Raw genomic sequence first — 64,052 nt, forward strand, 5'->3', positions numbered from 1 at the left:
CACAGAAAATAAATGCAACTATTTTTAACTGATTATTCTTTTGTCATTTCTTTTGTCAGTTCCAGCTTCTCAAATGTGAGAATTCATGCTTTCCTTGTCTTAAATTCAGTAAACTGAATAATTTAGAAGTTTGGACAAGCAATTTGAAGATGTCATTTTAGGCTCTGGGTAATTTTGATGGACATTTCTCACTATTTTCTGTTGTTTTACAAACCAAACAAGTAATCACTTAAGAAAATAATCAGCAGCTTAATCAATAATGGAAATACTCATTAGTTGCAGCCCTATATAAAGTAGTTAAACATTAGCTCCACCTCAACCAGCTACAACAGTAAAATGCTGCTTACACATTAATGTAATAGTAAGTAGTAATGGATAAGTAGTTATGGATCTCCATGCTAGTTTTTTTGTTTTTTAACCAAGAATCATGCCCCCTTGTAAAGCACTTTGAGTGAAGTTAATGCTTCTCAGAACTTTATAATTTTGCCTTCACTTGTATGGAGTACTCCTATTTAATGGAAATGTCTGTACAAGCTGTTCTGTGGGCTTTAATGGACCCTTGTGTGGTTTCAGATAGTGGAGAGCTTCACATGGGACTTTCCACACTCAGGAAATATTCCCTAATGACCAATTGCTATCTAAAAAACACCCTGGGGTAACATAACTGCAGTATTTATGCACAAGTTAGATAACAACAGAGTTACAACAACATATACTGCAGAAGGTAGGGTGTCTGTCCCACTTCTGGACAAGAGGACAAAAATAAGGCAGACAAGGAATCAGAACAGTGAGTAAGCAGAGAGTTGCAGGTGCTGGAGCCCAGTCAAGAAGGAGAGGACACACGACAGCTGGCCTGTCATACAATGACTTATTCTTCAGCCAAAACACACCCACACATAGATCTCTTCACCAGTGGGTACTGTACATCAACTGTCCCTCTGGTCAGCAAGTGAACTAAATGAAACAATTAACTCCCAACTCTTCATTGCTTTACAAAACAACTTATTTTATTCCATGACAAGTAGAAAAAACAACTATATTAGCTGTACCGCGTTTGAGCACATTTAGGTCTTAATATCAATAATTCTGTCATTCAGTCTGTCATTTTGACCTAGTATCAATGGTATATGTACTATTTTCATGAGGTCTGTATTCTAGAGGAAGTTTGTTTCTCTCGATGCACAATGATGACGATAAATACAACAGGCTATATTAATCTTCTATAGCTTTTGTATAGTTAATATAGCTCTCAAACCAGCTCAGTGCTGGCTCTATTTATGACAGGAGCCATGCTCTATATACGCATTAGTTGTTTTTACTAGTCCTGTACAGCTTCTGTGGGCACCAGATACAATATTGAGACTTCTCCCCACCTGCTGGCAGAAAGATTAAGCGCAAGTAAAGAGCAGATCAAAGAACTGTGATGTTCCCTCTACACTAAGCAGGGGCCAAGAGTTAAATGCTTACTGTCACTAATTACTTTGCAGAACACACTCACTGAAAGTAAATAGTATATACATGCTCCAGTGATACAATCTTCAAACAATGCAGAACCATCAAAATAAAATCTATAATATACAAATTAAAGTTCAACGTCATTACATGGCAGTGTAACGCTTAAATCAAACCCCGCAACTCCAAATAAGTATTATGCAGTCAGCTACACTGAGGGTACATTTGGTAACATAGCCTGTTCCTTTAATGACTTTCTGTACATCTTTCGAGAAAAAAAAAAATTACTGTAAATTACACATTACAACTCTAACATATGCAGCCTTTTTCTGCTTCATTAGAGGTGGTCATCTTAACAATTAAAACAGATTCATAAATAAATTAAATACAAAATATACATATACATGTTCAGGAAGGGGTGTAAAGTAGGCCTACCCTTTTCTGTATGCTAACATTTAAACATTAACCAACAATTATATTACATTACTTACTGCAGGCATAACTGTCAGAGGCTTGGCATTTGTGAATATTGAATACATATTAACATCAAATTACTACCCAGAGAGAAAATTACAGTAAATACTTCAGCTGTGCATTCTCAAGCAGGTTAAATTCAATTCTACATTTTAAAATACTATGTTGAGAGAAACAAGACTGAAGCCACATTTGTATTTTACATTCACTTAATGCTGAGAGAACACTTTTTTAAAGAAAAGCTTAGGAGGATACTTTCATGGAGCTGGAGTTGTTGGCAACATAATCATGGTTTTAAGACTATTTACTGTTCTTCCTTCAATCTTGTCTTCATTACTCAAATCTCAGAGTCACATTACCTAAGAGGATACGAAAGGGGTTTAAAAAAAATAAATAAATAAATAAGCCTAGAAGATGCTTAAAGAAATATTCTTGTAGCTACATACCTGCACTGATTCTTCCATTTTTGGTCGAGGTGACTGAAGTGAATCTATGGAGAAAGAAAATCAAACAAAACTAACAGAACTAAGGTAGGTAATACTAGTTTTTAAATGGCACCATTCAACAAATGTAATGCAAAAACCAATGATAAAATTCACATAGCCTGAAAAACAAGCCTTCATGAAGTCAAAAAATAGCTCACACAAACTGTGTACTCTTATGTGGTCTTCTAATAAATAAATAAATACTTTTGCCTGTATGCTGTATGTCCCTTATTTAAATGTGGCATCAAAACAAACATTTGGTATGACAAACTCTTGTGTTTCATCTAACAATACTTCAAAGGCAGTGTGATGCAAAATAAACCATGCAACCAAGAGCAAGCTTCACCAAGTGCTATAGTTTGTGTATATCTGTGTAGGTTTTAATGGTAAGCTGCACGTTTTGTGCGTGTGTCTACGAGCAGAGAGTGTGTACCAGAGTGCATGCAGCTGTATGGTCGACTGTGTTTGAAAACGTGTGTTGTATTTTTTGTTGTTTAGGTCCCCAGAGCCTGACAGATGTGGGTGTGTACTTTTTAGAGGATGAATATCTTAATAACTTTTTGAATGATCTTCCCACATCCTGGACAAGGAGCCTGGAACTTGTGTAGCCTCCTTGCACATGGGAAACAGGTTAGCAGGTGAGCCGTACGTCCATGTATTATATTTCCATTGCGTGGTCGCACTCGACAGAGCTTGCACGGCTCCAACAGTGCCTCAGGCCTAACTTCTTCAACCTCCATGCCCAGATTTTCCTGACTCTCCTCTCCTGAGAGCTGCTCATCCTTGTGGAAGCTGGAGAGCCAAGGCCCCTTACCTTTCCCTGTAACCATAGTGGGCAGTGGTCGGTCAGCTGTGGAGTGGGAGGGCAGGATGACAGGGTCAGACACTGTCCTGCTGCAGTCTGGGACATCAATGCCTGTGTCGCTGTCATCTTCCTCATCATGGGTGGCGAGAGAGCTGCATGCTGGGATGTCAGGAACAGAAAGGGAATGGGCGAGTCGGGGGACATCTTTGTACCAGTTCTTACGTAGAGCCCAGCAGCGAACACAGTACCTCTGGAGAGGTGTGTTATACTTCCTGCACTCTGTGCACTGCCACGCATCCTGAGGGATAAGGTAGATACAAAGTCACACATCTGCATTTTTTAGGTTTTAATCTACAACTACAACAACCTAAAACTACAACATGCAGTGACGGCGGGAAAAAATTATTCAAACCTGTGTGGAGATCTCTGTATCAGTGTCATCGCTCAGACACTGCGAGTCTTCATCTGGCTCCTCCTGCATCTGAATAAATATATAAGACATTAGATCAAACATTTCATTACATTATAACAAAGACAAAGTCCTAAACAAACTCCTACCTCTCTATCTGCTTTTTCCTCCTTCCCTCCTCCATCATCATCCTCAGGTAGAGCCTCCCCTTCTCCTCCACTCCCTTCCTCCAGTGCAGCTTCTTTCATCTCCACGCTCACCTGTTCACTCCCGCCCTCGGTCAGAAACCAGAGGTCGTCGGTGGTGTCTGACACAATGGCCGTGTCCTCCTCCTGTGCAGGAGACAGCTGACACATCAGTCAGACCACCACTGTTACACTCCAATTTATGCCATTTGCCAACAAGTGATTATGTCTCTTTTAGGTGTTCTTAAGCTTGAACCATCTGTTTCTGATGTTGTTAGATTAACTTTCTCACAATACATGAGGTGTCTTACTTGGTTTGTGTGGATGTCAGTCGAGCCATTGCTCCTCCGGCTGTAGTTACTACGGAGATTACCCAGAAACCACCAGGGCAGGCCAGAGAGGTCCCACTCGTCCAGAGTAACATCCAGTTTGGGCCGTTTGCAAGCTGACCGTGGCAGGCCTTCAAGGGAGTCTGGGGAGGTTTTGAACAGTTAAATTGAGCATCTTGAGCAGGGCCTGTCCTGAGCATATTCCTGAGCCTGTTTGCTTACCATCGTCTGGCTCCCGAGGTCGTCTCTGGGAGGGGGTCTGCAGGAGAGGCCCATCACTGCAAGCCTCCAGGCCTGCTTTAACCACACCTCCACACATCTACACAGGGAGGAAGGACAAAAATTAGAACACAGAGCCATAACTGGGTACTTGGAGGACTCGCAGCTCCTTTTCAAGATGGCCTCTGGGTACGGGGTGGTGGACCAGGGAACAAGGGGCTGGGCAATTAGGGTATGGGCCAGTGGGGAGGGAGGTCAAAACAAATTTAGGGAGATTATAGGGGCACTGAAACAGTGTGGAGGGTAAAAATACAGACACAGAAAGAGAAAAGGAAGGTAGGAAAGCCAGTGAACTAATTAACAGTGATGAAACTAGTGAGTCAAAGCTTTAAAAAAAAAAAAAAATCTAACAGTTTTAATATATAGTATGTGCAAACTAAATCAAAGGATTTAAGTAATGACTTATTCTAAGATATGATCCATAGATATATACTGTACAAGATAAATGGTTTTGTACAGTATAAATCTATGGAAAAGTGTTCATAATTATAACAGAAGATGTTTTCACACAAGCTTTCATCAGAAGCAGAAAGAAATTAAAGAGAAAGAGGGCATCTAATGTCTACCATTGCTTAGTATTAATCAAAGCTGATGGATGAAATATGTACTTTTGTATAAAAAAAAAAAAAAAGCATGATCAGATCTTAAATTTGATAGCATCCTGGAGTGGATTTAACACATGCAGCAATTAGAAATACAGTAACTCCTTTGATCCATAAAGCGAGTGACGACAGAAAAAAAAATCTGACTGTAGCTCAACATTGCTGAGACACACAAGCGGGCACTCGGTAGGTGCTTCAAGGTGGATTTTGGAGGGAATCGGAAAGTAGGGCGTAGGAACACAGGGATGGGTAAAGAGGTTTAGGGATATTTTTAGGCCTGTGGCTGGATCAGGAGCTGCGATCATCCATTTCGGAGCAGAGAAGAGAACTCTGACACAGACAGAGAGTGACTCTGCCCCCCCATCCACTGGGTGGTGCTGGTGGATCACAAAAGAGCGCTTAAAATACCACCAGACCAAACCAAGGATGGGGTTGTACAGAGACGGTGCCACTCTGTACAAATGCACACCAACGAAGACAGCAGCCCTTACCTCCCCTCCTCAATACACACAAGCAGACAGCAGCTCACTATATAGTCTTTGTGATTTGGTGCTACACCAAGGCCTACTAGTCTTAATCCAGCACTGTGATCAGTACATGTTACGTGTTATGACAAAAAAGATTATCTTTCAGCAGCTTTGCACTTAGCTTGCCAGTCCTGTCCCTTTGTATTCACAAATGTTGTGTGTAGTGAGGTGAGAAAGGTTGGGGGTCTCTGTTTCTCCTGAGCACCATGCTTCGGCTTTACCTGACCACGATCCTCCACTCCGCCCTCTACACATTCACGGCCCACAGAAAGATTCTCTGCAGCGTCTGCATTTCAGATGAGACACAGTAACAGACAAAGGACATCCCCACCCTTTAATTATAGCATAATACACTCTCTGACTAAGGCCTTCTTCGGTGGCTTTGTAGAACAAGCTGGAAAATGGTGTTCGTCTGTGTCCCCGCATCACCAAGAGATGCACACAACCTATCACAAGCACGCACAATGTATGCAACAAGCAAGCTGATTTTAGAATATACAGAGGGAATATGACAGTAAGATAATCACCATATTCCCAGGGATCTTCACCTCAAAACATACCATGTTAAAGATGCAAATGAAATATTGAATTCAACAAACACAAAAGAGAAGAGGAAAAAGACACAACTGAATTCCAAGTCATCACAAATTTACTAACTATACAACATATATTCATATATTGCTTGTCCTTTGATGATGCCCCCTGACAGAAACATTATTTCACATAAAAAGAATGTATAAAGAATAAAATGAATGTGTCACTTACCAGAACAACCAAGCACAACTAAGTATTTCTTGAGCATTTCATACACTGGGCTGTAAAATGAGAAAAGAAGACTTTAGCATGGACTTACTTATTTTAGACGTATAAGTTTAGATGTATAGTCCAGCACTGAGTGTTGGCCGTTTTTGGTGTGTGTGAATACCTCGGGTTTTTGACAGAGAAGCTCTCCACCTCCAGCAGCTCTCCCAAAGGGTCATCCTGGCAGTGGACTATGTGCTGCCTCTGTTTGTCATACAGTTGCTTTCCCATGATGTACTGACCCAAGTAGTGCATCACCTACACAAAACACTGGACATCAGATATCACAAGGCACCTACAGGGTACATTTATACATGCAGGAACCCAGTATAAAAGGACTACTGAACCCTGAAATGACCACTTCTGAGGTAGCAACTTGTTATGAGCCATTATAACAGACAGCATACATACTTGACATTTCACCTGACAGCTCACCTCTTTGAGTGTGAATACTTCTTCCTGGGCTCCAGCAACACGCAGAATCTGCAGGAGAGGGGCTTTTGGTTGTACCTGGGGGTACAGTACCAATGCTTAGCATCACATAAGACTTGTATATGTAATGTTGTATTATTGTACAGGCAAAGTAGCTGTCGTAGTTTTTGTTTAATTTTACCTGATTTCCCTCTCCAGGTAGTGTCCTGCATGATGAGCTTGATGCCGAAGGCTGGGCTGATAGGGAGCTCATAGTAAACGAACAAAGTCTGAAATCAAAAATTATAACATGTAAGATAAACCAGCCTTCAAATTCCCGATCGATATCATCACATAACGCTGGTGTCTTGACTTAGACGTTACACGCAATACCAACGCCCACGAGGCCAAAGCAACTTAACACTGTCAGCTTGTTAGCTTGAATTATTTGATAATCTTACATTTAACTGCAACGCCTACGAGGCCAGAACAACTGAGCAATGTCAAATGTCGTTGGCCTACTTTGTTTAAAGCTAAACAGCCTGCGCTAAAAAAGCTACCAGACAGCTGCCTGGATGGAGTCGTTACACCACTCCACCATTACTTTTCCTTTTGCGACAGCACTTTGCCATTGTCTTCAAATAACAAGGCCAAAATTCCTGGCAAGCCGAGCTAGCGTAACGTTGGATAAACGGATACAGCGTTGGTACAAACAAATCACAATTGCAGCGATTACTAGCTACTGCCATGTGAACTGGAACATCTGGGTAACGTTGGCAGGTGACAGATCATATGCTATCGTTACTAGCAAGCGTGTTAGCTAACGTAACGTAGCTAACTTAGCTGTCTAGCTATTTCCTGAACAATACGTTCGTTGAAAATGATCTCACCGTGATGACTTGACATTAGTTGCTACATTGTTGCTCACGCACTATTGCCTTAACAACAAGCTGACATCTTATAATTATACATATAGCTAAAAAAAAAATGGGTTTTCAACACTAACGTAGCTCACCCTAACTAACAGCTAGACAGTTAGCTGAACTACAGATTCAAAACGATGACTATGACTACACAACTTCCGGATGCACAGCTACATAGGCCAAGACTGTAGCGCCCCCTACTGTGTGATAAATAACATGGGCTTCCAGTGATACACCACTCTCTCTCCATATTGAGCATTAATGCAAGTTATCAAATAGTTCCTCGAGCATTTAAAGAGGTGGGAAGTACCTGGTAACAGTAACAGGTAAGTAACTATAGCTTAGTAGTTACAGTTATAGTATTTCCACTTCATGAAATGTTGTAACTTTGACTCCAATAGAGATATCGTGGGCTACTTTTTACTCACATTTAAGATGTAACTCTGGTTAATGTTATTTATTTTTGCTAAATCAAGTTTTGTTACGTTCATCAGTTATGATTTTAGAATTTAAACATGACAGTTAATAACGAGTGCTTAATTGATTAGTCATAAGCCATTAATAAGAAGAAAAAAATGGTTGCCAGGTTGTGAAAAATATTTGGTAATAATGCAGTTATAAATGTTGGTAATCCATTTCTAAATGCTTAATAAAATCAACAATGTTAATACATAGATTTTGGTGGTCATATAAGTCAATAAGTCAAAGTGTTTTCACAACCGTCCAGCCAAAACGTCTCGGACATGGCTTAGAACTTATCTATAAAGCATTAGTAAATGATTTACTAACTATTAATTAAGCAAGTAGTTACAACATATAAACCCTTTATAAAGGGTGCCTTATTGTAAGTGGTACCAACATTTTGTTTTCCTTAAATATTTGCTAATATTATTAAGTAAACACTGAGTTAGTAATATAAATCAGTATCTTCAGTAACTAATGTAAATATTATTAATCTGCCTGTTTTTAATTCATAGTGAAGGGTTCATCACTGCTTATTTATTACCTAGATATGGTTTCATCGTCTTGTTGTGACTGCAGGAAGTAGGGCATTGTGTCCTTGCACATTATCGCCCCCCCTTCAAGGTTACACCAGCTGTAGATTGAACAGCAAGGCCAATTAAAATACTTCTCACCTATTAATGCAATAATAATAAAACACATTTTAGTAGGCTGTATTTTGCTGTGTACATACTTTAAAATCTTTTTTTAGCAGGACTTTGAATCAAGTATTATTCCATTTGTAGAAATTGTGCATTAAAAAAAACCCAAACACAACTGAACTGATGTAAAACAGAAAGTGTTATTTTGTTCAATAAATGCAAACATTGTTATAAAACATCTGTGCTACAGAATAGTTTAATTCAGAGATACTCATCTCTGATATCCTAGCAAACAGTCAAGATAACAAGATGGAATGAAGATCACAACCCATGGCCCTAATACAAAATTAGACAAATGCAACTTTTTCACAGATCTGTAGATACAGTGCAAAAATAAATCATTGAATCCAGTAAATAGCTGGGTTTGTTCTTACTGACAGTTGTGTAAATAAAGAAGCATCAAGCATATGAATTTGCTTTCATATCTGACAAAGTCCACCCAACAGTCCTTGAGAATATGCCTCTACATTAGGCCAGCTTATTACAATAGCTTATTCGCTGGGATATTATTGACTCTGCTGGAGAAAACAAGCATTGGCCAGAAGCCCTGCACGTGTCAAAAGTTACAGTTCTTGTATCTATTGCAGATAATAGAAATGGTAGCCAGCCAGGATCTCATCTAAACAATTTTCTACTGGGAAAAAGATGTAAGTCAATTAATTTAATAAAGTTTACGCTCTTTACAGCCACCAGACAAAATGAATCTGATAAATTAGTTCTGTTATTGTGGATATTTCGCAACATCTGTGAGATTATTAAATTGGGATGCACCAATATATCAGAAGTATATATATCAATACTGGCTAAGAGTAGCTTTACAAAAGCAGGATCGGTATAATTCTGGAAATGTTTGTAATTCTTTAGCTGACTGTGGACCAGCTATTTTGTGACTTTTCTGTCATATTAGTAACAGAAACAAGACAGCATGGTTTCTAAAAAAAAAAAAAAAAAAAACTTGATTATCTTGATGATTATGCCTGCACATGCACTGAGATCATTAGACAAGTGCATATTGTAAATGGCAAATATGATGATGAATTTATCAGCAACATATTGGTGCATCCTGTTAAGCAAAAATATCAGAAAGTTCAAGTAAAGGGTTTGGAGTCGCATTACCTACATACTCTGGGCTGAGGTTAGGTTTCACCTCTACAACCTCACCACTAAAATTAGACAACTAAACAATAAAAGTGCTTTGGCAATAATTCAAGTCTTTTATGTTCACCACACATACAGGGGAGTAGAAGATATTGGTTGTATGAAGCTGCACTGTACAAAAAATTAGTTAACATCTTATATCTTGACAACAATGGCAGGCCCTTTTAACGTTAATTCCAAAAGTTTCACTAGGCACTAAAAATTAGAGACCAGCAGTTATTTCTTGGTGATTTCTTTTATTGTTATTCTTGTTAGTCAACATCATTTATCTGGTAGCTATTAATAGTTACAAATTTGTCTCAAATAAGCACTAGTAGTCAGTCACTAATTTGTTTTTTACTAATAACTTTTTTATTTTCAATAACAACTATCTAAAAGTATTATTTTTGTTATTTTAGTTACTCTCTTCTAGTCACATCTTAATCTAACTCGTCTATCAATTTAAACTATTTACTAATAGTTAAAATGGTAAAAACAAAAATGTTTCTGACTGATAATATTGGGCTATTAAAATATTTGTAATTATTATATATATATATATTATTATCATATATTACCTAACAAAGAACAGTTTCTATTAAATAGATATTGCTGTTATATATAAAAGCCACTACAGTGTACTGAAAGGTTCATCACCTGATGGGATTCTATTAAAATTCTGTACCTGTAAAAACCAGACTGTGTATGGTAAAAACAGAAACACCACTAGTCATAAATAGTGGCCAGTAACATTAAAGGAGGCATTACTGCTCTCAGTAGTTGCTATTAAAATGAAAAGTGCTAATTTCGGTGACTGGTGAAGCTGACAAAATGAATGTTAAAATGGCCGCCATTCACAACAGGACTGTATCTTGCAAGTTTTAAATTTACAGAGTACAAAAACTACTTAATTGACAGCAGACATAATCTCTGACCTAAAATGCTATTTTTTTTTTCTGTGTTCTGTTGTTTGGCTGTTCCCTAACTCTTTATAACATTTTCTATAAGCCTGTATATGCAAGTCGTAGCCTCTGTGCGGTGCTTCTGCAGTGCATCATGATATGAGAGACCATCTTTTCTCAGGTCAGCAGGAAAGGAAACATACAGGGCACATATTCAGCCTCAATGGTCTTTACAGAACTCTTTGTGACAGATACAACAAAAGCTCTCCGTGGACCCCCAGAGGCTTTCTTCTGTTCTGCACTGGGTTTGTCCCCCTCCCCAAAACCACCGGTTCACGTTTTTTGTGGGAGCCTCAACTGGTACAAGGAAGCAATGTGAGTTGTTGCTGAGTCCTCCAGCCACCAGGGGATAGGGAGAAGTGAGAAGAAGATGTTAATCAGCATGTGGGAGCAACAGGAGTGCCCAGGCATCGTGAAAGACTGCGTTAAATTTAGTCTTGAAGAGCCTTTGAGTGGGGAGAAACGTCCACCTTATTCTAAGAGGTCCTGAGGGGAGACAAAAACAACGCAACGCAAATGTGTTAATAGATAATCACTAAATAATCAATAATCACTAAATATAGGGACACAGTATCAGATACCTGATCTGAGTCTTCGTTGTACTGTGCTTTTCCTGTCTCCATGTAGTGAGTGTCAACATCATCGACTCCTTCTATTTTATCAGCCTCAACATGTTCCCTCATAACAGAGTATCGCTGCACAAGGAACCTGATGAGGACGTAAGTGCATATTAGAAACAAAGAGCGTTGAAATGCAGAATATACAGTGTTTATTTGTGTTTGTGTGTGGAAAGATGAAACGTAGTTAACTGACCGTCCTCCACAGACATATTTCTTAACCAGCCAAACGCCTGCAACAGCACTCGTCAGAAGGATCACTATGACAACCATCACTATGACAGCAGTGTTTGGTGAACTGTTTTCAGTCTGTTAGAGTTGCAGAAACAGAAAGGGATGAAAGTGTGAAGAAATGACATGCCGAAAACAACCTTAGATAATGTTCTACTGCGGAGCTAGCCCACTCAGTCTCTTTCTCAGAATGAAACTGACCAGAGAATTGGGATAAAGGGCGTTGCTGGTGCACTTCCGCCTCAGGTCTGTCTCCTTCCTGTCTGGCTGGAAACCTCCCTCACACTGGTCTCCTGGAATCTTCCGGTAACTTAAATGTTGAAGAAAGAACACAGGGCAGGACAAGACAGCGGGTAAACAAAAGACAAGATTCATAACACTAATGGAGAGAGATGTAGAGGCACAACTGCTGCAGAAATGGAAACATTAGCCAGTTTTATGAATTCGGCTATAACACTCAAGTTATCAGATGTGCTTTGACTGTTGATCTTTATCTTCTGCACTATTAGTGACTAACCTCAGACAGCCTTTAATTATGTTGTGTTATGCGCCTTGTATTTCTTTAGTTATTCTTGAACTGCATCCTCACAGAACAATGGCTTTGTGAAGGAGTCCTTGTAACTCACATCATCATAATTATGTATACAATTTTTATATTTTGTATACGTTTGACTTTCTTGTCTCCTAAACTACAGCCGAGGAGACAGAGAGAAGGAGAGAAAAGATCCAAGATAAAACCAGGCATCCTCACCCGCTGGTCTGTAGCTGTTCAGTGGTCCCATTTAAACAGAACTCCAGAGGACGGCCCTTCATCTCCTCCTGCTCCACACACTCTGAGCTGTTCTCTGGCCGGTGATATCCAAAGTCACTGTGAGACAAAGCAGAAGCTCACATGACATTCTTACACATTTTCTGAGTCAAACTGTAAATCTGTTCTCATGTTAAAAAAAAAAAAGCCTTTAGTTTAAACCTCAGCTAAAGAAATAGTATTGCTCTGTGGGTTTGGACAACTCTACAGCGATAAAATTTTGATAAAATTCCTTTGAAACCCATTAGATAAACTAAAAAAATATGTTCAACTGAATCTGCTTTTCTTAGTCACTGAAAAGCTAAAAGTCTTTGCAACACATATGAAATTAAGTAATCTCATGGTTACACTAAATGCAGGATGAAAATAGACTTGATCTATTTTGGTATTTCACAAAAACATACCAGTGATAATCATCCACTGTACATGGACAGGGAGACAGCTTCTTAGTGACAGCGTAGTCCCTCCCGTTCCAGCAAACGGAATCTTTCCTCAGGCGTAAGAAGGTCTCCTTATAGCCCAGCACACAGCCATCATGAGATCCACTGGGGTCTGCAGAGTGAGCCAGCCACTGCACATAGTCCCCTTCAGTACCTGCACAAACATGTATACACACGTACTAAGTACTTCCTGTTACACCAACCAGTCACCATCACCCATATTCTCTCGCATACTCACAGTCTCTGGTGAGGAGCTTCCTGAAGTCTATGGTGATCACCACCCATTTACTGAAGTCGTTCCTGTAGCCCCACAGGCTGACGTTCATGGAGCGAGAGCCGGGCTCACTGTCCATACCACTGAAGTGAAGCGGGTCACTGGTGAAGTTATACGTATGCCAGCACTGCCCCTCATCTGTTGAAAATCTGAGGGTGTGGGGGGCAAAAATGATGTTATACTGACAAATGATAAAAAATAAAAATAAATTACAAATCAATACTACAATAAACAAATCCTCTAGTATACTCGGTTATATTCACTTGATCTGGTGGACAGGTGAGTTGGTGTACTCCACAGCCACAAGCAGCCCTCCAGAGTCCAGTATAGCATAATGATGGGGGCCCCTGAGAGCCAACAGCCACGAGTAGCCCCCGTCATCAGACACATACACGTCAGGGGAGAGAGCTGACTCTGCGTCTCCAACGCTGCCTGGAGAAATAGAGGGCAATGAGACATTTAACCACGCAGTGAAATGATTCTGGGTAAAGAGATCTTTGTGGGTTGTTTTTTTTTACCATGGGCCAGAATGAGGCCCACTGCAGTGGGCTGTGAGAGAGGCAGCATGGGGACGTTCATCTTCATGGTGGTGCTGTAGGAGCCGTGGATGTGAAGTCTGCACTGTAAAGACACAATTAGGATCATGTTGGCACTAAGTCACATGCTCACTGCAGACACTCAAACTGTCCAATGATGATTTTAAAATTCCATAGAAAAAAACAAAAAAACAAAACAGATTTAATTAAATCACTAAAACAGCCTCGTCGCATACATAAACATAACATAAACATAACAATAAAAATGTGCATATTTAAGTATACTGTATATAAATCTATGTGTTTATGTGTGTCTCACTCGGTTAGGCCTGTTAGTAGAGGTTTCAGTGTCACAGTGGCTGTTCTGTGGTCTGCGCAGCGTCTGCCATTTTGCTCCTTGGTCAAAGGTGATCACTGTCTCCACTGCACCATCTGCAAAGAGAACACAATAAAAAGTTAATGACATTCACTTCAGTTATCAGGATCCCAGTAGATATTTTGCATGTTTAGCCCATAGACTGCAGACAATAAAATACAAACTTTACACTTCTTCTAACAATTTTCCTAAACATTTCATAAGTTTCAAGACTGATGTCCTGCTTTCTAGGAAACAACTGGTTCGAATCACGTCACTATGGTAAGAAAATCAACCAAATAATTCAATCTAAAATTTGCTTGAGATAGGTTATCAATCACAGTGAACATTTAGTCTGCTTTATTTTTGTTAAAGTTCGAGGGATTAGCAGGGGCCGTTTAAGAAAGCTTTTCTTAATAATGCATGCAAAGATATTCTGGATGTAGACTGCCAAAGAAAAAAATTGCATTCACAAGCTACGCTGTCAAAAAGATAGCCATAATGGAAAGTACAGTGTGAATTTAGTAGTTCATTGAATTGAAAAGTCTGCAGTTTGCAGCAGCTGACTCATGCTTGGATGCTGTTGTTTGCCCACATGTACTGTCCATTAATGCACCAAGAAGGAAAAGTTTTCCAGCCAACTCCCTCCTTGTTACTATGCAACAACAATGTAACTTTGGCAAAAACATACATGTGATGAGATGTTCATGTGTAAGTAAAGAGTCAAGTCCCTGAAAGTTATTTTTCATTTGAATACATTTTTCACTGACTGAAAATCAAGAAATGTAGAAATCAATCCATAAATGTGTGGTGTTTTTCTGAAAATGAGTAGGCAGCACTGCAAAGCATAGGCAATGTTCTGCTGTTTTGCCCCACATACAGTATATACAACCATTTTTAAGTCACATTTAGTGTGACTTAAGAATAAGTACATATTACGCAGTGTGCTGACCCACCCTCTGTGAGTACGCTGGTCATGTAGACGCCCCTCAGTGAAGTAATGGCGGTGAAGTCAGTGTCACTTCCTGTGGTCGTGTAAAGATGGCGCTCCAGAGATTTGGAGAACACGGTTCCTCTGTCATCTGATATGTAGATGGTTCCAACACCGGAGTCTGGCCAACACAGTACACACACACACACACACACACATTTGTTTCCCTATCCCTGTGGGAGACAGTCATTGATATTATGCTTTCCCTAGCCCATTACCCTAACCTTAACCTTATTGTAACCTGCACCCTAAAACCAAGTTTTAACCCTCAAAAAGCAGTCTCTACCCATGGGGAGAGCCAGGGCTTGTGTGTGTTTGCGTGTGCTTCCCTTGTTTGCTATGGTTTCAGAGCCGGCCCATAACATATGATACATTTACTGATTCCCAGAGAGAAACTTTCTGCAGCTTCAGGATCTAAGCAGGCTGCTTGCTTGAAGGTTATTTTTTTATTATCAACATTATCGTTAATCGTTAGCATCATCTGTAGTTACCAACGCTGTCAACATCATCATCATCAACATCAATTATCACTATCAGCATCCTCACTGATTCTAACCTCCAGGGTCGTCCACGTGCATGAATATCATGTCCTGACTGGCTGTCAGGATGGAGTAGAACTGCTCGTGGTTAACTGTAGGAAGCTGAGCCATGTTCCACACCTCACCTCCGTCCACTGACACATGGATCATACGCTCTGTACCCTAACGCACACAGACAAACATAATAATTAGAAGAAAATGTTGTGATAACTGCTCCCTTACAGCTTTATAATTTATACAGAAATTTGGAAGTATGGATCTGCTATACATTAATTATTTTATTCACTATATTTTGGGGTAAAGACTGAAGAACACAAAAAAATGCATACAAGTGGTCATTATTAAAGTCAGAGATGCGATTCATTAACTTGGATAATATATCCAAGAGGTGCAGATATGCCATGTTAAAAGGGTCGGTACACCCAAATCACAGAAGGATAAACAAAATTCCTTTCCCCTGCATGTTAAGTCTGGCAGACTTGTCAACAAACATGGCTCATTCCAGGTCAAGGAAAGCAATGCCATGGAAAAGGGTCATTCTTTTTCTAATCACTTTTAAACTTGCTAGCTTCAGCTACTAAAGAGAGCTTTAGCCTTGCGTCTTAAGCCAGCAGGAAGAATTAGGTGACTTTTCAACTTGCTGGGCTGCTTTTTTTCTTCAGAATGTGGTCACGCGGTACGGATTGCATTCATACCTGGCTGAGATCTGATAACAATATGAGCCAGACCACCAGCCAGATGTGGTCTGGCTGATCCGATCACATTCTGATCACAGTGCATACTACTTGCATTAACGTGTTTTTTTCCTTATACAGAGTAGATATCCAGATACAAATCGCATGTTAACGCCAGGTGTAAATGGGGTCAAAAACTATTTGAAAGGCTACATACCACTTTGAGCAAGTGAGAAAATGTGTTTTTTGTAATTTGAGTGAACTGACCCTTTGATTCTTTACCTCATAAAATGCACAAAAAAAACACACACAAGTGCATAGTATAGATACTGTAGCAAACAGATGCACAGACACACATACACACATACACACACACACACACACACACATACTGTGCCAGTCATGATGGAAGCAAAAACAAAGCGCCCTCCCAGTACAAAGGAGTAAACTCTTGTTGCGATGGTCTGGAAACTTCGACCATAGTCTGCAGTCTTCATTAACTCCAACATTCCTTTATCATCTAACAGAAAGAAAGTGGAGTTACTAGATGTATTGCTGAATTTGATATATATGGGTGACTATATTGTCTTCACTTACTGCATGATCCGTTGTAGTTTGTTGTAAAGTAGATGCTGTTTTTTGGGCCCCTGTATGTGAGAAAATGAAACAGTGAAGGAAGGAATCTGGATAAAGGAAAGATCTAATTGTGCTCACATTTTTTAACATCTGAAAGTTGTCTGAGTTCAAATGTAAATCCACTTTTGGAATTTGTAGAGATCACAGATTATGGTTGTGGTTTCTTCTAAGTGCTGTGTGAGTGAGGCGCACATCGACCCCCTGGCTGCGCTCCAAGCCTCTGGCTTTGTTCACTGCCAGAGGGGACGAAGGTTTTCACACTGCAAAGATTCGGCTGGTTCAAGGACTGTGGGCTGAATAAGAATGCCGTTGCTGACTCATGATTCACTCTGACAGCAGCCTCAGCTCCCTCGCTCTGCAGTCAATTTAGGTTGGGGGCTAAATGACAGCTGTGGTCACGCGGAGCTATCACAGTGTTCCCACAATGCAGCACTAACAACCGCAAGCTGACACCACAACCTCATGTGAACTCAATGCCCAAATGAAACCAGAGTCAGGAGAGCGATCCAAGCTGTGGTGAAAAAAACAGCTGGAATAACAACAATGAACAAAGAACACACACACACACACACTCCTGTTATAGCAAAAACATGGATGCACAAGTAGGCTGTGTGGACACAAACATGCACAAAGCTGTTTCAGACCCTGTCAGTGATGGACAGTTCACAGTGTTTTATGTCCCGCTTTGACTATTTTTGTTTTTCACTCTTAAACCAATCACACACAGATGACATATAAAAGGTAACTGAAGGTTCATACTCTGTTAGAGAATAAGTTAAATGTTTATGAAAAGTAGTAAAACATCTCTTAAGGGACTGTATGAAAATGATTAGGGGGGGAGGTAGGGTCAGAGAAGGGGAGTCAGATTTTTTTTGGAAGAAAGGGAGCGGGTCTTTAAATTTTTCCATGTCCCATATATATATTTCATTTCATCCTCTTCTAGTGAGATTTACTGTTTACTGATTTATTGATGTGTGTGCACCATGGATCATAAAGACGCATTTTGTCATATGCAGAGTACAACAATCATGTCTCACTATAAGGGATGTATTTTCTAGTAGCTAATAGGACCAACAGTTGCCTTCACTTTATACATTATAACAGAACTACAGTTAAGTTAAATGCACTATAAAGAGTTAACCTATAAAATCATACATGTTCAATAAATGTTTATTTAGCAGCTCATCGTTCAAAAACAGAGAGCAGGAATGCTGGGTAAATGATAATCAATCATTTCTTACAGTCCCTAATGATTGTCTTGGTTCTTCATTATGCCATCCGTTACATATCTAGTACCAACAAGAACCCACATGTCTTGTGTGTATTTATAATTTATTACAAAACTGACAGATGATGTAGAGGACGATTCTCACCATCTGACCAAACAAACACTGTCATGGATCTTCCTCCAGGTGGCACCAAAGTCCTCAGACAGCCACAGGTCCATCTGATGGAAAAGGCTTTGTGAGTAAAAAAGTGCTCATTGACATTTGAGTATTCAGTTATGCCTAATCGAGAATTTAGGAGCTTGAAATGAAGCTTGAAGTCCATCTAATTAAGAGAGGTTGGTAGGTCCAGTTTAGTTTAGTTTATTAAAACTCTGAACTGCTGATAAAGATTTGAAGTTTGGTTTGGTCTAAAGCATGAATGCTGCTACCGTGATACTGAGCGTCAGAAGTGTGTTGCCGTCTCCAGGGTTGTACAGCATTTGAATGACGGGCTCAAACGGCAGGTCAGTTGGAACAAAGGTCATGCCAAAGTCCATTGAGCGAAACAGTCTAAACCCCCCGATTTCTGACACATCACCAGTGAGCATCACCTGAAACCAAACACAGAGAGGAGCTGTAAGGGAAGATCCATCATATTCTACAACGGTAGAGTGAAGCTTTAGGATTTGCTGTGTCATTATAAGGCAAAGGTATGTACTTTTATACAGACCAACCACAAAACACACAAATCCCTATGTAAGGTATAAGCAGAGTCTGTATGTGAAAGGTCTTCATCTTGAGCAAAAACTAAGAATAATAGGCTATTGCTTTTCCCAAACGGCTCACCTTGCCAGAGTGGTCAGGACTGATGGCGATGCCAAACTCACTCTGGATGAAGGTGTGGTTGATCAGGTGAGTCACATCTTTGAATGTCTTCCCATAGTCTTCACTGACACAGTGACAAAGTTGCAGTTAGACCTTCAGACCACAGCTATGACAAATAATTTACTGCTCCATTTCTGTTTAGTGTGCCATCAACCACCAGACATTCCTCACCTCCTGTAGAGGTTAGACTGGCCGAAACGCATCATGAACAACGGCACCTGAAATGTCGTCAAGACCAGCAGCACCTGGGAGAAGAGAGCAGGAATTACACAACAAACTGTACAACATCTTGGACTCTCTTGGTCTTTTTTTACAGTCATATATTTTCACTCATGTAAACAAACTCACCCCTGATCCGTCTCCCACCCAGGCCAGTGACAGTGAACCCATGGTCCTCACTTTGAAGGTGAACTGAAATGGAAGGAAAAAAAGCAAAGAAAAGTGGAAGTTTTTAGAGAACAATCAATGAGTCATTCTAGCAAAACGTTTCTTGACTACCATCATGTAGGATTATTTGAAATGTTTCTGAGTTTGATGTGATATTGCTTTCTTAATACTGTGTCAGGACATCGACTGAAGAACACACGCACACATCCAAGAGACCAGAGTTAAGTCTGAAACATCCAAAACACAAGAGAGTTTGTGTGTGTGTTTCCATCACTCGCTGAACAATATCCACGGCAGCCCAGAGGACAGAATGAATTGTCCTTACTGTCCAAAGTAACTCGGCCATTTGGATGCACTCTGCGTGTGTGACCTACATTCCTGCCTAAATGACAAAGCTGGGGCCAGAGAACAAGACAATCACTGATGTCCCGAGCACAGCAAGAACACACATATACACACACACGTACAGTAAATGTAGACAGTATTCTATTCTGATACTAAACAAAATACAAAAAAGGTTTATCTTACTTTTCACACATTTATTAATACATTTCTCAGGCTATGGAACAAGTGCACCAACTGAAAACAGCATTCCAGTCTATTCATCCAGAGTGACGTTCAAGTGTTTGGTCATTTGAGTAACGTATTTAGCCACAGCTCACATTGTTTGGAGTATGAGGAAGGTTTCTCCCCTCCTCTGTTTTGCTGGCAGGGCAGAGATGTTTACAAGGTGAGCCCAGCCTCGGAGAGTCTGCATACAGCTCTATAAAGCCACAGGAGACAGCCAGGTCCGCCTGTTGGAAACTCCTCGTAAATAGTGGCCAGTGGAAACTGGCCTGTCCTGGCTGTCCAAGTGTGTGAACACAACTTTCCATCTCTCCTCTACATTAATCATTTCATCACACCCTCTCTGCATCCATCTTTTCTTTCATCTCTTGATCACTTGATTGCTTAACAACTTTGCCTCCCTTCCTTTGTAGTCATCTGGTCAATCTTTTGATCAGTTCAAAAATGTAAAGCATGACGTGTCCTGTCCTCCCAACAGTCTCATACCATTAAACCACAGCGTTTTGGCTTTAAATCTGTCCAAGGAACATTGTTACATGTCAGTTTTCTCTCTCTCCCCATTTCTCCTGCTCTTCTCCCTTTTCATCAATGTAATGGTAGGCATAATAAAGAAATAATGGCATAATTATGGCTTGTGGATATGTGTTAAATGTCAGCGTTAAGGTCGCACTTGAGGTTTAAGCAGGACTTTGAAGCAGGAGTTTCACTTATAATACCAATTGACGTTAGTCACCGGAACTGTCAGTGGTGTCATCGTGGTGTAGTGGTAACTAAAGAAGTGGGTAAACTATGAATATTTATCTGCCCTCCCATCTAAACATGCATACAGGTGCGCAAACCATTCACAAAACTGGTGAGGTGTCATAGTGCTAAGTTACCATTATTATCATACTCAAAACATGAGCTGTCCAACAATGAAAACACCAGCTTTATGTAATTAAACAAAGCCATTTCTAACCCTGATTATCTGTGCTTTAGTGTGACTCATAATATGTATCTTTAAGGTTATAACTGCTGTTTTAGAATGTGTTTATTATGGCAATGAATTATGTTGCTGTTTTGTTGGTAATAAGTCTACTGGAAGTTAGGATTTCTACTAAACCAACTGATGATCCAATTTTCTAAAACTCAAACACTGATTTAAAAAAAATCAGTTGGGCTATACCATATTGTATAAACCCTAAGCTACAACAGAGGAAACCCATTTAATCTGGACGCAATCAGAATGCAAATAGACAGGTGTACAAGCCAGTTGCTTGTTCATCTGTGTTAAATTTAACCAGCGGGGTGTTTTCCACATCTGTTCCCCTGAAACCCTGACTGAACAAATGCTGACTTGACTGGCTACAGTTCACTGGTACTGAAACCCAAACAATCAATAATTGCATTATAAAGCATGTCAGCTGAAGCAAAGGCAGAGGAAGCTATGTCTGAGTGAAAACTGTTTTACCTAACTGGAGAATTGTACCACAGGATCCTGTGGCAGGGAGAGGAAAAGGGAGTCAATGTAAAGCTACAGATTACGCTGTCCTGCTCTTTGATGGGGAAAACAGAAGGGCAGAAGGGGACAGTGAAGAGACGAAAAGACATTTATTAGTCAGCAAAAATAAATAAATCGAGATAATTGTTTGACCCGGTTGGGCGTGGCCCCACAAACATGACCTCATGCTATATCACGTGTAGAATTTAAAGGCTCACATCTGCTCTGAAAAGGCTCCTTTAAACTCCATCTGCACCTCAACTCTGGTATTCAAGGTGTATCAGCACATTCAACAAAAGTGAACAACAATGTTGCACAAGTGAGTATTGCACACGCTGCTGTACATGAACAAACATACACATATATCCATGCAGACTCAGTAATACACTCTGTGGGTGGGTGGGAGCACAGTGAAGTCCTCTCTCAGAGGTCAGACGGCAACACAATGAGCTCCTTATTCCCTCTTCTCTGGGTTTTAACCTTTCTGCCTCAGCCGTGTTTACACACATAAAACTTCAGAAGAGGAGGTCAAACACTCTTGGCTCTGATCTAACACATGAAGCAGTGCAGACCAATCCTCTGATGCTGGGCAGCAGCTAGTTTTGCAAGCAGAGACATAAGCTGGGTTGTATTAATGTCCATTCGATTACTTTTGATCAAGAAAACCAGAACCATTCCTTAACATTTCATCTAGCGCCATCATCAGGTCAAAACCTTTAGTCCAACTGTGTGCAATGTACCTGCAAAACAAACAATATTCCCATAAGCCTCAGTTGTTCTATGTGTTTGGTGCAAATTAGCAAATGTTAGCATGCTAACATGCTAAACTAAGATGGGGATCATTATACCTGCGAAACATCAGCATGCCAGCATTGTCTCTGTGACCATGTTAGCATGCTAATGTTACCATTTAGCACAAAGCACAGCTGTGCCTAAGCACAGCCTCACAGAGCAGCTAGTATATCTGTGGACTCTAATTCTTGTTCACTATTTTCTGATATTTTATAAACTAAACAATGAATTAATTAATCAAATCATTAAATAATTGTCTGTTCATTAGTTTCAGCCCTAACTCAAGCTACAGTGATATAGAATAGAGAAAAGCAGAAAATCCTCACATTTGAGAAGCTGGAATCAGCAAAGTTTTAGCATTTTTGCTGGATAGACGATATAGACATTTGAATTAACGACAATTGTTGTTGATTCATTTCCTGTGCGCTAATCGACTGTTGCAATGAAATGCAAACACAGATTAAACACATACTTGATCATTTCTCCACCTTCTATGACTGAAGAAGAGAAATTTCAAGCACAAGTTTACCTCCGAGTCCACAAGAGCCTCTTTATTTTCACTAGTTTGTTGATCTCATTGGATGTCTCTCCCTGAACTTTCCAAAACTCTCTCTCTCTGTCTCCCTTCTTCCCCTCCCTCTCTCTCTCACCATGTGGAACATCAACTCTGCTGCTTTTCTTGGTGCTCCAACAGCTGGCTGCGACCCAGTTACGCTTCACCCTGAAAACAGAACATATTTTTTCTCTACGTTTTTTTGGCCAGAGGGGTTAGAGGACGGGATGGAGAGCGAAAGAAAAAAAAACAGAAACAGCGAGCTAGTTTGCAAACCAGACAGAGTCAGCTAAATGAACCTTATACAAACATACAAAAAGAGAAAATGAGGCAAAGCTTGGGCTGGCTGACAAAATACATCCTGTGTAGTCTATTGATTAAGAGTTTATACTATTGATCTAAATGCTCACACTACCTTGTCTGATCTAGCCCTGCAGCTCTGATAACAGAAAACTCAGACCTAAGTCCACACTGGCGCTGAGATCAAGTCCAGCAGAAACAACGTGGGGAATGTTTGTGAGGGAGAAAGGCCCAAAAGAGACGGGAGGAGTCTGCTTTCTATGAGCACGCCGAATCGTTTTCATGCTCAAAAGCTAGTCCAGGTGTCTGAGCCACAGAAATGATGTAACGTCCACTTCTTCCATCACTCTCACACACACACACACACACACACACACACACACACACACACACACACACAAACACACACACAAACACATACACACACAGGAAGACTGTCCTGTGGAGCTCTGTAGCTTTGGACCAAGTTGTTATTCTTGAACATTCCTCTGGACATCTGGGTTGTTCTTGTTGTGCTTCCTATCACAGCATGTTCAGTACTAAAATAACAGAAGGTGCCCTTTGGTCTACTATAATGTAGGATCAGGGTTAAGATGAGAAAGATTTAATTTGATCTGGATCACAGCTACAAAATGCAAGAGAAACACCAAGAGTTGTTCCTCTGTGAAAGCTGTTTTAGCCCTGTATGGAAAACGACATCAACATACAGGCATCACCTGACTCTTCCTCCTGTTACCGGACTGTAACTAAATGTTTATGAATCTCTGTTGTTACGTTCTCTATTCACCCTGCACCATTAGTCCATCAGAGTATGATAACTCAGAGTCAGCAGACCTAAAGGATTTGACCCGGACTGACGACCTACATTAATTCATATCAGTTAAAAAGGGGTGTAACGATAGAGCTGAAACAATATGTTGATTGTCAGAAAATAAATATTTATTTTGACTAGATTATTTAAGCAATTTTTCAAGCAAAATATTCATATTTGCCACTTTTTGTACCATTGTAAATTGGATTAGAGCTGCAACAATTAGTCGATTAATTGACTAGTCGATTGAATTGTCAACAATTTTGATAATCGATTCATCGTTTCAGTCAAAGCCAAATATTCTCTGGTTTCAGCTTCTCATATGTGAGGATTTCTTGCTTTTCTTTGTCATATGTGACAGTAAATTGAATATCTTTAGGTTTTGCACTACTCAGGTTTTGTACAGACAAAACAAGCAACTTGAAGATATCACCATGGGCTTGGAGAAATTGCAAATGGCATTTTTTTTTCATGATTCGGTAACATGTTATAGACTAAACAAATCATCCAGAAAATAATTGGCAGATTAATCGATAACGAAAAGAATCGTTAGTTGCAGCCCTAAATTGCATATCTTTCCTCTGAGGAAACTATTTGCTAACATTTTAAAGACCAAACAATTAATTGAGAAAAAAAGGCCCCAATAATCGATAATTAATCATTATTTTAAACCTTTATGACAAAGTTCAGGAGCGTACATAAAGAGAATTTTATATGGGCTGCAACAAATTATTATTTTCATTATCAGTTATTCTGCAGATTATTTATTTAATCAATTAATCGTTTGGTCTATGAACCGTCAGAAAACTGTGGAAAACGCCTATCGCAATCTCCTAGGGCTCAAGGTGAAGTCTAGCTTTTAGTCCAGAACCCAAATACAGTCATTTTACTACAATTTAAGACAAGGAAAAGCAGAAAGTCCTCACATTTGAGAAGCTTGAACCATTACATGCTTGACATTTTTGCTTGAAATTTGACTTTTACGATGAATGATTATCAAAATGGTTGCCGACTAATTTTCTGTTTATCGATCAATCGAATAATCGTTTCACCCCTTATTTATAAAGATGGCTTAACTGCGGGATTCACCTCTCTCCTCATTCAAATTACAGAGAGCTGTCAAATCATCACTACAGAAGCCTTCATATGGTTGCATTGGAAAAGCGCGCGTTACATGATCTAAAAGGCTGATCTGCGACTGTGTCGACGTTGTTGACAGTGTGGACTTCATGAGCAGCTCCATGTGCTGAGTGACCACACAGACTGAAGTAGCCTCTGAGTGAGTTAACTCCAACTGCGGCTAACACTCAGGACCGCAAAGACTCCTTCACTTCGTCAGAGCTTAATGTTTTAATGGCGGGTTAAAAGAAACCTGAATAAGTCACTTACAGAATGGGTGTTGTTATGCAGGGTTGACTCTACTCCAGGCAGACCTGTACATGTCTGTTCATTCAGTCCTGCGCTGCGTTTCCAGAGCTCCCACTTCTCTAAGCTGTGTCGCTCCCCATCACTGCCAAACTCCCTCTGCTGCCTCAAGTCTGACAAGTTCTCTCCCTCGTGGAAACCTGTGCACAGCGCAGACGAAAACAACCCGAGCGCCAAAATGCAAGATACGTACATCATGTTTACAAGACTGTCCAACTTTGGACTCTGTGAGAAAGTCTTCTGTCCCAACACTTGGCTACACATGCCCCCCCCCCCCCATCACCAAATGCATCTTCGATGACGGCCCATCCACCGCGGAAGAAGATTGGTCAGGACAAGAATAAGCTGCAGTCTGATTGGACAGCAGGAATCTTCCTCAACTGAGATGTCAAACATTTTCTGGTGTTAAACTGCCCCCTGGTGGAAAGACTGCGCAAAGACAAGGACAACTTTTTCTTTTTTACTGGACAATTATATTCTTTGAATTTGTTAATGATTCCATGAAACAGAAGTAACAGTCTGGAGGATAGGCTTTTTCCCACAATAGGATTAGTTTAGTTTTTATTTTTAAAGAGCTCTGACATATCTTATGGCATTTTAGTCATTATTTTAGCTGATTGAGGAGCCCTGAAACTGACAAAAGGCAGTAAAAGGTTTGTCAGACAAGACAGAAATATAACTGTTTGCCTCTAAGATCATAAATAATATTGTTAAACAATCAAAAACGGAATGTAAAGAGAAATATACATCTTTATAATTTTAACCTCCAATCAGTTGGTTTGTTACATTAAAATGTATTTATTTTACTCTTCTATCTCTAATAAGAAAACAGGAAATTTTGCAGGGGAAATAGACAAATTATTAATGTGTGCCCATGTGTGTAATTAAATGTGTGCAAAGAACAAAAACAAGTTGAGTTAAGCAAGTGAAAGATACAAAGGAGAGTAAACTGAACAAACTTTTATTTTATCAACTGATCGTTGTAATAAAATAGTAGCTTGCAACTGAAACCGGAGAGCCAGCTGTGATAAAGGCAAACTAAATGGAAATACTTTTTAAATTTTAGTGGGGGCCATTTTTGACATGAAACGGGGAGAAAAAGATGGGGGGGGTGACCTGCAGTAATTACTTTGCAATTACATGGTCAGCAGCTTAAACCCCTACAATGTCTCTGATAAATACTTAAACAAAAATCTTTTTTGGTAGTCAACAGACTTTCAGACCACACTGTTAAAAGCAAGCATTCTTTTTAACAATGAGAATCACTCCATAATGTGATGTGATGCATAAGTGTTTATTAAGTACATACTTAGTCTAGTATAAGTCCCCAGCTTTTAGCCATCATACTCAAAACAACAAGAACACAAGAATTGCAAAGAGACAGGCCACTTTCTGAATACAAGTTTAATTGCAGTACTGATTCGTAACAAAAAAATACCCCCACCCCCACCCCTACTGTTTTCCTGCCGCTCAGTTGTAAGCGCTGGTCAGACCCCTGTACAGAGTTGTACGGATACTGAGAGACAAGAAGTAAAAATTAGCACATTACAAATAGAAACCTCTTATGCAATTCAAAACATTCTGAATGCAGCAAGGAGAATGTGCTGATGGAAAGTTGTGGTTGTGTTGTGACATTCAGCCCAGGTGTACTTCCACGTCCTCTCCTGCCCAGAACTCAAACTAAGACTGTCAAGTCTTTTCTGCTCTAGATGTCCTTGATTACATCCTCCAGCTCCTCTTTGGAATACATGTGGAAGGTCTTCCCGGGCTCTACCGTTGCCAGCTACATAAGAGACAGATTAAGAAAGCCCACATGAAACTTTTAAACTCTGGCAGTCCTGTGCAAACTTAAAACTGCTGTGGGTAAGTGTTTTTTTCCTCAAACAAAAGTCAAAATAACACAGCTGATGTGGTTTGCACTGGACATTTGTACTGAAGTGGTTTCAACTAGACATTTTCTAAAATCAAGTATTCAGAAACTGGCTGAGAAATGAAGAACGAACCTCAATGTTGGTGGCGTTGAGCTTCTCCTCCATCACCTGCTTCAGAATGGTGAGAGACGACTTGATGGCGTCTTTTAATGTCATGGACTGTCCGTTACCCAGGGAGAGAGGGACAAAGAGAAAACATACAACTCCTCAATCCTGGTGATTTGCATGTCTTTCCTTTACTTTAGACATGAGTTGAGAAAATTCAAAATGTTTTCATTTCATTAAATCTTTGAAAAATGATTTACCAACTCACGCACAAGACAGTAGCTTACAAACATCACAGTTTGCTTAGTTAATGTTCCTGTTAAATGTAAATATGCTGTGGTCGGTACCTTGTGGTAGACCTCTTGTAGAGAGCTCTGTGCTCCCTCAGACGCTGAGCCAATGGCCCGAGCATCACACCGCACAAAGGTTCCTGATGGGTCCATGTGGTACCTGCATTCACAAACAAATAACACTTGAGTTTCTGTGAAGTCACAATTAAAAGTGCTTCTGTTTAAAAATTCAGGTATGTGAGGTGCACAAATAGTAATCTCTACGTACAGCTGGGGTCCTTTTTCATCAACCCCCCCAAACAGAAGTGCTACGCCAAATGGTCGACTCTGTATAGAGGACAGCACAGAGGAACAGAGCAGAGAGAGAAGAATACAGCTTAACGCTAGTGTACTCGAACACCATTAAACTTTACGCCTTTGAAAAAATTAATTCCATTGGCTTAAGGTTTGAATAGATGAGTATTTCAGCATGGAGATGAGCTAAGTGACTGACCATAGCACCGGGATCAGCGTCCTCCTCTCCAAACTGCAGCGCCAGGTTGGACACAGCCTGAGTCACACTCTCCACTGTCATTGTCTCATTGTAAGTGAACCAGTGGTTCTGAGGAGGAATATATGCAGGTTAATCGTAGGTAAAACACAAGGTCCGCTTATATTACAGTGTGCTCAGCATTCATACCTGTGTTTCCACTCTTGCTTTGTCAATTAGAGTCTTGGCATCAGCTATCAAGCCACTCATGGCGCAACCTTTGAGTTAGAAAGAAAGAAAATGATGAAACTGCAGGTCCTGCACATGCTGTAGCAACAATCAGCACGGTCAAACTGGGAGAAATGTAATGTCATTCCATGTTATCTGAGGGAACATATAATCATTGCCCCTGATCAAACCATGAAAGAGATATGACTGAAACAGCATCCTATAAATTAAACAACATGACAAAGGTGAGGCGTACTTTTCTTATATATAAGCATTGCTAGTACATCTTGTTCTCCATTTTATTTCTACTTTTCATCATTACTTAATTACTAATTAGCATTTTGTTGCTTTTATCTTTTAAAAATCCCTATCTGTTCCTTTATTTTTGGGCATTTAAATGTTTTACTTTTCACCCATTCTTTCCCTCAGTGTAACATGCGTTGTATTTTTAATGTACAAAACATGCCATACAAATACGGTTTAATTGAACAACTGATTGTTTACCCAATCTGACTGATTATCTACTTTATGATCACTGCGGTCAGCAAATGACATTCTCAAGTTAACTATATATATTCAAGCGCTCGTCATCAGTCGGCATCCAAATTTGAGGTTCAGTAAATCTGTGACATTCAGTTTGTCTTTTCACTTACCGATGTGACTGTCAATTTCCACGATCTTTTCAATGCTGTTGGGCTCCATCAGTGGAGAGGTGATCCTCTTCTCCACAGCCAGACACACCCCCTCTGTCGTCTGGATACCAATGGCTGTGGAGCCCAACTGGGAAAGCAAGGCCGGACCAAAGAAAACGTATGAGCTTCGAGGTGGATGCTTGTTTTCAAGTTTAGCATACAATATCACACAGAAGGAAGGAGACTACCAGTCAACTGAAGTGATTCAGCATGTAATACTCACTTTTATAGCCTCTATGGCATATTCAACCTGGAACAATCTTCCTTCAGGAGAGAATGTGTTCACACCTCTAGAAAACAGATGTGAATAATGATAATTATTAATAATGGTTATCAATTCAACATAGCTGGAAAACAATTTGTGCTGCCAACAAATACATGTATTTGGTATTATGTTGGGTTTGCGTTTATTTGTGAGTGTTTTTTTTAAAAAGCACACTTTTAACGGCCTATCTTGAGTAGAACACTCTTGAACAACACATTTTAATCTCAATTAGGTTGTCCTGGTTAAATAAAGGTTTTTAAAAAATGATACCGAAAGTGAAAGCAAACTAACTTGTTGCGAAGTGACTTGCTGCTAGCTAACTACCTGCAACAGCTACAAAGTCACAACAAGAATTGGAAACAAGAGTGCTTCTAGATTTCCTGCAGTAGTCAAAATTAAAAACTGCCTGTATAGACCACGTCTTAACATAACTGTGCTCTCTTAAGTTTGCTCATTCCCACCGAGAAGCGTCAATAAGTGACAAAGCAGTTTGTGTTGCACTTACCTGTCATATTCCGATCTTGTCAAAAACATCTTTTAACGTTTAATACAGGACCTGCAAAAAAAAAAACAAGATTGGTTTATGCAAGACTCCTGGATTATAAAAATGGGCTAAAGCAATTATAAAAAAAGTGAGGACGATTCTTTGCTTCGAGTTTGTCGTGACACCGGGTGATTAGCTAGCTAGGGTTAGCTGCGATACCGAGCGAGCATGCTAGCTAACTGACGCGGCTAATCACTGAAACAACTGTGAGGAAACTGCTCATAGGAGTCTAACATCAATATTCCGACATTATAATAATATTCACGATAACATATATGAACAATTCTGTGACATTCTTCTAAAAAAAATGCACTTGTTATACTCATTTACCTCCAGCCACAAACCCTTGAATGAGTTCGCTTGTTTCAGGGGAAGCGTCTGGGGTGTAACATCTAAACGCGCCGGTTGTCAACAAATGGGAAACGAAGGTTCCGCGTGTGCAGAGCTGTCCCTGAGCCTCCATGGTACCACAACATAGTGACTATATTTTAAATATCAGTTTGAGATGTTATACTGTCTGCTATAAAATAACTTGATACTGATATGAAATAAAATTGTGATCAATTAACATTTTTACATAATAGGGCAGGTTATTGTGATAAGGCCTACAATAAAAGAACACGAATTTTGTGTCTCTTGAATTACTATTTCATGTGAATTAGTCTAGATTAAGATCCCAATCATGCAAGTCAAATGAGAACAGTGAGAAAGGAAAATCAAAAAAGGGAATTCACAGTCCCATAATGCAGTCACAATTGGGATGGTTATATGGCTTCCTATAACGTTTAGTCAGTTTATACACAGCATAATCCTATCACCTGTTTGAGGTGTAGGTGTCCCATATGGTCTAGCGGTTAGGATTCCTGGTTTTCACCCAGGCGGCCCGGGTTCGACTCCCGGTATGGGAACTAGCTTTTGAGCTGAGGGAGCATTGAGACAGCAACGCATAATATAAAGAAATACGTGTCCGACGTCCATCAGACACAGACGGATAAGTCCAGGTTGACATCTTCAGGACCTTCTCCTGCTCTTGCTACTGTCAACCTTCTTGATAATGTAAATACAAGGACAGGGTGCAGAAACAGACCATGCAGTAGAGCTTTGATGACCAGCCAGTAGTTCTGCATGTCATAGCAGGAAATCGGCCACTGAGGGTCGTCTTGGAGCTGAATTATGAGACCTGTGGCTACAGGCTCCTTTGCTGGATCTATGCGCTGAATACTGCAACATGCAGTCAATGTAAGCTAAAATGGTGCACTTTAAAATGGCTTATATGTGGAGAGGTTACACGTGTTGATGGTTCATTTATGAAATTAAACTTCAAAACTGATGTTGATTAAGGACAAATTATTGACTTGTGTAGGTTTCCTGACCAAAAGATTGATATGATCCCTTTTGCTCTGTTCTATAAATATTATTACATCATGCAGTGGTGGAGAAAGTATTCAGATACTTTAATACTCCAATTTACAAAATATCTTTTAAAGGTCCTGCATTCAGATCTTGAGTTACTTAAAAGTACAGAAGTACTATCAGTAAAGTATCCAAAGTAAAAGAATGACAAGACAAGATTATTTCATATTTGTACATATTTTCTTTTATTCAGTCTTTTAAAGTTTGTTTTCACTTACTTTTAAAGTTTAGATGTTTGTTAAGCACTTTGAAAATGACTCATGAACTGTGCAATGTAAATCAATTGCTATTGCTATTATCATTATTATTATCATCGCTATTATTATTGATGACCTAATGCAGCAGCATCTTAATGGTCTGGTTGCTCAAGGTGGAGCCAGTTGTATTATTTTATATCAAATATTGGATAGAGTAATCTATGACAATGCATATAAGATTATCATATAGGGTTTTAATCTGAAAACTAACCAGTAAACATATCTATCATGCAAATAAAGTGTAGTATTTGCCTTTTGAAATGCAGTGAAGTAGAAGTATAAGAGAACAAACAGTATAATACAGTAATCCTTCTGACACTGGCCTGTCACTGTTCATAATTCAGATTCATCAAACCTAATTTTGTTTGATGGGTTTATTCCCTATGTCAGAACCAAAGGAAAGGGAGAGAATTCAATCAGAAATAAAGAAATGTACCCTACAACACTGGAAGTATTCACAGCTTGTACTCTCTTGAGATGTACTGTTCAGTGGTTGAATGTAACTCGGGACATTTACTCAAGCAAATGTACAAATTCGACGCACGTGTGCTTTACGTTTTATGCAACTTTATACTTCTACTCCACTAAACCTCAGAGGCAAATATTGTACTTTTTACTCAACTACATTTTTCACACCCTTCCTGTCAAGTGAAAACCACGTATCTCCAAATTTTGGGATTTTGAATTTGAATGTTTCTGGTGAAGGACGACGTGTTCCTTTATGGGTTGAGAAATTTCTCCTACTTCTCTGGTTAATTAAACTTTTTTTTTTACTTGGATTAGCTGAAAAATGCATCGTCACCAAACTGAAAACGGGGCTGTTTTGTTTTTCTGAGCTCATGAAAAGTTGACTTTTTAGATATACGTGGTTCTCACAGGACAGCGACGCTACAAACACATGATGATCTTATAGAATACGATGCTTTGCTGTAGATTAAACGACCCAACACTATATAAAGTAGTTAAAATGAGCTCAGCCTTAAACATCTATAGCAGTACAGTGCAACATACACATGAATGCAGCAGTGATATTGATCCAGACACATCTGACAGGGACAATTTTTCTTCTGCAGAATTAGTACTTTTACTTTTCATACTAGTGAGTAAGTAAGGTTTTGAATGCAGAAATTTTACTTTCAGTGGAGCATTTTCACAGTGTGGTGTTAGTACTTCTACATAAGTAAAGGATCTGAACACTTCTTCCACCACTGGTACTGTTATAAATTAAGATATGAGTTTTTGTGAGGAGAGGGGATGTACCCTACATGCAGGCCGGTGGTGTCGGGTTTCATTTCCCGGGTGGGATCAGTTCAGTTCGGTCCTGTTTTGGTTCTGTGTTGAAGCCCTAACGTTGCGCTGCCTGTAACTTCTTCAAACTCTGAAGTCTGACCAAATCAAGTCCTGCTGCTGATACGGATTTACATACAGCCTTGACAAGTCTGCGTACCATTACAGTTGTCAACATGAAGATGAAGAGGGAGGACATCATTTTTCAGGCTCTTCTCTTGATCCACAGTAAGTAGGCTAGTGCAGCATTGTTTTACATATATATCTCAGGTGTGTGCAGAGAATGCATACCTTAACATCATTCTTTTTTAAGTAGCCTATTAAGGCCAAAATCTGCACCAGTACTCTGATAATTCAGACTAAAATGTATAGAATTTTCTCTTTTTCTTCGAACAGATTCAGCTTCATATGTTAAGACTTTAAAATTACTAAGCTTATTTAAAGTGTTAGAAAACATGTCAGTTAATTTGCTGACATGTAGAGATTAATATTAAAGCCAGCCTCAATGCTTTCCACCTGTACACCTCATGCTTCACACTCACACAGACAATGTGTCTGTGTGATGAGCTTCAGATGAGCTTCACTGAGTCAGTGTCCAAAGCATGAAGACAGTGAAAGACAGTCATTTGCTTAACTGCACATTAGGGATATTAGTCAAAGAGTAGACTTTCCACTATTGTTTTCAATTAGGCTTTTTTTAAAACAGCTGCAGTAAATTGTCTGTTGTTGGTCTCAATTGCTGCTGTATTGATTTATTAAATGAACCAACTTCTGTTGTAGTTTAATCTGACTTTAGAGAGCCTTCCTTCCAACAGAAGTTATACTTTTCAACACAACATGTAGTGGCAGTCTGACAGGGTCTGTTTAAGTGATTATCCTGTTCACTTTTCCTGCTGTTTCTATTACAGTCCCTGCGGCCTGCCTCTTCACTGCAGGTATGTTTCTCTTTGTTTGTGTCTGTGTGTGTGGGTGTGGGTGTGTATACATGTGCAGTTGTGATTCATATCTATGCATTTCTATTCAGGAATTTAGTTTAAAAAAAATACTGAATGTCTCACTGTGTGAACTCTACACCTTCTCTGTCCTTCAGTGTCAGGTCAGTCTGACAGCAGCAGCAGCAGTGTGGTGGTGGCAGGTTATAATGTGAGCGCCCCTGCCGGGTCAAGGGTGGTGCTGCAGTGTGTGAGCGGACGCATGGTGTGGACCAGGGACAGGGTGAGGGACAGACAGAGGGTGGTCCACTGGGACCTGTACCGGGCCCGTCCAGACTATGCCATGGAGAGGGTGCTGGACATGTTCTCTGTGGGGGACCAGAGGATCTACAACTCCTACAACCTGGGCAGGGTCGGCCTCAGCCCCACAGCCTTCAGGGAGGGAAACTTCTCCCTGGTCATCAAAGGTCACACTCACTGTCTTTGACTTTCATGCCTGTCGCTGTTGGTGAAATGGTCAAAATGTAGAAAAAATTAGCTTAAAATTGCCATTTATTTATTTTATAAACCATTTATTTGTTTGTTGAAGTTGCATTATCGCCACAGTAATACAGCTGAAAAGAAGGTCAGTTAAGGGCCTCCCCAAGGAAATGTTAAAGCAGATGTGGTAAACCAGATCTTAATGCATCTCATCTCATGTTAGACAGCCTACACAATAGTCATCTTTTATTTCATAAAAGTGTGTTAAAGTTTACGTGGTTAGCAGAGGTGGTGTTTGTTTCAGGCGAGGTGGCCCACCTCTGTCATAAAACATGTGGGAAAACCTGCTGTTTCGTCTTGGTGCATTCAAGTGCTTGTTGGAAACTCCAACATTCACACAACAACACCACTGAGAGTTGACTCCAACGCAGCAAGGGTTTTGATTCAAGAATCTAGATGATTCTTTTCTTAACATCTGTGCTTGCCTGTTGCTGACCTTAAAAAAAAAGACATTCTGACAGAGCTGTCAGAGCATCACAAACACCTGACTGGACCAGTCAGAAGGGCTTTGGCAAGTATGATGATATCATTGTGACAAATAAACTGATAAAGGTGAAATAGTGTTCACTGTCATGTTTTACCCAGCCACCTCAAAAGTTTTAAGTTTCTGCAAACAGATTTTCATACCAACGTGAAATGAATGGAAACCCACCGCTGCCCAACATACAGGATATCAATCTAAAAATGCATGGCATGCTTTGGAAAATGGTTGGAAGTAATGTGAACTGTACATGATTTGCCAGCGTGTACATGATTTATACCTCATAAACTACAACGCTTTGTTGTAGTTTATGAGGTATAAATCATGCTGGCACAGTCTTTTAAGTGAATAGGCATTTTTTGTGTTTCTGCATGTGATGACAGATGTGACGATGAATGACAGAGGTCTGTACTCTTGTAACCTCCACCATCTATACTGCCACCTGTACGAGACAGTCAGAGTACAGCTCAACGTCACTAAATCACGTATGTATCACACTGTACCAACCATCAGCATCTTCAACACATAGCAACTTTAAAGCTGACTCGGTTTGTCTTTTTTGACCATAAAGGTCGTAAAGAACAGCGCTTCTGGGATGGACAAAAGGCGGTGTATGTGGTGCTGCTCGGCAGTACGGTGGTGCTGCCGTGCATCAACCGACGTAACGTGTGGACCGACTGGAGCGAAGAGGAGGAGGACCAGCAGGTGTGTGGAGTGCATGAGCTTGTTTGTAGGTTTTCTTCAGCCAATCAACCTCAGTCTAGGTTTACTTTTAATTTACATGACATTGACTGCAAAATGTAACTCCTTCCTGACCTTGGTGGCTTCCAGGTGGTTCACTGGGACCGTCAGTCCCCAGGAGTCCTCCATGACCGCGCTGACCGGCTGGTGGATCTGTACGCCTCTGGGGAGCAGCGTAGCTACGGACCGCTGTTCCTCCAGAGGAAGATGAACATCAGCAACCAAGCCTTCTCAGAGGGAGACTTCTCACTTGCCATATCTGATCTGCAGGTATGTGTGTGTGTGTGTGTGTGTGTGTGTGTGTGTGTGTAAAAGGAGAGTAACTTAACAGAAAACACCACAGGAGCCTGATCGTTTTAGTACACATAGTAAAAAATATACTGCTATGGCAAGAGGTACACTTCCGACTGGGGTCACCCGTACTCTAAATGTGTGCCCCCGTGTACTTTGGATAAAAGTGGGCCAGTCAGCTACAGGCAACACTCAGCTGACTGTCAGACCGATTTTGATCTTGTTTTATGTTTAAAAATGTAAAAGTAGAATTAATTAGTTCTAACATAACACAAAATCTATTTTCCTGGCAAGACAGCAATAGATAATTTCACGTTTTTATAGAAAAAAGTTTTGTGCTACATCAAAAGTTTGAAGTTAGTTAATTAGCAAATGTAAGCATGCTAACAGGCTAAACCAAGATGGTGAGCATAGTAAACAGTATGCCTGCAGCACAGCCGCACTTTAGCATTGTCACTGTGAGCATGTTAGCATGTTGACTTTAGCATTTAGCTCTCAACACCTCTGTGCCTAAGTACAGTACAGGCTCACAGAGCTAATAGCGTGACTCAGTCTTGTTAAAGAATATCCTGTTGTAAAAATATACGTGGAACAATGCACAGCAGAGTAGAGTGTACAACTAAAACCCTAAAAATATGCCGTTTACCCTGCCTTCAAAGCTGAAAACTTTATGTACACATTTATCATAAGAATAACCATCAAACTGTCAAAAAATAGTCAGTTTATTTTAATTTAGGCAGACCACCTTCAAAAGGGTTGGGTGTTAAAGGGTTAAATTACAGCTCTTTAACAGCACCAGAAACCTTTAATAACTTGGATTTAGTTGCTGTCTTGTGTTAGCGTGCACAAATCAAATCAATTCATTACAGCGTTTTTGAACTCCAGCTCCTTTTTTCGTTGCTGTTGGTTACATTTGGATCACGGAGCGTTTCATCTGAAGGCTCATACAGTAAGTATCATGTATGTGTGTGTGTTTGACTGCCTGCATTCAACACACAGCCCACAGACAAGGGGATGTATTCCTGCCACCTCCACCATCACTACTGCGGTCTACATGAGAGAAGACAGTTTCAGGTCACAGTGGAGCCACCGGTGATTCAGACCACCCTGCCAGCCAAAGCACTGCCCAGTGAAGACAAAGGTAACACACACACACACACACACACACAAATATACAAATACATATTTCTCTTCCTGCTCTAATTATAGGTCCGTGTGAGTGCCTTAGCAGAGAGGATGTTTTATGACTTAGTGGATTTGAACTATCATGTGTACAATTAGGAGAAAACTCCACAGACACATCTGTTCTTTCCTTCACTCTTCCTCCTAACAGCAGAGAAAGAAGAGAGGAGCTGGGGGGGGGGCTTATTTCTGAAGTTTTCATGAGAGATTTTTTTCTTGCACTGTCAGCTCATCTGACGCCAGACCTCTGCAACCACGCACACTCCCTCACAACCCCGTCCTCCAAACCGCACCCTCATCGCCTTTCACCTTCCTCTCAACCCGCCGCTCTCCACCATTTCATCATTATGGCACCACTCAACAGACTTTTGGTGTGTGTGTAATTGTATATGTTGCAGGGGTCTATTTTTGTCTTTAATATATCATCCATTTTCTTTTCTGCTTCTTCCTCTCCGTTTCTCCTCTCTCAATTGGTTTGGTTCACATTTCTCAGTGCTTTGACCTGCCTAAAAAAAGTCTTTCTCTGAGTGCATATTGGAAAAAGAGGAAAAGAAAACAGAGAAGAAGAGAGGGGGAGCAGATAGAAGAGAAGATTGGCATGTTGGCATGTCAGCTGCCTACCTCAAATTCTTGGAGAATGAGAAAGTTTCTGGTGCATGTGTCTGTGTTTCCAGTAGGTAACTGAAGCAAAGCCGATAATGGCAGATGTATCAATGTGGGAAAATCATTGAGAGAGGTTTAGAAATAAGAAATGCCTGTGGCCGAGTCCGTCTGTGTGTGTGTGTGTGTGTGTGTGTGTGTGTGTGTGTGTGTGTGTGTGTGTGTGAGAAAGAGCGTGCCAAGTCCAATCTCATTTCAGTGGAATCTCTCGGATACAGTCTTTGGACTGAAGTCCAGCTCTGCCCACACAATTAATCCTTCACTCCCCGAGCTGTAATAATACAGTAGGATTGCACTATGGGAATTTTACTGGTTAGAAACAAGAAGCATAACTGATTTATCTCCAGCGCAGGAGGGAGATTGCACAGTTTCTTGGCCTGTGCTCTCAGACATTAGCAGCCCACTGCAGTATTTAGTCTTCTTATCTACTCTTGTTTTGCCCTCGCTGACTGTCTGCTGCCCTGTTGATTTTGGCTCTCTGCTGACATTCTGCAGGAGTTTCACTCTTTCTTCACACCACCTTCATCTTCCCTCTGTCCTGCCTTCTTTCTGTTTTTTTTCCACCTTTGAGGATCCCACATGCTCAGGTTTGTTTCTTTTTTAACACGTTCCTTTCACTCGCTCTTTTCCATCACTTTTCTCACTTTCTTTTTGCCTTTCCTTGTAAAGAAAGAGAACTCTTTACGGTATAGTTTATGGACAAGAACAGGAGGGAGGGAGATAGACAAAGAGAGAAGGAAGGATGGGGACGAGGAGTCTGTTGATGAAATAGGGAAGAATAGCTGTAGATCACCCCTCCCTCCCTCCCTTCAGAGTTATTTCTCAGTGCAGTTTGGACAGGGGGAGAACGGGGGCAGCCAGTCTAAACACATATGCTCCCATCTGGGCACGAGTTAGGAGAAAATGGCTTGAAACTAAATAATAGGATCAGAGAATTTGTAATGTAAATGAACATGTTGTTTTCATGTATACTGCAGACAAGCAGCTGTGTATGCGCTGGTTTTGTTTGTGTTTGGGATCACTGGGCGAGGTCTTATCTTGCTTCATTTTGCGAGGCAAGTCTCTGGAGAAACATCTCACCGTCCCCTTCCTCTCCCTTGGCTCTCCTCCTCTGTTCCACCCCACTCTGTCCTTCCTTCACTCCTCTTCCTCTCCTCACTCTGCTGTGTTTTACTGCCAGGAAAAGTAAATCACAGCATGACTTTCTGTCTGGATCTCATTTTGGCTCAAATATTTTGAGTCTGAGGTCCACAGCTGCTTCTTGCCTTGCACTTTTTTTAATGAAGCTAAATGAAACCAGGCTTTCCCTCCCCCTCTGCTTTTCAACACTCCGCAGAACCGCACATATCACCTAATGCCATCCGGCTAATTATTTCTCACTGCTCTGAAAATGTGCTCAGCATTTTTCTTTTTTTACAGTTTCATTTTGTTGGGCTTGGAGAGAAATCCTCGCGTGTTAGCTCATATGTTAGTCTCCTAGCATTAGATGTAGTCTGCCACTTCAAACACACATTAAACACAAAGCACCAAATGCCCAAAGACAAGATTAATTTGAGCAGATATGAAGTTCAAAAGTTCTTTACTTTGTTCAGTGTCCAAAACAAATTGCCCCCACAAATGAAGGAATGAAAGACACAAAGTGACAGTGGGCTTTGATAATTGCAAAACAGATATATTATTGTACTTAGTTGCTCTCATTCATACATTGATTGTATTGTATTTAGCACGAGCTAAACATGAGCATGCTAACATGTTCACAATGACTACTGTATACCATGCTGATGTTTAGAGGGTAACACTGTTTTTATCTCAGTTTAGGGTGTTTGCATGCTAACATTTGCTAATTAGCACTTAACACAAAGTTCAGCTGAGGTTGATGGAAATCAGTCATCGGTTTTGCAGGTATTTGGTCATATATTTAAATATTTGACAAATTTATCATCAGGGAACCATGAATGTCTAGACCAAAGTTTGTGCCAATCCACCGAGGAGATATTTCACAGAATAATTGAAAACTTTGGCCTGCTGGTGGCGTAAGATGAAAAGTCAGACTGTCACCAAAGTCAGTAGGATTCATTCTATAATATCTGTACCAAATTTCATGGCAATCCATGTCATAGTTGTCGAGATATTTCAGTGTGGACCAAAGTTGTGGACGGACTGACCGACATTGCCATCACTCCACAAATAAAGTTAAATAGGAGAAAGAAGTAAATCTGTACACCAGATGAAAAATTGCCAAAAGCAGGTTTAGCACTGCTATTTTATTTATTTAGCGCCAATTCATAACAGAAGTTATCTCATTGCACTTGTCCTATAGAGCAGCTCTAGACCGTACTCTTTATAATATTATTTACAGAGACCCAACAAATCTCACCATGAGCAAGCACTTGGCGACAGTGGCAAGGAAAAACTTCCTTTTTAGATGCAGAGACCTTGAGCAGAACCAGACTTAATGGTGGGCGGCCATCCGCCGCTGCCGTGTTAGGTTTTGAGAGAGAGAGAGAGAGAGATGTTGAGAGAGAGAAAGGGGTTTTTGAGAGAAGTTTTGTTTGTTGTTGTTTCACACTATTAAGTTAAAGCATTGAAAATCTGCGAAGCCACAGAATGTGCCTCCCAAAGGTAGTGAAGAGATGCTGTAAGAGCTATTATTGGACTTTCTGGACTGTTTCTGTGTTTCTCACGAGGTGTATAATGGCTGTAAAATGTAAGGTCCAGTTCTTGTTTATTACATTTGTAAACCTCATGATGACACATTGGTCTGTTTGTGAGGGAAAAGACGAAGAACAGAGGAACACTAAATGCTGACTGTTGCGATCCCTGTACTACTCAGACACCACTAAGGCTGAATCACCGCGAGTCATCAACGTTATTCTGCCCGACCAGAGACACCACTTTCTCCTGCCGCTGGGCTATGTTCTCACCTCCTTCCTGCTCCTGGCCTTCATTATCCTCATCATCATCCTCATCACACGCAGACGTAGAACCAAAGGTCTGACCTGCAATACTTCAGTCTGACTATAGGTGATATACATCGAATTTATGTTTCTGAATCTCATCTCATTTTTTTTGTTTTCAGAGTTTTATCCGCAGACATCCATGAGGTGAGTGAGAACACACAAACACACATTCACTCACACATCACTGTCTTACCCTTAAACACATACTGGTGTCTCTTTCTTACTGCGACAGGTCCAGTAGAAGTCACAGCAGCTCGGAAGAGTTTGAGATGGACGTTGCTGAAGTGAATGTGTGCAGCCGGGAGGAGAGAAGATTTGGTGAGTGTAAATAGATAGTGGCTTTTGACTTCCTCCTGTGTGTGTGTATTTTGACTTTCTCCCGTGTGATTTTAGACTACAAGAACAACCTGCTGAAAGAGAAGGTCCACATGAACACTCAGCCTAAAATCATTGATCTTGACAAAGGTAACGCATAAGTCAGCTGTCATGCAAAGTCAGATGTCAGCACGAGTTTTCTCATTTCCCTTCTCCTTAACCTCAATTTGTCTTCTTGCAGAGATGCAGAACTTCTTCTAAGTGAGGAAATTACCAATAAAAAGTGAAACTGGAGTCACTGGCTGGTCCAGAGGCTGCACTCCAAACTAAACTCCTTCACTCTGCCTTTTGTCCTGGCAGCAAGAGAGAAAATGTTGTGAAATGCAGTAAATATAAACTAAAAAACAGCTCACATTGAGGAATTGTGTTTCCAAATTGTCAGCATTAGAGACAAAGAAAAACTGATTTTGTTTTCTTTCATTGTACTTGATCAAAGTAAAAAGACTGGACTTGGACCATGTGCACGGCACAATAGCGCCACCCAGAGGGGAGTCTAAACCAAGCCTTGACTTGTTAAATGAAGGAGTGATGTGTACATAAGGTGAAAAAAGTTGACTCAGTTGTGATTGAGTGAATTTGAATTATCAATTGTTACAGCTTTGATCATTATTCATCAAGTAAAAAAAACTATTTAATGTTTTTATTTTCAATTTGTTCTGTTTTACTCACATATCCATTTCGGCTTAACTGACTGGACTGAAGCGCTACTATCAGTGTGTACTGCTTCCTGTAGGCTATGATTAACTGTATGCTAACTGACCAATGAAGCAGTGTATGGGGAAACAAATATTTTGATGCTCAGATTGTATGTCTTGTGGAATGTTCCTTTTTTTTATGTGTATTAAAATTCAATGTTTGATGCTGATGTTTAACTGAAGTTGGTTATTCTACGTGATTGGTTCGAGGAGATACCATGTTTCTTTGTATTCAAATGACTTTGTGAATATCATACAGTAAATACTATTGCTTGGTAATTGAACGTGGGCAGAAAAGCTCAATACTTACTAATGACATTAACGATGGCTCTGTTCTATTCAAGTGGTCCAGTAAGTCATGACAGTGTGACAGTGAGCCAGCAACACCAGGAGCCTGAAACTGAAGCAGCTAAATGGAATTCAGCCATCATTAATTTTAATATTTACACCTGTGCTTTCCCTACTATGACATTTCAAAATGTCTTTAGTGATAAAGGCCTATATTAACTCAGTGGTCTCAAAACTATTTTTCAATACTATTTTAACCCTCTAGACGCGGGAGCGCCCGTGTTTTTAAAATCATTCCCAGTGTATCAAAAAACGGAAAATAAAGTCCTGAGCTTTGTATTGTAGATACTTTTAAGTTGTTACTAATAACCGGAACCGGAATTCTACATCGTAGCGTCTGGTTTCTACTCGGTTTCCACTTAAATGACTCCGCCGACTCAACGTCCCTGTGTTTATTCGTTAATCTTATGGATGCCGTAAGATCGTGTTGTGAGAGAGATCCTGACCCACAGTGCATTGTGGAGAGCGACACAGACATTGTGAGTTCAAGTTTTTTGTCGCTCAAAATCACATCACCTAATCACCGTCAGTAAACAGCGGGACACGCCCGGCTCTCACGGTCCAAGACGGACGCTGTTTTCCGGGGGGCAGTGCGCCCAAGAGCCGGTAGGACGGACTGACCGGGTCGAGGCAACGTTTCCCACATATAAATTCGGCGATTTTTTTCTTATATAAGTTGCCAAAGATACTACATACTACCACATTTCTTTTGTTTGTTCTTCTAACATTGCTGCGTGTGTTGCAGTGTGGGATATTTCTCTTTTATTTTGAAAGCCTAGCGTTATCAGTGAAGCATCTGTTTTGTTGTCAGACTGATGTTGACTCAGGAAGCAAAAGGAGGGACGTGCTGTGGCTCACATGTTTGTTATAAAATTGACCTGAAGTTACTTTCTCTCCTTTTAGGTAGACTGAGATGCATTTCTCATTGATTATCTTCCTTTAGAATCCATTGCATCTCATTAAATATTTTGTTTGTTTGGCATCATAACAGTTATTAATTTCTTATTATGTACACCTAGATAAAAATAAATAGTATAGGCTATTATTGGCTCACTTTGAGATTTTACTCTTGGTAACTGCGTATACAGTTTGTAGTGACTTTTGCAGTTTTGATAATAAAATTTCTTCCAAAGAAAAACACTTGTTTTGTGTGTGTGAGGTATGGATGTATAATAAGACCATGGTGTTAGGAAGGTAGGATAAATTGTGAAGTTATATTGTCATGTGTCATAGAAACTGATAGGTGCCTCATCTTATAACTGTCATCTTGGGGGAGGGGGGTGCAGGTTTATAGTGATAATGCCTTGATTTTTCTGTTTCTGAACTTGAAAGGGAAAATGAATATATTTAAATGCCAAATTCTTACAATATTTTAGCCTATAGAAAATGTATTTGTATATTTGAAACAGTAGAATTTTCTGTCAAAAGTTTGATTTTGTTACATATTTGTATACTAGTCACCTTGAAATATAGACAAATTTAATTGATGAATGGTTTATCCCTGAGTTGAGTAAGGAAATCATTTTGGTTTAAAGGAAATAGCTATTTTAACTAACAGTTTTAGTGCTATTTGTCTAGTGTTTTTTTGTGTTGTTTTGAATCAAACTCGGTCTAAACAGCTATACATGCCACATATTTGGTATCAAGTTAAAGAGGAAGTTGTGTTTTTTAAAACAAACACAGCTTGTGATTGTCAATTTCTTTTTGTTTTTGAGATAGAGCTGTTTGTTTGGATTGAGTAGGAAAACGCTCATTTAAGTGAGGGTTCTCAGTGGACTGCAGCGACATTCTAGATATCTACTGGCGTCTAGAGGGAGCACGTTAACACAGTGTCCAGTCAGGGGAAATGGAACATTTTCTACTTGCACGACTAAGTGTGAAGCTCACAGTGAATTTGAATTTATCTTCATTTGGCACGCTCATTCATGCTTCACGTGAAGGGAACTACCAACTGTCAAACTGTACTGCTAATCCAATAAAACATTTTCATTAAAAAACTATAAGGATCTGTTTATCAATAATGTAGGAGCACTACATTGTAGGAGCGAAAATAACCGCTTTATGCAGCTGAGCCTCTTCGTACCCCACCTGAATTTTTTTTGACTAGATAGTACAATATTCAGATATACACTTTTTATGAATGTAACTAACTGTGCATTGTATTTTTTATTTTGTTAATTTAAAAGCTGGGACATAATACTGGCAGAAAAATACAAAATCCTTTTGAATTGAATTTTTTTTTGTTTGTTTGTTTTGCCTAGAACACCCCAATTTAGATTGAGTCTACAAAATATCGGAATCAGCTTTAAAAACCCACCATGTGATTTTGTAGAAAGTAAACTCCTCCTCAGGGCCCCAAATATTAAAAAATGGCAAGGGCATGACTTTGGTGTCCTCATTGGTAATTACAGCCCTGGTTGTGGTGTACACACTTTGTTGCTGATGTCTGCCTTTTTTGAGTGTTTTGTGTTGAGCCTGCACCTACTGGTAGCACTAATGAGTGTATAAGTTGTACAACTATGTCCTTGATAGTAGGTCTCAGCATAGCTGTCACTTATTTCTAGTGTATTGTGCTTAACAGACAATCACGCCTAAGTTCACGTTCGGTCATAGTTCATTTATTCATTCCTTTGTGTCACTAACAAACAGTCCCTGAAATCAAGACAAATGGCTTTTTATACACTTTGTGTGAAGTTTGTTGTGTGTACTTTTTCTATAAAATACATGGTACTGTAATATACTTTCAATCTAAAAATGGTAGAAAACCCTGGTCTGTCTTGCACTGATGGACAACTGTGTCGAAGGAAGCAGCTCTCAGTCAGTCAGCGCACATACACATTCACAAACTCACCTGAAATCTGAATCCAGTACGAGAAAAAGTGTGACAACATTCACATAACTACAATGGCTTAGTCAATTCCTCTTTGTCTCTCTCTAAGAGGAAATGAATTCAGTAAGTAAACCCAGGATCAGAGGAAATTTGGGGCCACGCTGTGTCTGTTTACAATTAGAGGTAAGCTACAGGTACTATAGGGTGATGACCAGGCAGAATACTGGGTGGAGAAAGGACTTGCTACAGGAAGGTTTGGACTTGTGTTGTAGCACTAAATTCCATTTGAAACACATTTGCTGTTGTTTGTGAGTCAGAGTAACATAAAAACTGATGTTTTAGACAAGAGGAAACCAACCTATGGAATAAGAGAATACACTCCAACAACAATTGACTTACAAGATTAGAATCTGCACATTATAAACACAGAGCAGCAAATGTTTCTTTGTCTTAGCGTCCATCAAAAACAATCTACCATGTGTCAACCATGGTACGTTACTATGCAGTTGAAGGAGTTGATGTGGTACACATTCTGTACAACTTGCACTCCATGTCTCTGGAGAAGAGTCTGGTGTACGTTCTGATACACAAACTGGGCCAGCACCGTCTTTGTCTTGTCACCCAGTCCCACCCAACCTACAGACCGGGTGTGTGTATACAGTGCTCATGTTCAGGGGCAACAACCATGGGACCCTCTTCCGATATTGAGTGTCAAGTGGCTCATGGTGCCAAAGGATCCGGTCAGTCCTAAATACAAACTAAAACCCCTAAAGTGGTCTATAAACACAAAAAGTAGAGAGGTATAATATTTATGGTCCGATAAAGGCAGTCACATTAGGCTGACTAAGAGAAAATGATCGTCTCTCTCGCCTCCTCCGTTACTCAGGGCATGGTCCAGCCACTGATACCTTTACAAAACATTAAACTTCAAACTAAAGCATAGGGACCAACTCCTCCGGATTGGTCAGAAGAAATTCATGGTGGGGAGTTGTCAAGGTTGCTGGCAGGGCTGGTTCACTGTGAGCTGGGTGGTTCATTGTTTTGGCTTCCAGGTCTCTCAAGTGTCCAGCACAGGTCCGATGGAGTCCTGCTGAGGGTTCTCCAGAGGGGACGAGCTATCGGGGGCAGGAGGGTGAGGGGAGTGGGTGACCCCTGCAGCTGAGCTACAGCTCACACAACCCTGTGAGACACAAAGATACATTAAACATGTGCTCAGGTGAGCAGAGAGATGAATATGTTTGTGCTGAGTGTGTGTGATTGGCGATTGGCCCCACCTGTGTGTCTATCTCCTGTGGGATAGTGTGCTGTTGGATCCAGGGATGGACCTCAGCCAGCTCCTCTCTCTGCTCCTGGCTGAACCAGGGCTGGAGGGGCTGAAGCACCCGAAGCTTCTCCCTGTCTTCTGCCAAAACCTCATTCTGGTCTCTGGAGGAGAGGCAAGGAGAGACGATTACATGATGGGTGATTGCCTGACATTCAAGGATCAGCCAATGTCATTACACAATCAAATCAGCAGAGGGCACCTGTAAAACCTAAGCAGCTACCCTCACAAGAAGACAACTCCGGTGCCAGGAATGACAAATGAAGACACACAGTGATGGTCCAGAAAAAAAAGTGTCTCAACAGTTTGCCATGTTAAAACCAGGTTTGAGATGTAGCTTGGACGCCAATGTTAAGTTCAAGGGAATCTAAGAGGCAGAGTCATCAAACAACTGTCAAGCAGCCATACGGTGTCACAGAATGTCATTAATGGCAAGCCCATATAGGCTTAAAATGACAAGTCTTCTAAAGATAATAAGAAAAGATAGAATCTTTCCGCAGTCCCAAAACCAGCTGCTTCAAAGAGTTCAAGAGGTTTTGACTTTAAGAGCTTCAAAGGGCTTGACAGGAGACTGAAAAACATACTAAATGAAAGCATTTTATCAGAGCTGTTATTCAGCTTTTGAAGCCACCAAAAAGTATTTATTCAAAAATATCTTGCAAAAAACAAGGTCATCTTATAATCATTCTAATCTAAATATTATATAATTTGAGTATTGCTTTTAAAGTATATTTTACAGTTTATATATTTCCCCCAAACAATGGTGATTTCCAATGCAAATCACTTAACTACACAGGAAAGAAAAGGAAAATATTGATGAAATTTGGAAGCATGTTGCTTTTATGGCCACACTTCAGTGTGTGATGCCAAAGCAAATGCTGACAAAGGTTTTTGACAGGACTGACACTTCATATTTGTTCATGAATGAATGGAAACGGTGAGAGTGGTGTTGTGTGTGTACCTGGTGTGGATCTGGTACGATATCATGACGTGCTCAGGCGTGTGCTGGATCATGCTCCACAGTGAGTTCTCCACCTGAGTGTCGAAGCTGTGTTGGTGCTCTGCCGGTGCCTCCTGGCTCTTACGGGCTTTGCGTGATGTGTCTGATGAATCATTGCTGGCAAAGTATTTGCTGCTGTTGCTGCTGCCTGTAAGCCAGGGGGAGCTCTACATCAGTCACTTCACCCTACTATTGAGTGAAACTGTTGCTTCTCTGTCTTGCATTGTCCTCAACGGCATTGTTTATTTTGATTGTTTTACTCATTTGCAATGTGCCGTAAAATTTGGAGGCAGAGTGTATTTGGGATATCAGAAATATTATTCACGGGCTATAAACACAGAATGTGTGAAAAGACAATTATATGTAGATTATTTCAACCATAAATGTGTTTCACCACCATTGCTAAGTGTGGGGACAGTGTTTGTTTATGTGTGTATTGTATATGTGTGTTTTTTTCCCCTCTTACCAGTGAGTGAGGTGGAGGTTCCATTGGAGCCAGATCCAGATCCAGATCCCAGTGAGCCTCCAGACTCCCCTGACCCAGACCCTGAAGCATTGGAGCCGGTCCCTGACCTGGCATCCTCCTGCAGCAGCAGGTCAAGCAGCTCACTGGATGTAGACTGGGCATCATGGTTCCCAGACTCACTGGGGTTATCGCTCTGATTAGGGCAAAGGTTTCACAGTCAGAACTAAACCAAGTACTTATACAGTGAATACAACTGGAGAGCTATGTACTGTATATCAACATAAACTGGGTATGTATGACAATACATCTACTGAGAAAATGATAGAAGTTGGCTTGTTTAAAACTTGAAGAGGGAAGAGATGTAAGAAAGTAAAAGTTTTGGCATGTTGAAGGTTGACAGGAAACAGCAGACTCACCTGGTTGGCATGTTGTTCGTGGAGGCTCTCAGCATGGTTGTGCCCGGTGCTGCTCTGTCCTTCACTCGGCTTTGGCAGCTCCTCCTGCAGCAAGTTCAGCTGCAGTGGAGAACTCGAGCGAGAGCTGGAGAATAAAGCCCGAGGCCCAGCTTCCTCCTCCTCTTCCCCAACAGAGGAGCTGGCTCTGGGTGAGCAGAGCAGAGGGCCCAGGGGGGTCTGAATGCGGGGGCCAGGCTGAGCTTGAAACTGGGGCTGAGGGAAGGGTGCACTGACAGGGGCAAAGCCTGTCATGTTGATGGGTACCTGGGGCAGCATGGAAGGAGCAGACGGCGGGTAAATGGACGGGTAGCCTGCAGTGAAAGTTGGGTAGTTGGGCAGGATGACAGCCATGACAGGAGCCATGTAAGGGTTGATGCTCTGGGCTGGAGCCATGGGCTGCAGGTTGTGAAAGTTTTGGATTGTCTGCAGATTCTGAAAGGGTTCCATCTGGACTAGTTGCATGCCAGGCAGGCTCTGAGCAGACTGCATGATGTTGAAGTTGTAGCTGAACTGGGTTTGGTCAGGAGGCTGCACCACTGGGGTCGTTCCAGGCAGCTGTTGTGGTCTGGGTGGTTGCTCCAGGCCAGGCTGGGTTGCCATCATGTGGAAGAATGGCGTCTGGAGTGGGGATGTTTGGGTGTAGGGTGCCCCCATCTGGGGCTGGGAGGACTCTGACGAGGGCCAGGAGGAGTTGGGGACTCGGCGAGGAGGGCCAGGTGGGGAAGCGTAGCTGTCTGAGGAACCCTGGGGTTTGGGACGCTTGTGTCTGGGCCTTCCTCTCCGAGAGCGGTTCCACCCACCAGCACTCAATGGACGTAGGTAGTCGCCTGTGGTGAGAGGGACACAGGCTGCAGTATAAGGTTGATCGAAGGTGCCGAAGTATCCCTTTAAAAATTATATTCAGCCGTCACTAAATCCACACATGTTGTTACAAGTAAATACATACCTGGGTGGTGGGAGTGAGCCATAGAGCTGTTGTCCAGCTGCAGATAGGAGCTGTAGGGGCTCTGGAGAATGCGATGGCGGAATCGATCCACATACTCTTGCTCTTCCTTCTGGGTGTGAGCTGACAGCACCTCCTTGGTAAGACCTATAAACCTTCGTTCTTCTGTAGCGGGGCTCGGGGCGGGACGGACGGGGGTCGGGGCAGCATCAGCAGGCTCACTGCCTATAGGGGCATCCTCAAGTGCTGTGGCCTCTGTGGGAGCACATTGAGGAAAAAAACATGTTCAATAGACAGTTTACAGGCCTTTCCTCCCTAAAAAATCTTAAAAGAGAGTGATCCAAAGCTTTTCTAAATAAAACTTTAACTCCCATATGCAGTTTATTAAAATGTAAGATCTACAGAACAGATTTAAGTGTATGTTTATGTACCTGATTCAGGCTGTGGTACATGGACGATGGTGCTGCTGTACGAACACTGGCTGGTGACAGAGACTACACTCATGGCCTTAGTGGACATTGTGATGTCTGTCAGAGGCGCTCCAACAACTGCTGCTGCTGTAGGGGCCACTGACACCCCACTGTCTAACACCACTGGAAAGTGAGGAGAAACGAGGAAGATTCCAAGGAATATTACAAAATACTACCCAAATGATAACTGTGTAATAAATTGTGTGGTGTATGTGGTGTGTTTATACCATCTGAGCTGGCCTGAGCTGTGTCTCCAGCAGGCTTGTCTTCTTCTGAGGTAGAGGATGAGGAAGAAGAGGTGGCCAAGGAATGAGAGTCACTCTTCCGCTTGAGGGCTGGACCTGTACAGCTCTCCAAATATCTGGAACACACAAACACAGGCATACACAAAGCCACACAAACACACACAATTAATAGTTTGACAGGAATTAGGTGCTTTAGCATGTAGTAAACTGAAATAATCTAAGAGTGCCATAATGATGCTACCACCACCAACCTGATGATGTTGTCCACACAGTTGATCTGCTGATAGGAGGGAATGTGTGTTTGCTTCCTGCCTTCTTCGTGATCTCTGACCTCAGGGTTAGAGGCTGCAGGGGGCAGACGTGCTGGGGGAATAAAGGGTCATTTTAGCCAATATTAAAATATTTGCACATTTTAATACAGTATTTTTTTATGTTTTGTATTTGTACTTAATATGTCTGGGTCTGCATTACCTGTGTCAGGTTTGCCAAGTAGAGCAATTTTGTGGCTGGAACCCAGGTAAGCCTGCTGGCCCCAACTCTTGACGCTATTCACATCAGCACAGATCTGCTGCAAAGTCATCTGAAACAACACAAAGTATCAGCATGATTAACCCAGCAGGGTTACCACTGGCTTCCTGACCTGTGATGTCACTGTGATGTCTCACCGGTTCCCGGTGTGAGTCCTCCCACAAGTTACCATTGCTGTCACTTGAAGAGGCTACGCTGATGTAGTGCTCATGAGAGCCGTTACTTCCCAAACTGCCGTAACCGCTGGAACCATTGTTATGGACCGGCTGTGGAGAAGAGACATATAGAGGTGAGGGTACAGGAGAAATGCTGACACACAAACAGAAAGAAAAACAAAAGACAAAGTAAGAGATCTGTGTGTATGTGCAATAAAGAGGGGCAACTTGTACTCGTTCCATTTGTGCAAAATGCATCTCATGCTAATGAAATTCAAAGTGATTCTGTTTGTACAGTGTGTGTGTGTGTGTGTTTGTGTTAGTAAGGGTGTACACCTACGGACATGTATGTGGTCTAGCACTACAACTTGTTAGGATTTACAAGTTATAGGACTTGAAAGGATTCATTGCGTATTGATATGAAACAGAAACAGGTTAATTTTAGTATTTATGAAGCTTTAACCTGCAAACATTTGATCCTTTCTATTGATAAATGGTGATAAATATTTTAATGATTTCTTTTTTCAGCACTGAAATAATGACCTGCAGGAAAAGCTTATAGATCTTTGCTTGCAGATCTTTGATTTCCTCATGGGTGGCTGGGAAATCCTCCTTCGTCGGAGCAGCAAACACATCCTCATTCAGTGGACTCCTGGTGACAAAAGAGGACAGCACAGTGATATCATCTGTATTATGATGTCATTTTATTTAATAAGTCTCTTAGCCACAACAGCACAGCTACAGCACTTAAAACACATAAAACAGGTGGATTACAGGACAGACTAGGCAAATGCCAAACCCTTCACCTGAGCACAAAAAAAGCATTGAGACTTTATTTGTGAATATAACACTTTTTGGTAACACTTTATTTTAGGGTACACATATTCACCATTAACTAGTTGCTTATTAGCATGCATATTAATAGCATGTTGGCTCTGTATTAGTCATTACGAAGCACATATTAATGCCTTATTCTGCATGAGCATATTCTACAACTACTAGGCCATTAACTAAGAATTTTCCCTCAATAACCACCTAGTTACTGCTTATTGACAGTAAGTAAGGAAGTTGTTGTACATGAATTATGACCTTAATATGCTTTGCTCAGTATGGGCCTTATAAGGTGGAAGTACCACAAGAATAGTCATTCTCCCTTAATAACACAATATGGTCTATTATTATGTAACAAAACACAAACCTACAAGTGTTAATCCTGTCCAAGTAAGTCTAATGTAAGTCTTTCTAGTGTTATTAAGGGAGAATGAGTATACGTAGTAGTATACGTGCTTTATAATGACTAATACAGAGCTGATACTAATACATGCTACTAATATGCATGCCAATAAGCAACTAGTTAATGGTGAATATTTGTACCCTAATATAAAGTGTTACCCACTTTTTAATTGTTTTTTGTCTTTGTGTGGTTCTAAGTTTGTGCTGTTGCTACTTACGTCCTGACTTTATGCCGTCCAATGATGAAGGCCACCTTGCGGCTCCAAGGGTTGATGAAGCTGGACCAACTGGTGTCCAAGGTGATGTGGTCTCCATTCTGACAGCGCAGACGCACAGGAGAATGCTCAAACGGAGACTGGCCCGCATACTTCAACACTACACATGGCATGAAGAGGTTGAGTGGAAAAAAAAAAAGAGAGGGGTGAAAATGTAGTAGACTATATGAGCAAGGTATCAGTCACTATAAACAACACTGGGTGGAGCCCAAGCAGGAGCACTATTTGTGTTATATTGGTTAATTTAGCCTACTAAATATTTTTTTCTCATCTCAATATACTAATACTCTAATTTTAAACTTCCTAATAAAAAAACTCTACCCTCCTCAAGCACTTACCTTTCCGGTGCATAGACAGCATGAGGGGGCGGTCGTCTGGATGAATGCAAGTCAGCAACGATGTGCCAATCAGATCCTGAGGAAGGTATCCTAGCAACGGCACAGCTCTGTGAATAGTTACCATCAAATTAGCTTCATCAACACACTGCTATTTTATAAGCTTAATGTAAACTCTGACTGTGCACATGGTTGTGTGTGTGTATTGACCTGTCATCCACTTCCAGGAACACACATCCAGTAGAGTGTGTGGTGGTGAAGATGCGCTTGTCCAAGGGGATCCGAGGTGCTGCATGAGCGAATAATATCAATGTCAGGGATATGTCAGGGAGCTTTCTTACATGTTCAAGTACATGAATGCCTCTGTATACTGATGACTGAATAGCAAAGGTAAGCAGAGGTAGTGAATCAAGTAATATTTATTTGTTCATGACTTTCTCAGAAACATCTCTGGGGTGGGCATGGATAAGAAGGTAAGTTGGACAGATATATTTTATTAGGATGTAGCAAAAGTTGTGTGTCCAAACACAAGCAAAAAAAGTAAGTAAATAAACTACTTGTTGTTGACTATTCATTGAGCAAAGCTGTTTGAGTTGTGCACAGTTCGTGGTGCTAATAATTGTACCCTCATATCCAGAGATGATGCGTTCAGCCAGCGCCAGGCAGCACGGTTCCTCCTCTTCCCCACTGCTTCTTTTCCCCTGTACCTTCAGCAGGTAGGGTGTTATCCGAAACGGGTTGTAACGCATCTCACCCTCTCGGTCCTTCCCACCCCTAAAACATAAATAGACATTTTAATTTCCACTGTGATGTATGAAGTAAACGTAAGTCATTTTAATTAATTAAAATTATGTTTTAACAAATGCAGACATGCCTACATGTTTCTACTACAAAGTAATCTTTCTGTTACAACCGTATATGCTAAATTGTTCTATCTTTAGCTGTATGGCTCACATGGGGTCGGCAGGCTGTATGAGGAGCTTTAAAAAGCAACTTTCAACTGTGCTTTACTTAATCTATCGGTAAAGATTAAAAAAAGAGATTCTACCATTGTGACATAACAGATTTATGGGAAGCCTAGTATACGAAAGATCCTTAACAGAATGAAGATACAGTAAGTATACTGACCTGATTCTGCAGAAGAAAGACTTGACCTGGGCACAGTCAAACAGAACCCCCGCTGCAGAGACAAAGAACAGAGAAAAGTTATCCGCCAGTTCTTTTAATTCAGTTATCTGCAATGACTCACAATTATGTACAAACTCAAATTAAGACAATATTTAATACAAACACTGTTGTGAAGTCACATATACAGTAAATTTAAATATAACCTAAAAAATCTCAAGCATACATAACTTTTGTTTACTTGTAAAACTGACAAAAATAACATTAGAACAAGTGCAGAGTAAAACAAAAAGCAAAAGGTTTTTTAGAGTACATTTACTTGTATTTGTTTTGTATTGTGTTTCTTATTCATGTTCACGGTAAAAAAAAAAATGTTGGTTAGTGTCTCTTTGAGCTTGTAAAAATTTCAGAGGAAGTCACAGTTGCCATCAGGATTGACAACATTTTCTTATTGCTGCTGAATCTTAATCTTTTTTATTTGTGTTAATGAAGAAAAAAAAAATCAATCTAGCATTTTTTCCCCCTGTAAGAATACCATGTCTAGGGAAACAATGCACTAAAACTATAACTGAAATCTCAATGAAAAATTAAATCTATTCAAAATATAATAAATGTGGTCCAAACACACCTGTGTGCGAGTTGCTCCAGGGTGGCAGATGCGGCTGAGCCGTGTGCAAGTAGAAGACATTAACATCTTGGTGAAAGAGCAGCTCCACAAACTTGGCCGACTCCAGGAACTTCCTCTTGCAGCACATGATGCTGTGAGCCTGCTCCGACGCGTACAGCACGCGGCCGCTCGACAGGGAGAAAACCACTATGAAGGAGTCCTACACACAGAGACGTATGCATGCACATGTAGAAAGACACACGCACACAAGCAAGCCAAGTCACAGACACACACACAAAAGCAGTAAACACACATACACTCACACACACGCCCAGGTGTGAGGCAAAAATAAACATGTGCACATATGTATGAAAGTGTGTTTGCTTCTTTAAGACTGTTCACAGCTGTCACTATAGGTAATACATTGACTCTCGAATATGAGTGTTCAATGATGAGTGTATGAAGCAATTAGGGCAAGAGAGTGACAATAGCATCAATTACTGTGAGTAACTGCGTGTAAGTGTGTGTGTGTGTATATACCGTGTTTTTAAGGGTGTGTTCAGAAGTGACTCTCTCCAACTCTTCCAGGGTGCAAACAGTGGCATCTCTCCTCTCATCCTGGCCATTTTGCATCAGCATTTTGTAGTATTCACTATTGGCTTCAGAGGAACACAAACACACATGCTGCTTTGAAACAAGACCAAATGATATCAAGCTTATTGGAGAAAAAGAGGTGACACTACTCTGATTTCAAAGAAAAAACAAAACTAAGTGCAACAGAGGTTTCCAGTTGTCCGTTTATCCAGGTTACCTTGCACTTGTTTGACACAGTTGAGTGCATAATGTAAGGCCTCCACAGTACTGGCTTTGCTGCGACTGCGTTTGTCTGATGGAATCCTCTTCTTCATCTCAGCCACTGTGATCATCACTTCTCTGTGGGCCTGCCCTTTGCCACCACCTATATTCTCGCTGCTACACAAACATTCAGAGGGTTTAACTAGTTAATGCAGTGGCAAATAGACAGATTTTGAACTCTACTTCAAAAGAACAAATCTCAAGTTTTCTGGGAGTTTGTTCCAGATATGTGGTGCATAAAAATACTGCTTCTCCGTTTTCAGTTTTGACTCGGGGGACAGTAAGCAGCCCTGTCCCAGACGATCTGAGAGGTCTGGACAGGTCATAATGGAGCAGCAGATCTGAAATGTATTTTGGCCCTAAACCATTTAGTGCTTTATAAACTAAAAGTAGTATTTCAAAATCACAGTTTACAAACAAACTTTCTGGTTCAGCTTTGACCATCCCTACTTGACGTAGCCATGTGCACTCATGGTTTTCCTGTGAAATTAGCAACATTGCGGGTGTGCTGACTCAGTTTTGCCTCCAAAAAATATGCCAACTACAGTAATCTGGCTAAACTGTCAACTTGTTGACAAGCAGTATGATCATCTTGAATCGTGTATCTTGCTCCATTGGACTGATTTTCAGTGAAGAAGTAGCATCCTGAGTTCTCAGCTATAACTGGTGAGTACAATGTTATAATGGATAGAACCAAAGGCCAGAGCTGCAAAAATAAAACCCAAGTTGTAATAAACTGTTAGCAAAAGGTGTCAAAATGTTCACAGGAATGATCTTAAGCAAGTTTCAAAACACTGCAAGTTGATATTTACAGATGCAAAGCCACAATTATGGTATGCTGTGGTGCATTTTAAAACTTGTTTTGGGATGAATGAAGAGACGTGGCAGCAACTGAGGTCACTGTGGTATGATGTGAATATACACAAAGAAGTCAGGGCACACGCAATCAGGCACGTACCTCTTGGTTGAAGCTGAGGTGGATCCTGTGGCGCTACCAGGGCTGTGATTGGCCGATACAGAGAGGTCATGTGATCCGCTAGTCATCTCCTCATCTTCCTGCCCCACTTCTCCACCTGAAGCTCCGCTCTCCTCCCCCCTGAGGAGCTCTGACTGTGCCCCTCCGTCCTGTTGCCCTGACGACACCCTCTCCTTCCCTCCACCTTCTCCTGTGGCTGACGGTAACGCAAGCTCCTCCCCATCTGGACCGCTGTCACCTCCAGGCATCTCCGCGCTTTGGTCACACATCAATAGTAATTTGTCCAAATACAGTGGTAAGCATGGGTCTTCATATGTTCAACAAAGGGAATGGGTTCCATGTGGTGACAATAAATTAGTGTTCATTCAATCAGTGCTGAATGTTGCATGTAAGGATCTGCCTTGAGCACTGTAAGATAAAAGGAAATAAAGGGAGTTGATAAGAAACCGTATCAGAACAAAGTTTGCAGGGTTGAATTCACAACATGGAAGAAGTAGTAGCTGGTGGTGACCAACCAGCTAATTTCTTGGATCATTTCTTAGCTGTGTATTCTTGTTAAGACTCGAAGTTGTCTGGATAAGGCGGCAGCTTGCTTAACTTTAACATGACTCCATTTCTATTTTGAACCAATGGCTGTATACATCTAAATTTGCTCTGCTAGTAGGTTTTGCTATGTTTTATGCCATGAATAGACATAAATGTGCTCAGTCGCAATTTCATACTAAATACTAACTATATACAGTATGTACTAAATATTAATTTTATAGCATACTGTTTTTACAGTTAGTATTAACCATTTTAAAGAAAAGGATACAATACTGCGTTTTCAGGCATCAATCACAATCTTCACAGAGACAACAAAATGTCTTACCACCATTCACAATGTTTTATTTTGCAGCTTTCAGTAACTCCTCAATTTCCTTTGTGCACTGCATTGTGGGCCAGTGGTGTACATCAACAGCACACGCAAGAATCAATTGTTTCTTATTTTGTATACTGAATGTTTTGAATATACTCAATTTTTAGATTTAAAAACACATAAAAACATATCAAACTTGTTGCTGTCTTCTTGTGACACTAGGCACATTATTGCCAGAAAAAAATATAAACAATTAAAATGTTCTGTGTAATAAGACAATGTTTTTCATTTCTCAGATGTGAACAAACACAATCTGCCTTGTTATCTAATACTACTGAACTGTCTGACCATCAAACTGACTCACTGCTTTCTGACTCATTCCCATCATCTATGATTTACACATATGGGCACATTTCATCCATCAATACTGCCAACACCAGGTACAACTGTGCCAAAGGCCAGTCTTTACATAACACCAATAACACAATCATAATGTGATAATAAGTAACATAATAGCTGATGCCCACAGAGAAATTTTCCTCGCCTTTCCTCCAAGTCAAACGCAGCTCAAATCCCCTGTAGACATCTTATTTAATGTTTAACCCATCCTAAATGGGTTTAAATTCAGACACAGTATTTATATTTCAAGATAGTTGTTTTTATGATGAATTTTTCAGACATTACAAAAGAAAACAGAGGTAAAGTATTTGCCTTCTCCAATCAACTGCCATTATAATATCAGTTAGAAACAAAAAAAAATGCAAACTGCAGCTACCACCACGTACACATAGTGGTGAGACAAGATGAGTGAGGCACAACGATAGAGACAGACACACTGAGAGGTACAAACAGGAGCCAGTTATAATATCCTGCGTCGTTCAACAGGTCGTCACTGCAGGATTACATAACCAGCTTGCTCAATTCAGAGTGTATAAAATATCCTCCTATTAAATCTGCACTGTGTGTATGATGCAAACTCATGATTATTGTGGTGTAGGTAAAATGCTCTGGCCTTGCCTTCATTTTACAGCACACAAACACAACTGATAAGTATGGAGGACCGGAACTGCCAAAATCAAAAATAATTAAATAAATAAATAGATATAGATAGATGACTCAATAAATAAATTAATATGCCATTAAATGCACCAAAAATAATATTGATATCAATGTAGGCATTCAATAATTTATCAAATGTGACACAAATTGATATTTCTGTTTTAATTTGCTTCTGTATTTATTTATTTGTTACGCCACCGGAGCGGAGTGTTTCTGAGGACCGGCCTAACTGATTACTGTACAAAAGCACACAACTTTTATAACTTTATTCACTGATTTTGATGAAACTGGATCATATTTTATGGAAGAAATATTTTCTGGTCTTCCCTCTGATGAATCGGACCGCAGCTGTAGGGCTAACTAGCTGAGGGCAGCTAACGTTACAGTTAGCAGCAAATGAAGCTATCTATTCATCAGTAATCTCCGTATATCACCGAGAGTTGAGGCAGAGCAGCCGGAGGACATCAGAGGGAAAACCAGAAAATATTTTCTCCATTAAATATAATCCAGATCAGAGTCCTGGTCGGCGCCAGCTGTAAATCTCCTCGGTATAATAGTTGTGGGCCGACTGTCCCTCAGTGGACAGAAGCCACCGTTGTGGCAGCAAAGTATGTATAGTCGATCTATACACTCTGACGTCGATCAACCAATAGGTGAAAAGTTAACCTCATAACGCACAGTCCCCCTCATTTGCATAATGAAGCAGAAATGCATAAAGAAATTAAAAAAGAAAAGACAGAAATAAATAAGTTTGGGGAAATAAATGTGGAAAAAAAGCAAAGGGAAAATAATACATACATAAATACATTTTAAAAAAGAATAAATAAATTAATAAATAAATGAATACATGAACAAATTAATAAATTAAACGGAAGTTTAAATGGGAAAGTAAATTAATAGGGGAATTAATATAAATGTAAATAAATACAGAAGCAAATTAAAAACAGAAAAACAGAAATATAAATTTGTGTCACATTTTATAAATTATTTAATGCCAACATTTATTTTAAAATTATTTTAGTGTGTTTAATGACCTATTAATTTATTTATTGAGTCATTTATTTATTTATTTTTCATTTTGGCAGTTCCAGTCCTCCATAGAAGGCCACACTAAGGTCAAGGTGCTGAGCTAGGTTAGTAATCTGTACTTTTCTCCCTCACTTTTCTTGTTCAAAGCACATTGTGATCCAAATGTAAACAAAAGGTTTGCTGAATTGATGTTGATTAGAACATACTACCACTCCCAAATTAATGGGCCGGTCATTTAATACGAGGATTATCACAAGAATAGCTAGCTCAGCTAATAGCGAATTGTTACAAACAATCTAAAACGAAGCTTTCTGTATGTAGTCTAACTGTTTTGCTTAGTTTGCCACAAATCTTAAAATTTGGCACATTATTGTAAACTTACTGCTGGCTGAGACAAACCAGCCCCTCCTTTCCCTACCAGCAGTAATTTACCTGCAGTGAATCACAGCAGCAGCAGAGGGAGGAGGACAGAGGACAGGAGGAGGGACTGATACTGACTGAAGTTTAGAAAGCATGAAGAACACTGACATCACTCAGTATTTTGATGTCAGGAATATGATTTATTTTACTGACATTTTAGATAAATTTCCAGTGAGATATTATTGAGTTTATATAGTGACTTTGCTGTTCTAAACACTGTAGCTGCTCTAGAAACAACATTTAGTTATATTTAAGATATTCAATTCTAATCCTATTCTGAATTTATTCTTTTTTAAATAATACATTTTTTAAAAAGCAATTATTTAGTAATGAAAAAGAACCGATAAGAGTATCGATAAGCGATAGTAGTATCAATAAAATCCTAACCATACCCATCCCTACTCACGAGAAAATGGCGGCGGATAAGACAAAGTTTATTTAGATAATTTATCACTCACTCACAGTTAAGGAGTCCATCTATGAGGAGAAGGACGGGGGGACTGTCATACCATTTTCGATATGCAATAATGTTTGTTGCTTTGCATCTATGACACACTGTGTCCTTGTTCTAATTCATTTACTTTATTTATAAAGATTAAACATGACAATTAACTTTAGTTTTTGTTGTTATTTGATAACCACAAATAAATAAAACAATTCGTATATGGCCAAGTAAAAAATGACTTCGGGCAAGTAGATTTCTGACCCATTTGTCTGACCGGGCAATTGAAAAAAAAAAACCTTAACGTTGAACCCTGAAAACTGTCCCATATTTATAATTATGAAAAGTTGAGAAACACAAAATTTGCACAGAAGTAAACTGCTGAATTGCATACTGTATGTATATATAGATACGATTTATATGGACAAAACAAAAATAAAATTACTGAACAACTTAGCTTTACTAGGCTTTAGGGCTGGGTAATATGGCCAAAAACAAATTAGTGAGAATATTTTCCAATATTGATGTGATCACAGCGTGGCAAACAACACTACAGATAAAATAAGCAAACTGTGTTTCAAAGCAATGATCTGTGTTCCACTGTTACGTATAACTTTCATGAGACCAAACCCTTCATATACTTAACAACAAAAACTTTAATAACTAATTATTAGTTTTTATTTACAGCTTGCTCAGAATTTGAGATAATAATATGATATGGTCATATCAATTGGACTTCTGAGGGGGGCAATAACCTTTAGAAAGCCTGTTTTTCCACACAATATACATAAGCGGTGAAAGACAAATAGACTGAGTAGGCCCACTGTGCATGGAGTCAAAGAACAGCTATGAGCCATGCAATGTCTGTGCTCAAGTCAACTGAATTGCGTCTCCAGAATGACCTCTGTCTGTCTGCAAATTCTTAATGTTAAAAGGTTTGCTGGATAGCTTAATATGTCCTCATTGATGCTGTCAATTTTAATTGTAGATGGATGCAACAACGTGAAATCACAATATTATATAATAACATTCACAAACTGGCAACATGTAAACATGGTTTTAAGGTACACCTTAAAATACTTTAAGTTAAAGATGTATGGGTTTGAGGTACATACATCCCTAAGTAGTATAGTGAGCTTGTAAATATATATATACATAAAACGTCATTACGTGATTATTACTACAACTAGGCTAATTAAAAATATACAATTACAACCGATATGAAAGAGGATGAGGATGTTAACATTGATACCTGTTTTAGATGCTTTCATTCAGTGGAAAAAGAAAATCTTTTCAGACTTCAACAACAGCCCGTTCCCACTCAAAACAAACTTGACACTCACTACTTCCCTACATCCCCCCGACACACACACACACGAACCCAGTAACCTCAATAACCTCAGTAACCACTGTACTGTAAGGCTTTAAGGAGAGACAGCTACTACTACCAAAAACTTAAGCACATCCGCCATTATGACATTATTAAAATTACATTCTTGTGTATATTGCCACACATGGGGCCAACAACAAATAACATTTTGTGACACACAATATGAATACAAAATGTGAACATTAGTCTGGCACTCGCAAGACTGTAAGGCCAGAAGTGGCTGCAAGCTAACGTTTCAGTTATTACTGTGTAAGTTTACGTGAGCTAATATCAGCTGGCTAGTGTAACTTATGAGCTAATGTGATAACTGCACTTGTTATCCACACAATGCAAGCGTCTCAGAGCAACATTAGCTGCAGTATGTTACTAACAAGCTAAGCGCCACTCGCAATTAAACTGAAACCCCCTGACTTATGGCAGACATGTTATTTAGCTAACATATTAGCAATACAACTACTGAGCAGTTCAATTTTTGTTTACATCCACTGTTCTCTCTGGTTGGAGCCGTGGGCGAGGTGGTTAAGTTAGCTAACACAGCCAACTCGCTAACGACACCTCAAATCTTCTGTCTTCTGATGGAATATTTACCTTTTTGGCTCCACGTGAGTTTCAGCTTCAATATCCGAACATTATAATTATATCAAATTGATCGCCGGTCCGTATTATAAGTATTTTATTTGAATTATGTCCCAGTCACTTAGATAAACCGTCATCCATTCCGAACCGCTTGACACATTTCTGCAACGTGAGGCCGGTACGGTATTACTCCGCCCACTCCATTATGATTGGACAGACCAGTCTTGCATGTATCGTGTGATTGGATGTAGTGCCTGACAGTGGGTGTGTCTAAAAGCAGCGGGTTGCTGGTGGTTCACGTGGATCTACATGTTACACAACAGAGTGGCAACAAGCCCTGTGTGTAGACTGCTGAGCACCTAATCATTACAAGCCCACTCATCCGCCCCTCTGCTACTGAATGAATGAACAGAGCCGCTATATGGTCCACCTGATGCAGTTCAAACATCTTGATGCCTTGAAAAAGACATTTTGACTTTCTTTAATTGTTGTTAGTTATCTGACATATTAACAATGTGTTTTTGTTGAATCAAATGGCAAGAATCACCAGGAGATGGGCTTGATAATCGATTAAAAGTTTCAGTCATTTTTAAAGCAAGCATGCCAAAACCTCACTGGTTCAAGCCTCTCAAATGTCCCTGGCCTGTGATAGTTAACTCAATATCTTATGATTTTGGAGCATTGGTCAGACAAAAAACAATTTGAAGATGTCACTTTGGCCCTCAGAAATTTTGATGGACATTTTTCACTATTTTCTGACATTTTATAAACCACACTATTAGTTGATTAATTGTTTGAAAACAATCGTTAGTTGCAGCCCTAATTTGCCTCTTGGTTTTGATAGTTTTATAATCTCATCTATCATTTTAACTTCTTTTTTTTTTTTTTTTTTACAGTTGTTATTAAAAACAGTTGTTTTGTGGTACTTACAGTGATTAGATTAATTCCAATAGGGGGTCAATTGGGGCCCACAGCTCTTTGCCAAGGTCCACCTAGAGTGTCATTCCAGCCCTGAGTGCAGAAATTGTCCATTATGCCTTTTGAGTAATACTAATGTAATAATAATGGTGACAATAGCAAAGAAAACTAATCAATGCTGTGGCAGGAGTCTTCTTGTAGTAGAATGTTTGTTGAGACTGGGTCTCATGGGGCTGGTTGATAGATAGGTGGAAGGCTACTAAGGTAAACAGGTGGTGTTGGTAATAATAGACCACAACTCTTTTCTCCATGGAAAGTTCTTAGCAATGAAATGAACATTAGCTGATAATTGTTTTTCCTAGGTATTTCTGGTGTCAGTGACAGTCAGGTGTAGCATGATCAACCTCGATCCTGACATTTTGGATCTTTATTAATTAAAAGAATTTAACTTTTTCTGAAAGTTGGCTTCTAAGTCATAAACCAGGTCTGTCCAGGGACTGATAACTGATAAGCCTTCCCCAGCAACCTCTGTCCTATGACCTAATGGAAGGTTGAATGACAATTTACGGCAGCCTACAAAAACTCACAAGCATGAACAACCTGAGCCAGTCTAGTAGCCTAAATGACAACTTACACTCCCTGATCGTGCATGACACAACCTGACATCAACCTCATGATCTCTGGTCTTCACCAAGTAAAAACCAGGACCTGAAACGTTAAGACTAAAGAAATAAAGAAAAACTTTGCCATGCAGAATCAAATATATTAATCAATGTGTTACGTTGAGTAAAAATTTAAGAAGAGTGTGGAACTTGATGTTATCATGCTGATGCCACTAGACTCTGTCAACAAGAACTGTTCTTTATGTAAAAAAAATAATATGATGTCATACAAAGTATGGATCATTATCTTCTGCATTAACAAACTATTCTTTCAGGACATCTGTAATAATTTGGGATGCATGTGTGATAATTTGGGATACAGTTTCAGTAGTGTAAGTCCTTGCTTGCCACTCTGATAGCATTTTGCCAAGAATATTTTCAACTGCTCTCTTGTTGTCTTAACCTTAATATTAATCAACTGAACATGCCTAGAATTACTGGATGTTACATATTCACCTATTATGATGTGCTGAATAGCTAATGAAACAGGAAATATGAATATGTATCTACACTACAATTAATTTATCATGGCTGGTAATAAGAGCTGAATCCCACAAGACCTCAGAGCACGTGTGTGTCTGCTGACCCCCGTCCTCCTCTCACCCCCTGAGAAGAGAGACAAGCAGGCAGACAAAACACATTCATGAGATACAAAGATTGCTGAAATTTGTCGACACTAATTTGTGTGATTTTAGTTTTCTATTTCATTTGCTATTACAGATATCTGCGCATAACCCTTACATGGTGTGTAGTCATAATAGCAGATGTCTTAAAATGTATCAGGCCTACCATGTATGAC

General features: G+C 40.2%; 5 protein-coding genes and 1 non-coding gene across 15 annotated transcripts; 2 read left to right on the top strand and 4 right to left on the bottom strand.

Annotated features, from left to right (window-relative positions):
• Positions 1 to 985: 985 nt before the first annotated feature.
• On the bottom strand, positions 986 to 7,839 carry mdm4 (MDM4 regulator of p53). Of its 7 annotated transcripts, none has more exons than XR_006376026.1 (12): positions 7,650 to 7,832; positions 6,962 to 7,049; positions 6,784 to 6,858; positions 6,473 to 6,606; positions 6,313 to 6,362; positions 5,769 to 5,833; positions 4,362 to 4,458; positions 4,122 to 4,282; positions 3,775 to 3,957; positions 3,629 to 3,697; positions 2,373 to 3,514; positions 986 to 2,285 (listed from the first exon to the last, which is right to left on the bottom strand). XR_006376026.1 is itself a non-coding variant. In XM_044179428.1 (11 exons), exons 2-11 carry the CDS (start codon positions 7,031 to 7,033, stop codon positions 2,945 to 2,947), a joined length of 1,476 nt encoding a protein of 491 aa, XP_044035363.1. In that variant the 5' UTR covers positions 7,034 to 7,049; positions 7,650 to 7,832; the 3' UTR covers positions 986 to 2,944. The 7 variants fall into 7 exon arrangements, 3 of the variants coding, with proteins under 3 accessions (XP_044035363.1, XP_044035345.1, XP_044035353.1); XR_006376023.1 differs by having other exon boundaries at positions 986 to 1,376; positions 3,775 to 3,972; XR_006376022.1 differs by having other exon boundaries at positions 3,775 to 3,972.
• Positions 7,840 to 8,966: 1,127 nt separating this feature from the next.
• LOC122867968 (sortilin-like) lies at positions 8,967 to 25,738 on the bottom strand. The gene is made up of 20 exons (XM_044179461.1): positions 25,418 to 25,738; positions 19,487 to 19,549; positions 19,310 to 19,383; positions 19,100 to 19,202; positions 18,703 to 18,864; positions 18,419 to 18,492; positions 17,007 to 17,056; positions 16,802 to 16,929; positions 15,753 to 15,897; positions 15,162 to 15,317; positions 14,170 to 14,282; positions 13,833 to 13,935; positions 13,578 to 13,746; positions 13,279 to 13,463; positions 13,005 to 13,194; positions 12,544 to 12,660; positions 11,994 to 12,102; positions 11,758 to 11,870; positions 11,526 to 11,652; positions 8,967 to 11,430 (listed from the first exon to the last, which is right to left on the bottom strand). Exons 1-20 carry the CDS (start codon positions 25,715 to 25,717, stop codon positions 11,416 to 11,418), a joined length of 2,496 nt encoding a protein of 831 aa, XP_044035396.1. The 5' UTR covers positions 25,718 to 25,738; the 3' UTR covers positions 8,967 to 11,415.
• Positions 25,739 to 26,839: 1,101 nt separating this feature from the next.
• Positions 26,840 to 30,359, bottom strand: psma5 (proteasome 20S subunit alpha 5). The gene is made up of 10 exons (XM_044179473.1): positions 30,248 to 30,359; positions 29,879 to 29,929; positions 29,332 to 29,398; positions 29,070 to 29,196; positions 28,399 to 28,466; positions 28,213 to 28,320; positions 27,988 to 28,046; positions 27,777 to 27,879; positions 27,457 to 27,543; positions 26,840 to 27,236 (listed from the first exon to the last, which is right to left on the bottom strand). The coding sequence occupies exons 2-10, from the start codon at positions 29,905 to 29,907 to the stop codon at positions 27,159 to 27,161; spliced, it is 726 nt and encodes a 241-aa protein (XP_044035408.1). The 5' UTR covers positions 29,908 to 29,929; positions 30,248 to 30,359; the 3' UTR covers positions 26,840 to 27,158.
• A 394-nt stretch (positions 30,360 to 30,753) lies between these two features.
• trnae-uuc lies at positions 30,754 to 30,825 on the top strand. Its single transcript has one exon. It is a non-coding gene; the product is annotated as a tRNA-Glu (tRNA).
• Positions 30,826 to 32,816: 1,991 nt separating this feature from the next.
• On the top strand, positions 32,817 to 41,901 carry LOC122868001 (matrix remodeling-associated protein 8-like). Of its 2 annotated transcripts, XM_044179503.1 has the most exons (12): positions 32,861 to 33,102; positions 33,783 to 33,809; positions 33,965 to 34,273; positions 35,211 to 35,312; positions 35,399 to 35,532; positions 35,659 to 35,838; positions 36,859 to 37,000; positions 40,535 to 40,693; positions 40,781 to 40,805; positions 40,894 to 40,979; positions 41,055 to 41,126; positions 41,218 to 41,901. In XM_044179503.1, the coding sequence occupies exons 1-12, from the start codon at positions 33,051 to 33,053 to the stop codon at positions 41,235 to 41,237; spliced, it is 1,308 nt and encodes a 435-aa protein (XP_044035438.1). In that variant the 5' UTR covers positions 32,861 to 33,050; the 3' UTR covers positions 41,238 to 41,901. The 2 variants fall into 2 exon arrangements, with proteins under 2 accessions (XP_044035446.1, XP_044035438.1); XM_044179511.1 differs by lacking the exons at positions 40,535 to 40,693; positions 40,781 to 40,805; positions 40,894 to 40,979; positions 41,055 to 41,126; positions 41,218 to 41,901 and adding an exon at positions 37,270 to 40,078 and having other exon boundaries at positions 32,817 to 33,102.
• Positions 41,902 to 44,675: 2,774 nt separating this feature from the next.
• Positions 44,676 to 61,851, bottom strand: per3 (period circadian clock 3). 3 transcript variants are annotated; one of them, XM_044179489.1, is made up of 22 exons: positions 61,686 to 61,851; positions 55,881 to 56,306; positions 54,879 to 55,036; positions 54,608 to 54,726; positions 54,089 to 54,287; positions 53,464 to 53,515; positions 52,961 to 53,109; positions 52,546 to 52,624; positions 52,339 to 52,445; positions 51,944 to 52,100; positions 51,036 to 51,144; positions 50,475 to 50,603; positions 50,281 to 50,389; positions 50,061 to 50,172; positions 49,792 to 49,925; positions 49,526 to 49,687; positions 49,098 to 49,349; positions 48,113 to 48,978; positions 47,697 to 47,889; positions 47,192 to 47,378; positions 46,184 to 46,334; positions 44,676 to 46,089 (listed from the first exon to the last, which is right to left on the bottom strand). In XM_044179489.1, exons 2-22 carry the CDS (start codon positions 56,165 to 56,167, stop codon positions 45,967 to 45,969), a joined length of 3,834 nt encoding a protein of 1,277 aa, XP_044035424.1. In that variant the 5' UTR covers positions 56,168 to 56,306; positions 61,686 to 61,851; the 3' UTR covers positions 44,676 to 45,966. The 3 variants fall into 3 exon arrangements, with proteins under 3 accessions (XP_044035424.1, XP_044035417.1, XP_044035428.1); XM_044179482.1 differs by having other exon boundaries at positions 54,879 to 55,039; XM_044179493.1 differs by lacking the exons at positions 54,879 to 55,036; positions 61,686 to 61,851 and having other exon boundaries at positions 55,881 to 56,083.
• Positions 61,852 to 64,052: the final 2,201 nt, after the last annotated feature.

Source organism: Siniperca chuatsi, linkage group LG2 (assembly GCF_020085105.1).
Source record: "Siniperca chuatsi isolate FFG_IHB_CAS linkage group LG2, ASM2008510v1, whole genome shotgun sequence".
Taxonomy (NCBI): Eukaryota; Metazoa; Chordata; class Actinopteri; order Centrarchiformes; family Sinipercidae; genus Siniperca; species Siniperca chuatsi.

Bases quoted from the DNA above. Each gene is read 5' to 3' on its own strand.
- mdm4 (XM_044179410.1), bottom strand. From the start codon at position 7,033: ATGAGCTCCCTATCAGCCCAGCCTTCGGCATCAAGCTCATCATGCAGG. The intron at 6,363-6,472 runs GTATTCACACAC...CTCATTTTACAG, and splicing joins TTCTCTGTCAAAAACCCGAG to CCCAGTGTATGAAATGCTCA. The intron at 3,698-3,774 runs GTAGGAGTTTGT...ATATTTATTCAG, and splicing joins AGGAAAAAGCAGATAGAGAG to ATGCAGGAGGAGCCAGATGA.
- psma5 (XM_044179473.1), bottom strand. From the start codon at position 29,907: ATGTTTTTGACAAGATCGGAATATGACAG. The intron at 27,880-27,987 runs GTACGTAGAGAT...TTGTGAATGCAG, and splicing joins GATGAAAAAGGACCCCAGCT to GTACCACATGGACCCATCAG. The intron at 27,237-27,456 runs GTTCGTTCTTCA...TCTCTTATGTAG, and splicing joins TCAACGCCACCAACATTGAG to CTGGCAACGGTAGAGCCCGG.
- LOC122867968 (XM_044179461.1), bottom strand. From the start codon at position 25,717: ATGTGTAGCCAAGTGTTGGGACAGAAGACTTTCTCACAGAGTCCAAAG. The intron at 13,747-13,832 runs GTAAAAAAAAAC...CTATTTCTCCAG, and splicing joins GGGCCTCATTCTGGCCCATG to GCAGCGTTGGAGACGCAGAG. The intron at 13,195-13,278 runs GTGAGTATGCGA...ATGTTTGTGCAG, and splicing joins GAAGCTCCTCACCAGAGACT to GTACTGAAGGGGACTATGTG.
- LOC122868001 (XM_044179503.1), top strand. From the start codon at position 33,051: ATGAAGATGAAGAGGGAGGACATCATTTTTCAGGCTCTTCTCTTGATC. The intron at 37,001-40,534 runs GTAACACACACA...TGTACTACTCAG, and splicing joins ACTGCCCAGTGAAGACAAAG to ACACCACTAAGGCTGAATCA. The intron at 40,980-41,054 runs GTGAGTGTAAAT...GTGTGATTTTAG, and splicing joins CCGGGAGGAGAGAAGATTTG to ACTACAAGAACAACCTGCTG.
- per3 (XM_044179482.1), bottom strand. From the start codon at position 56,167: ATGTGTGACCAAAGCGCGGAGATGCCTGGAGGTGACAGCGGTCCAGAT. The intron at 54,288-54,607 runs GTATATACACAC...CTCTGTGTGTAG, and splicing joins AACACACCCTTAAAAACACG to GACTCCTTCATAGTGGTTTT. The intron at 51,145-51,943 runs GTAAGTAGCAAC...TTTTGTCACCAG, and splicing joins GGACGGCATAAAGTCAGGAC to GAGTCCACTGAATGAGGATG.